General features: G+C 43.2%; 1 protein-coding gene and 1 non-coding gene across 2 annotated transcripts; both read left to right on the top strand.

Annotated features, from left to right (window-relative positions):
• The first annotated feature begins 52,646 nt into the window (after positions 1 to 52,646).
• TRNAS-AGA (transfer RNA serine (anticodon AGA)) lies at positions 52,647 to 52,728 on the top strand. Its single transcript has one exon. It is a non-coding gene; the product is annotated as a tRNA-Ser (tRNA).
• A 217-nt stretch (positions 52,729 to 52,945) lies between these two features.
• CFAP418 (cilia and flagella associated protein 418) lies at positions 52,946 to 65,637 on the top strand. The gene is made up of 6 exons (XM_063327230.1): positions 52,946 to 53,081; positions 54,627 to 54,726; positions 57,124 to 57,194; positions 57,706 to 57,771; positions 58,583 to 58,678; positions 60,576 to 65,637. Exons 1-6 carry the CDS (start codon positions 52,951 to 52,953, stop codon positions 60,733 to 60,735), a joined length of 624 nt encoding a protein of 207 aa, XP_063183300.1. The 5' UTR covers positions 52,946 to 52,950; the 3' UTR covers positions 60,736 to 65,637.
• The last annotated feature ends 6,452 nt before the right edge of the window (positions 65,638 to 72,089 follow it).

Here is a 72,089-nt window from a genome sequence, read left to right as displayed (position 1 = left end):
CAAAAAGGTGCAGTGTTTCACAACTGCATCTGAGCATCCTCCTTAGTGTCTGTTTGGAGTGAACAGACATGGTTCGTCTATGTCAACTGGCTTTCCCCCCAGGTGCAAAAGAGTAACATTTATTGACTATCGTAACTAGACTACCACATGAGCGTGCACTGTGTTTACTATCAAGGCAGTCTGAAGGACGAGTCGCACATTTGTCTGTGGGCGAAGCTCGCTAGCGCAGGGCAAGTCACAGAAGGAACACATGATGATGCACATGAAAAACAGTGGTAAATCGTGATCTGAAACACTCTTCAGAAAGTCTACTTCCAATTCTTCACCAGGTCTGACGTTTTTACCGATAACCAGTTATATGATTGGAGTTGGAAGAGACCTTAAAGATCATGTAGTTCCACCCCTCTGCCATGGGCAGGGACACCTCCCACTAGACCAGGCTGCTCAAAGCCCCATCCAGCCTGGCCTTGAACACTTCCAGGGATGGGGCATCCACAGCTTCTCTGGGCAACCTGTTCCAGTGTCTCCACCCTCACAGTGAAAAATTTCTCCCTAATATCTAATCTAAATCTCCCCTCTTTCAGTTTAAAACCATTACGCCTCGTCTATCACCAAACTCCCTGATAGAGTCCCTCCCCATCTTTCCTGTAGGCCCCAAAGTAAAATAGCTCTTCATTCTGTTCAGGGGATCACCTTGGAAAAACACTTCCATAGCTTAAAGCAATCATGATTACCGAAAGGCCACCAATTCCCTGCTGAAAACTTGGGAGACACGGGGAGAGAAACGCCCGGCTCTGGCCACAGGCCTCGCTGCGGGATGGAGGGGTCGGTCACCCCCTGTCCCTCCGCCCACACAAACCCCGTGGCTCCCCCGCGCCCCTCCACCGTCGCTGCCAGGGCCCTCAACGAGCCGATGTGGGCACCCAGAAGTGCGGGCTTCTTTTTGCTTTTTGCTTTGCCTTTGCTAAGCCTGGCTCTGTGGGTTCGGGTTTGCGGTCCCCAGCCGGCGGTGGTTTGCAGCTGGGTCCCGAGGATCGGCGAGGGGGAAGGGGAGGAAGGATGGAGGTACATCGCTATGGCGCTGGGGCAGCCGTGCCCGCCCAGCACCCGGCCCCACAGGCCCCGCCGCCCGCAGCCATCTTGCGCACACGGCGAGGGACACCTAGCGGGGCGCCGGGGCTGCTGCCGCTCCGGCCCTCGGCCAGCGCCGGCCGCCCGCCTGACACCCGGCGGGCTTTACCCCTGCCCGGCGGCGGCTCCCTGCCCCGCCGCCAGCCCTTCACCGCCTCAGCGCCAGGGCGGGCGGCGGGGGCCGCGCCTCGGGCTGGGCTCGGCCCGGCGGGGCCTGTAGCCGGGCAGGGCTGTGGGGGGCTGGACAGAGGCCCTGCCGCCCTATGGCTGGGGCAGGGACTGAGGAACCAGGGGCAGGGACTGAGGAACCAGGGCCTGACATGTGGTCCTGGGCAGGGCGGGGGGAGGCCCGGGAGTGGTCAGGGGCTAGCAGGGCTGTGGGGAGCTGGAGAGCGGCCATGCTGAGGCGTGGCTGGGGTAGGGACTGAGGAAGCCGGGGTTGACATGAGGTCCTGGGCAGGGCGGGGGGAGCCCTCAGGGCCCCGATGTAACCTGTCTGTTCATTATCTGAGCATCAGCTGTTGTTCTAATGCTGTGTAATGCATAATGCTATTCACGGTGTAAGCCCTTCTCTCAAAACCAATGACTTCCACAGGTGGCTACCTGCTTTCCCTACAAGCTGAGACCGCCATCATAAACACAGGGCTGCCCGCTGGTAAATCAAACAGAGCCTGTGCCCTCCCCAACAGCCCCGGCAAGCAGGGAAGGCTGTGGAGAGCACGGCTGGAAAAGCAGGATGGCGTCCTTCACTGGGATTGCAGTGAGCGGGGGAGGAAAGCACACTTCAAAGTCAAAGCATCTCCCACCTCTCCTCACTCATCCCCACTAAGACGTGGCCTCCAACGCTATGCAAGGTGGTGCTTTCTCTCTTCCCTGATACTCCCTACTGTGGGGAATATTCCCTGTTGCCTGTGAGATGTTGTGTCTCACAGCATCAGGTGCAACCTAATTCTCTCCAGCAAGGCTGCATCTTTTTTATGGTATGTCCGTCAGCAATAATAGCTCATACTTTAATGGAGTATTTGTTATTTGTTTTGCTATTATGACACAGTAGCAGTTGCTCCATTGTTATAGCAAACATTTCATTTCTTTCTCTCCGCAAGCACTTACCTGGTTCCCTATTCCCATTGTTTCTGAGCACCTCATACTCTTTTTACCTTCTCTTTTTATTCTTGCAAGGTAATGAATCTCTTTCTCCCTGACCTGTATCCAGAAAAAAACATACTTGACTCAGAGTTGGCATCTGAAGTTGTGGGCTACCAATATAGTTTTTACATTTCCAGATGAGTGATAGACCCTGCAAACAGAGGTGATTGATAACCAGAATTCTAAAACTCTTAAATAGTTTATAGCAAAAATACAGGAAGACTAAGAGAAATGAAACATATTGTAGTTTAATGAGCAAAGCTGACAACTAAACTGAGCAGGACCATAGTTTCTAAATAAACATATTGACTGTGTAGTCCTTAAATTCACACAGTGTGTTACTGCAAGCAGATTTTCTTTCATGTTAGAGAAAAAGAAAAGAAAGAAAAAGTCAAGAAATATTCTTTCTTAAGAGGTTAGTCAGAAAAAGTTATCTGCTGTAGGATCCACCTTATCTGACTGTCTAAAAACTCAACATCCAGCTTACAACGAATACAGAATGATGGTCACCTTCCAAGGGCAACTTATTATAGGATAAATGCTTAAAACAGCTTAAATGAATCAACCGGGAGATACCCATTTCTCTCCACTGAGGCCAAGAAACTAGATTAGATGCCTGACTTCAAGATGTCAACAATTAGGTGGTATGAGTGCATCCCAATGCCCAAGAAGCCATTACCCTGAGTGAATATCGTTAGCAGGGAATTCACACAAAGCTTCATGCTTCTCCCTGATGAAGGACATGGACAACCCAACCTTTCTCCTAAGAGCTGGAAAATCAATAGAGGGAGCTCCCTACACACTCTCCATCCTAGGCAAGACACTGCTACTGCTCACCTACCCTAGCTAGCAGGCCTCCTCAAACCTCCTTCTGTAAACAACTGTTGCATATGCACAGAGGACTGGTAGAATAAAGAGCTTTAAGAGAAAGCAAACCACCCTTTCACTTTCCCTGTGAGTCAAGGAAAGGATATGGAAAGAATACGCCATGAACTCTAGAACTGGACTTGGTCATCTCCACTACAAACCTCAGGTCACCAAAGCTCTTCTAGGCTCTACAGCAGGGTAAAGCGTGCTGACTAGCCCTCAGCTGCCTTCAGGACCTCACAGAATTGGGAAGCTCATTGGAGTCCACCTGCGGTGAGATATTTGGGACGTTTAGGCAATCAGCTCACTTTTGGCAGGCTATGGCAAGTTTTCACACTGCTAGTGGTACTTAGTGTTTCTTGTCTGATACACCTTAAAAAATTGTGATGGAAATGTGTAAGACCTGTGCATGATCTAGAGAGGGGGCTTGAGAGGTATCTTCATTCATAGCTTGTGAACAGAAGGAAATGATTTTCATGAAGATCTGCTAAGTCTTGCTTGGCTGCCAGAATAGGGAATTATACAAAAGACAGTCCTGAAACACTTCTTGACAGGCTGAAGCTTGTCCTCTGAAAGATGGGGAAGGGATTTCTCACATTGAAGACAACACCTGCAAGGGCTGCTTGGAATAGGTTACCATATCCCTTGATTCCTAACACTGAGATCAGGAGGACTAAGATAGATAGGTGTGTAGAAAAAAGAAAAAAACCAAAGTGATTCTGAGTGTTTAGAAGGCAGCGGGATGGGATATGAACACCTGCAGTCTTCCAGGGCTCTCAGAGAAAGGAGCTCAGAGTGTGAGGGCTGAGATTTGTTAGGTCAAAAGGTAGTGTTGGAGACACCAGTCATCCTTTTGGAGACATAAATCCTCAGGACTCATCTACAAAATAACACTGGGGGATTAAGATGAGCAGAAGACTTAATGAACTCCTCATTCAGCAAAACTCTGGCAGAGGGTCTCTCTCTCCACAAGCCACTTCAGCACTAACAGAACCCTCTGTCATTCTTAATAAAAGCCTATTTGAGATGAAATTATCATTAAGGCAAAATTCAGTAAATTGGACTCACTTTATCGCCTAAGACCTCTAGAGGACCTCTAAGACCGCCTAAGAAAATCTAGACCCCTAAACTGTAAAATGCAATTTGCCCTGCTGCACCAGGATGTCCTGCACTGCGTGACACAGGAGACCCAACAGAGTCAGCATGAAGCCATCTTGTTCCCATCTTGTGAGGGTGGGGACATACTGGTTTCACACAGGCCCCGCTGAAGATATAGATACGAGAAGCCTGAGAACAATCAGGCTATCCTGTTAACCTCCCTGTCCTACAGAGTTTCGTTTTTCAAGTAATTGCAGAGCAGAAGCATTCTCCAGAATCACGGTTGGTCTGTGTTAGAGCTTCCTTCACCACCACAATATACAAATTTTGTGGAGAGAGATTACAGCTTCCTCTCTGGGAGAACGACGAGGTCTGAGAACCTTAACAGCATGTCCTACAGATTTAACTCATGACCTCTATTGCTTGTTTGTTTTTTATTCCAAATTGAAAGTACTTGACAGCTATTCTGATCTCAGGCCACTGATAATGTGCCTGCAGCTGAAATGTCACCCATTTTAAGGGGGGTTGGGTGTAGATATCAAAAGCAAAACAATCACTTCTCTCTTTGACTTGATCTCTGGGGCATCTGACCCAGATTTAGCATTATCTGAAGTATTCGTCGAGTGCTTCCACAGATGTGCAGCTCCTTTTGAAGAACTGTCTCAAGCATCGTTTTAAGCCTTGGGTATAAAATAAACTTCAAATCTGTTACAGCTTGAACAAAAAGCAAAGCTGGCAGCCATTCTTTCCTTTAAAGACCTCTGTTTACTGTAGAGAGTTTTAGCCATGTTTTAATTTCAGAATTTTTTTAAATATGTATTTTCTGAGAAATAAACATAGATGACTTAACTGTAAATTAAACCTGAGTCCCCTGGCTGCTAGCCCAGGCATCTACCAAGAAGGCCGACTGTCTTGCGAGTTCAGCTGCATCTCCCTGGCTGCCCTATAGCCAGGGCAAGCTCTGTTTATGTTCCTCTTAAAATCCATGTATTCGCTGGCATAGGGATCAGAAAACCAGAGTTTACTCAGTTCGACTTTCTACTCCCAAGGAGTCTCATACAGCTGCTGGCCTGTGTGGTTAGGTGCAGTATAGAAGAACTTCCATTGGTTTAGAAAAACCCCATGGACCAGGACCGAGCATCAGTACTGAGGCTGGTAGTTAGATACCGCAGAGTTGCTTATGTCCTGGAAAGGCAATAGAAGAACGTGAAATTAAATCAGCTAGTAAAGTGCAACAGTGGCTGGAGAGGGAGTAGCGTGGGTGAGCTGGGTGACAGCAGAGGAAGCAGTACAAACACTGCGGGTAAGGTAGGAGGTAAAAGAGGAAACAGGAGCCAGCCCTCCATAAATTTGGCGATGACACCCACTGGCTCGCTGCAGGTAGGGCCATGCATTGCACAGGCTGGTCCTTCCGGGGGATACACTCCTGAACTCCGTACTCCTAGTTTCTAGTCACGGCACAGACAAATCAGTGATGCAGGTATCCCTGATGACTCTGAATCCACCTAACATATCCCTGGAGAGCCTCTGGGAGTCTGTGGTGCCTTTTACTGCCAGGACTACAGTCTGAAAACTCTGCAATCGCTATTAGCAGCAATAAGCTTTTAAAGAAACACTGTGTACAAGCACCCCAGTGGATCTGGAAGCAGTCTGCATCCTAGGCACTGCTCCTTGCCAGTGACAAACACAAGAGCACACTCTTAGTCTTATAGAATTTTTTGTGCCTAAAATAAATGTGGTAGGTGAACACTATGAATTTCAGCAGCATGGAAAACAGCCAGGTTAGTCAACAAAAGCTGTGCTGCTTCTTTAAAACAGCAGATCATTACATATCAGTCAGAGCATGGCAAACGGAAAGGATTTGAGTATATTCCCGCTTGATCCAGATCTGGCACAAGCTTTTAAACATCACTGATGAGGCTCAGTCAGCCATAATAAGCATGCAAGTGATAACCCAGAGTACACTAAGCCAGCAATGATGATGTTTATAATACTGATTAATGGAGAATTACAGGAACACAAACACACATCCACAAGCTCTGTGAATTTCTAACTGGCAAGGGAAAAGATGCAGCCCTCACGAATCCATGTGGCACAGTGCAAGTGACCTGCCTGCTCCAGTGAAGAAAGCTCAGTGCGAACCGCTATGGAAAAATGGGGCATTTGGCTCAATTTCAGCAGAATTCTCTGCCTCCACAACAGGTATTGAAAATTACTGGGCCAAGAGGAACTGCTGTGCGTAAGCGTAGACACAGTAGCAAACACTTCATGTGGTGCAGTACACAGTATCACGGATGCTTCTTTTACATCAGGAGGACGGTCATGGGCTACAGAAAAAAAGCTGGAGAGTTGTCTACAGTGTCTATACTATCCCAGTGATTTTATTTGCAATGTCTGGAGCCACCTGCAGAAACAAGTTCCTGAGCTGCCTGCAGAACCAAAGTCCTGTGCTTGTCTACCTATACATAAATTTGATTTTTTGTTTAGCTTTCATACCTGACCAATTTATACTCCATATACGGATACTCTATCCAATGTGAAGACCAGCTTCAGGTATTAACACAAGCAAATAATTGACAGGCACACAAATTCAATGTCACTGAAGGGTATTACAACACTCTTAGAAGAAACCATGCCAATAAAACTTTGCTATACAAAAGACCTCGTGCAGAGACTATTTGACCAATATGACAGAATGACAACAGAAATTATGTTTGCCACTGGGCTGACAAACACCTGTAGTGCAAGAGCTTAAGAAAACGAACCTGGAACAATGGTACTGAAGTAACTGGATCCAGTTTAGAAATGGGTTTCACCAATAATCGTAGCAAAGAGCAAGGCTTTTCATACTATTTTCATACTCATCTCCGCATGACCTTAAGGAGGCCAGATGAAGCCATGGTGACAGACATACCCAGTAACTATGTCACCATCGAGCAAGTATTTATTCTGACGGACAAAGGTGTTTTACACGTTTGCTGTACAGGGTGTGTCTCACCAAGTAATGCTGCTGGCAGGCAGCAGAGACCTCACAGCACATATTATACATAATAATAACCATTTTAAATGTTTGCCCTAAAGCATTCATATCAGCTGCCACATATTTTTTCTGAAAATGATGTCCATGGCTTTCAATAACCAGCCTAGTTGCCCATTATGGTCTGGATGGTGTTTCTATACTCTAAAAGACTTCCAAAGTACATGAAAAAGACTTCTCTGCTGCATCAACACAACCGGATTGAATCTGAACTTTGACAAATACCACTTTCTGTGCACAGAATTGGCTTTTATTGGGCAAGAAACTCCTCCCATTTGAATGAAGTTTGACTCCGTCTTTGCAAAAGCCGTGTCCCTGAAAATATTGCATACATTATCTTTGGTCTTTAGAAATAAATGATGGTATGCGAAGCGTATCCCTATCTTCACTTCAGCTGTAAAACTATTAAAATATTACTTTGAGGAACTCTAAAGTTGTCCTAGATGGATGGTGCAAAAATGTTTGAAATTATGAGGATCATGAATAGCCCAGTACTTAGGCTGTTTGATGGTGGATTATCTGCAATTTACTGATGTCTTAGATGACGGACCAGAACTGGATGTGCTCAACTTCATCAGGACAGCATGGAAAAAGACACTGTATTTGCTCAAGAATTTTCAAAGGAGAAAAGAGTGAGCAGTCTTTTGTAGAAAAAGCTTATCCTAAGTCTGGTGTCAGCAAGACATGGAGGTGTGGACTCCTGCTGCACACAGGTCACACCTCTTAGACCACCCTGTGAACAACGAACAGGTTGCATTGAGTGCAGATCTGAATTGTCCAGTGGTCAATGACACTCTATGTATTAATATATGAGACAGACCCAGAAGAGACGTGAAAACTGGCTGCTTGTCTGGCCTGCTGCTGTTCTTTGCCACCTTCACTGATGGATGATGACAGTGCTCTTATTGCACAAGCGTACGGACTGACTGCAGCTGCAGGAAAGCAATGTAATGAGCTTTGCTTAGCGTGCCTGATTCAATAAAAACAATGTGGTTTTCTGACACCAACATGGCTTAACAGTTCCAAGCCTTGAGCCAGCTCCACTGTTACACTTCTGTAGATTCCAGAGTACATGGTCTCTGCAGGTCAGACGTGTTATACAAGCTATTTATCAACTTATTCAGGGGACTCTGTTGGAAAGCATGCCCAAATGGCTCATGATGTCTTCAAGGAGTTATCAGTACAAGAAATTGTTTATCCAATCTGTGCTGATGTCCAGGACTGGATTCGCAACTAAAAGCTCCTTAGAAAGCTTGTGTTACTTGCCAGTCCCGTGTTTATGTATCTTTTCAATCTGTTCCTCTACACGAACAGTGGGAAAAAAAAACACTATTAACTTCCACAACCCTGTAAGATCATGTACTGTTTAATTGCCACTGTGCTACCTCTATCATTTCATGCAATAGATAGAAGCATTTCTATATACGTTTACATGTATTTGTATAGGTGTGTGTATATATATATGTATGTATACATATATGCATGATGTTTATATTTTCATCAGAAAAAAACACATCACAAAGCAATCATATCAGCCAACAGGTTAAATTCCCTCTTGTTAGAATTTGACGTTTTTTGAGGAAGAAGAGCGCCATGTACAGAGATCATCTAAATATTACCTGTAGTCCAATGGAAAAGGCAAACATTACAAAGGGACTTTGAAAAAATGTTTGCAGACCGTTCCCTTGGAAGAGACCGTTTGAAGAGCCCTTGTTACAGGTACTCTACAAACATACCAAGCTGCACACTGTGTAACAACTTAATTCATGAATTTCTGCATGGTAGGGCAGGTGCATCATAAGCTACATGTTGCTGATGCAGAGGCTTAAACCCAAAGCAACATCACATTCAGGTAACGGTCAAATAGGAGCAACAAAAAACAAAACATACCCATTAATGTGTTAAGGAGTTACAATTTGAATACAGTTCACTTGCAGTAATCCAATGAGAAGTACAAAAATATTCCTGTTTCCTCTCATTTTGCTCCTCATGTTTCTCATTTTGTACCTTGCCAGAGGCAGCATCGAAATGTTTGGTCCTCCTACCTAGTGTAGATTCCTTTTTATTTTACTTCAACCTCTCCAATACTAAATGCATGCAAGAATTCAAACCAGCTCAGCATCCTACGAAATCCCAGCAATCACTTGCATGGATCAGAAACTAAGAAAGTTCTGGAAAGAGATGAGGTTTCAATTATTTTTGCCCCCAGCACAGTTTGTCTTTTGGTTCCTAGGTTATTGGCAGCCTCATCAGGGATGATCAAGCTGCTGAACGCTGCAATAACAGAAATCCCTTGCACTAGGAACCAGGTTTCCTTCCAAAAGGAAGGAAGGGAGGGAGCACTGTTGCCTAACTGGTGGTGCCAAGCAGCAGACCGTGCCCATCAGCTGCTCCCAAGGAGAAGTGCTGGGACCCTTTGCTGTGTTGATTGTCCTCTCTTTATGTGTCCTTTGCAAGCCTCAGGCTGACATGGGCACTGCTAGACTCTCTCCGTCTTTGGATCCTGTCATGATGGTCAGTTAACTGCTCACTAGAAAGCCCTCTCAGAAGCATTTGCACTACGGGATGCACAAAAGTCCTGAAGGTGACCTCAGCTCAAATAGAAACAACACTGCTTCTGATGAAGAAGCACTTTTTTTTTACCTAAGTGGCTGAATCCTAAATACCTCATTCCATAAAATAAAATGTCACATGGAAACCTGACACCCTGCAGGTCATCTATTCCTGAAAGGCCACATGAAAAAAAAAAAGAGTCCTAAAGGAAAAAAAAGAGGGAAAGCTATCAACATATCCTACACAGAGTACTGAATATTTACATAACTGATTGGTAAGACAGGCAATACACAATGAACTCCAAGAGGTCTCTGAAGACCTGAACTCTCAGTGCTGATGAGAAGGAGCCAGAAAGTTGTTGAGATGGCTCCAATCACTAATCAGGTGAAAAACAACTTCCAACGAGAAGAAAAAAAATAATGTTGATTTTCTTTTTAGCAACAGCAATTTTTCAAGCCAGATGACTAGACAGAGGCATTTACCTTCAGTGCAGTCATGTAGACGAGGGTCTGGTGTTCAGTGGGGCTGTACACCGGGCATCTCATTCCCGGCAGGAGGAAACAGCAGGTGTCTTGGACCTGTGGGTAGTTGCAACCTGCAGTGATGGGACTGGTGATACCTTTAGGTGTGCAAGATGTAGACAAGAGAAACTGAGGCTGTGGTTAATGCTGTGGGATGAGAGAGACACGTTCAGCTCTCAGCATCACCACTGAACATGGTTTGATCTCTGCCTTGCGTGTTGCAGCCTTTTTCCTATTCATCCGCCTCGCCTCTGTAGTCTATGGCAGGAATTGCTGTTGCTAGTCCCGTGCCCAATGCTATTCCACTGTTGCCTAGGGCCTCTAATTACAGAAAATAATAACAATCATAATCTTAGAAACCAGAGTTAAAAAAAAAAAAATGGATTTCCAGAGATGCTTTGGTCAGCTTTTTACTTGCTCTATACATGCAGCTCCCTCAGTGCTGGCACCAATTCCACATTTGCCCCCGTTGGTAGGAGACAGAACTTTGTGTATAAAAAAATGAGGTTTTCGCATAACTCTCTGCTTTTGTACAAGTGAAGTTTAAAAGACTTTAAAAACCATCAGAGGGGAAAAAAGAAAGGAGAAGAAGAACTTAGTCACCAGGATATGAAAAACTGCTTTTTCGAGACATCCTGGTTGACTTCCAAGCTGCATCTGACAGCTAAAGAAGCACAGTCCATCATGGCTCTTTTTCCATTTCCAGTCCTTTCCCTGAAGCCCTTCATTTCTGCAAAACATTCCCTCTCAGTGTCCCCCACACTTCATCCCACTCATGACTGGTTTAAGTGATGCATCTGAAAGATCTGAGCTGTGTGAAACACAGCTTTGTACAAGTCCAACGCCAGGGATGGATGGAGGGACTCAACCCTTTTATTTCTGCAGGTGTGGTAATTTGGGAAACTCACAGATGCTGAATCTGTCACACCAGATCCATTAGTCTCTGCAAAGAGTACTGAGTATGCTCGTGTGTGCACATGGTCATATAGAAACGTGCACATACAGGAGAAAAGTCAGGAAAAATTGTAGACTGTCCATTAACCTGATCTTTCAGCTATACCTTACCAGCCTGAGAGGAGTGGATACCCTAAGCCTTATAGAAAGACCAGCTTTGAGTGAGGGATTTATTTTGCTCTTAAAAACAACATATGTATTTTTTATTAATTCATCTTGCATGTTCTAGCTTTAGCAATAGCCTGTACTGTGTCAGGCTTCACTGAAGACCTCCCATTGGTGTAAGAATTGCTGTCCTCCTTCAAGCCACAATCTGCTTAGTCTAATATCTTGTCTTCAAGACTTGCCAAGATGTTTCAGAGGAAATTCCTGAAAATCCCAGTGGTACTTAAATTACGGAATAATCCATTTCTAAGATGCCACCTTCTTCTTAGCAGTTGGCTTATGTTCTTATTCTTTCTGCTCTCCATTTTCAATATTTATGTCAGTAAACAAGGTCAGATCCTCGTTATCTAAAGAGAGCATTGCTCCAACAATTCCAGTTGACATGCATCAGTTCATACCAGATGAAGATGTGTTTCCCTCTCCTTATTGTGCCCATCATTGCTGTGGTATCGAAGCATTCTCTTTTGAAACAGTAGGATTTTTTGTTTGGTTGGGTTTTGGCAACTGCTAATTTGGTAAAGGACTTCATAGATCTGTCTTTTGGGCTCTAATTTATGAATTATCAAAGTTCATTTTAAGTGCACCATAGGTCCTTTAAGTGGTTCGGGTGCCCCTTCCCAAGAGCTGCCACGCATGGCACCTGGTAGAGACCTCCCCTCACTGTTCACATATTTCTGCAGCATCCTTGGTGATGATATTATACAGCATGGGTTGCACCTGTTCTCTTTCAGCCTGTCTAAAATCAGTCATTTTTCCTTTTTTTTCTCTTTCTGTCTCTTGGCCCAGTTCTAATCCATGACAGCACTTTTCTTCTTGTCCCATGACTGCTTAGTTTCTTTAATATCCTCTTGTGAGGGATTTTGTAAGAGACTACTTGAAAGCTTTGGTGATCTTCTCCTGAACAGAGGAGAATGACATCATTTCAGAGTCCAACCATAACCTTCCCCTGCCTCTCTGCAAAATCTGCCAAGGAGAGAAGGGCGGAGGGGACTGAAGAGCCATTGTGTGCGTGCTGGCTGGCACAGCCTCCTCCATCTGATGGTGCTTTCCATGGAAATTGTGCCTGCATTCACTTTGGCTGAGTTTTGAGGGCTATTTTTGGAAGGCATAACAACCTGCGGAGAGTGACTTGTATTCATATAAAGGGTCTTGACTTTCATTTATTAAAAAAATAAAAACATGCCTCCTCTGCTTAACTTTAATTGGCTTTCACAGATTATAAAGAAGGGGGATGGCTGGAGCAGAAGCCAGGTGGGTATGGATCCCTAGTTTGCTGGGATGGCTTTTCTGAACCAGGGCAGGATCACACAGCCTGAGAGGAGATGAGCGAGGGAAAGAGGAGCTGATGCTACCTGTGACCAAAGGGTCGTCAGCAAATGATGACTGGTCCTTTGGATCTTCCACAAGACTTGCCTCCAGGTGAGGGAACATGTCAGAAGAGAAGAAGGGTTGGAAAAGAGGTGTACAGAGGACCAAAGAGGAGAGTTTTTTTAATCTCCTCTACTCGAGTATACTAGGCTATGTGGACACATGAACAGAGAGAGAATCTAAGGTATAATTTTGGAGGAAATCAAGCCTTGTTGCCTTTTTAAAAGTGAGCAACCTGTACATTCAAAAAGCAGGCACTTGAGAGCATGCCAAATTTTGGTTTGATACACAGAGGGATAAATTTGCCACTGTTTGGGTTGGAAGAAATTGATTCTAGGGATTGCATAAGTTGTAAGCCTTTTAAATTTGGGCTGGGCTTCCCAAAAATTAACCAATGGCCTTAGAATCTGCAAAATTGTTGTATTTAAATAACCATTAGTAAGTAGCATCCAAAATCATCTCCAAACCATCCTTTCTCTCTCTTCATAACTTGGAATTCTTGGAATTACTTGATGGTATCTTCTATGGAGATCCATGGACTTTCATCTGTTGCCCTAGCTTCTTGCAGCTGAAGCTTTCGGTCACAGATGATGCCGTATCTTTTTCAATAAGCTCAAGTGTTGGCATGTAGGAACTGATGCTGCCATAGGGGTCTTGGGAAACTTTTGAAGACTTGGAACTAAACTTCCTTTGGCCACAGGTGAGAAGGCAGTGTGCAGTAATCGTCTAGCCAGACAAAGTGGGATTGCTTGGGTATTAGCCAGAAGGTGCGTGCCTCAGTACACTGTGCTAATGACACAGTCAAGAAATGCTACTGCCACTGTTTTCCAAGTTAACAGATGCGAGTGGAGAGGAAAACCTCAGAAAAAAACGGAATTGGTGGGAGTGAGGGATTCAACTGCCATTTTAATGCTGTAGATGGCCTTTCTGTAGTAAATCTAAGCCTCATTGGCGGTCAGATTGTTTTTCACCTGCTCTTCAAACAGGAGATTTCTATCTCCAGCACTGTAAATCTGGTACTTCTCATGAATCATAAAATCTTTTAAAACTATACAAGAAAAAGAAATGGTCACTCGAGGAACAACTAATCTGATATCATCCCATGAAACAGATAGGCATCTCCCATAATAAACCTTGATTGAGAACATGTTAACAAAATAGATGTGGTAAATCATACTCGGTACAAAAAGATGCGTTCTCCTTTCTAGCTAAATAGCCTTGTTCTGTGTTGTGGTATTTCCTGACTGCACGATTTGACTCATTGCACAAGCAGAACGATTCAGCATAGCTCCAAGAACTTGGAGGCAGGCTCTCTCCTCTGTCAACAGGCAACTTGAAGGGTTTGCCAGATCGACAAGCTACAGACCGTACTTTTGCCTCAGGGTACCAGCACACATGCCAGACCAGGTAACAGCAAACTCCAGGATTAAGCAAGCAAATAAACTACAATGTAAATAGATTGAGGTTTTGAACAAAATTAATAACACATTTGTTGAAGCAACCTTTCTTTTTCTTCTTGACCATTGATAATTTATCCCACCCTGAACTAAATTGCTTCCCTTTCAGATTCTCCATTTTCCTCCTTCTCTTTCCTCTTCCATCTAGCAAGCATTGTTATCCGCAGAACTTCCAACACTGCCATTATGGCAGTAACTCCCACCATAGAGGTGCAGACCTCACCTCTGCCAGGTAACGCAGACCTGAGACGTATCGGTGCTGGTAAGGCAGGCCGGTATTATGAGAGTACAGGTGTACCAGTAATTTAGGCATGCCTAGGTCTAACTGCCTAGGTCGATGAATCAACTGGAACAGCACTCCACGGCTCATGACACTGCCTGACCAAGTCCAGCAGCTGTCTAGGAGAATGGTCAAAACCACATAACAGTATAGGTGATCACAGTCGTTGTCCAGAAGTGTTCCCACCATTTTGATTTTCAGTACAGACTTAGCCTGGATGTCCTCTGTACTCCACAGCAAATACCCAAAGCAAGTGAATTGGTGGTGTGCCAGTCAGGGCGCTCAGTACTGAGGATGTTGTCATTGTCTACTCGAATACTGCCAGCATGATCCCAGGCATACTTTTACTCTTGATGCTTTGAGGACACCCATACAAAGTCTGGTGGCCAGAGCTCAGGTGGGCTGCAGAGGAAGTTAGCAGCTCTTCTCCAAGGCAGGACTGCAGATGAGTTCTCTGAACTAGCACCCCAGAAAAGAGGTCAGATCCTTTCCTCCAGCTATGGGAATGGTCCCTCTCTTCCCATCGTGAAATCTGTCACCAGATAATCAGGAAGATTATCTGACACCACCTGCAGTGGAACAGTAGTTGTGGATAACTGTGCCATGTGTTCGTGGGACTGACGAAAGATGTGTGGATTTTTCCAGCAAAAAATGCATTCAGGTGTGCTGACCTAGTGGTTTATGGTGGTTTTGGGAATGACACCAGCTTTGCAGGGCAGTGCCATTTCCTTGGATACAGGCAGCACCAGGCACAGTCAAGGCCAGCACACACCAAAGCAAGGCAGGGCTGCGAGGGATAAATAGGGAGGAAATGAGGGAAAAAATGGCAGATAAAAGATGTATAAATATTACTTTAGAGATAGTAAAGGCTGTGGAGCAGACAAGACGATTAAAAGATAACACTAATGCAAGAATGAATTGGTATATGAATACAAAATGAGGGTAATTAAAAGGCTGTAATTGTCAGATGGCAGTGAGGTTCTGGCAGGCACTTCTAAAGAGCACAAACTGCATTAAAATGGGGCCAATTCAGTTGGAGAAAGTGATTACCTGACGTGACTGTGAGAGCAGGAGAGCTGCTGCGGTACTTCGAGGCAGCAGGCCCAGGAATGGCCCTGTTTAAATGCCAGGATATAAGCAGTGATATACCCAAGCAAGAGTCAAGTCTCTCAGCCAAAGAAGCTGACAGTCACCTGCTCTGCAGAGACATCCTTTTCGGACAGGCCAGTTTGGTCTGGCTTAGGAGATAAGCAAACGTCCTTCATCCAACTCACCTTCTAACGGACTTAAGTTATCATACGTTATTCCCTACATCTATGTATAAGATCGATAAATCTTTGCTTAAGTCCAATTAAAAAAAAAAAAGTATCTGGTCAATTAATGTATGAAAACACTGTTGTAATTTTATTTGATCGGTTCTTAAGCTAAAGTGCAACTGACTGCCATGCTCTGTTGGCACATGGATGCTATTCCCACGTGTGCAACCATGACCAGCCCAGAGCCAGCCAGCTTCATTAAGCCGCTCCTTAGTAACTCTAATCCTGGTGTTATATATTCCCCCTGGGACCAGCAGGCAGAACCTCTCCTTTTCCCAGAAGGTCAGTATTTTCTCTCGACTGTTTTCATTTCCATTTTTTAAAGCCCACATGGGGAAAGGTGAGATTAATGTGGCCTAATTCTGTGGTGCTTAACCATAAGCAGCCTTTGCTAAAGGTAATGGGGATTGCTTGGGGCTGCAAATGCAGCACTGCATGAGCAAACCTGAATTTGGGCTGAAAAACAAGTATCCTGCACACGCTTGAGCACAGAAGGTCCCTCTGGCCTTAAGGCGTTACCTAAGATCAGAATGGCTGACAAGAACTTTGTAGAAGCAAATTTTAAAAATATCTGAAAACCTGCATTAGTGCAATCCTGCCATTAATGTAATTGATATTCTTTCCACCTGTTAGGCATCTGTTTTACCCACTCTGTGCTGTACTGCAGGTCTATGTGTGTAATGGGGATGTAGGACTGGGAAAAATGCATTCTGGAGCTTCTGGAGGCCCTTGGTCTCCTGAGACAACAGAGGACCAAGAGTCCTTTGGTATAACTCATCATTTGCGTTCAGCATGCACCAATATTCCAGCCCATGTGCTCAGGACACATCCCCCCCCTTTCAGGAATTGTAGCTGGATCACCCGTTGTCTGGATCCTAGGAAGACACTCTGCCTTAGTGAAATCACTGTTACTTTTCCAGAAACTAACACACAAACTGTAACAGTTGTAATGAATCTTACAAAAAGACCTGGTGAGTTGGTGTAACACTCTCTGGAGCGAAGGAAAGTTGTGCTTTGCGATCTGCAATAGGCTGCAAACCAATTTGGAAAATTCAACTTCAGGGATGCAATTTGTTAATCTCTTTTCAGATGACTGTCTTGAAAATGTTCAAATGAGACCTCACTTGACCTAGATTTAGGTCAACGGAGACATAAGTGCTTCAAAAACTACAGTGTCGCTAATCTTGTGTGCACGACGGTATTTTTGAGCAGGTTGTCAACAACTAGAAAGCCAAGCCTGAGCGTGTGCCATGAACAACAGTGCTGAAGTAAAAACCTGGAGCATCTTCTTGTGGGTGTAGTGAATAGTGTAAACTCACGGCATATCAAACCCCCAAATTAGACTTTGCAGTGTCTGCAAAAACTGACTGTGTGTATAGGTGTTGCAGAGGAAACCTGGATGGGAGGAAGTGCTGCACGAACAGGCTCACCAACACCTTTCCAGGCTGGTCCAAAACTCATCCCTCGGCTGTAGTGCCCTATTCCAACATCCCCCACATGGCTGTGAGAAGGACGTGAGCAGGTCCCAGAAAAATACAGCACAGGGGCTGTCTCCGTGGCAATGCTGTAGTGTACCCTCGTCTCTGAGCCAGTTTCAACTGGCTTATGTTTCTTTGGCACAATATGCCGTTACTAAGGCAAGAGTGAGCGCATTTTTAATCTTTTCTGACTGGAAGTTATACTATGGTTTGTGACAACACAGTGGAGTTTATCTTCTTAAATAAATTCACCTTTCAGGAGAGATTCCTGGGAAGGAGGCTTCCTACAGGTGCCTTATTTGCTGCAAATGCCACGCAACGTTTCATTTCCTCTGAATTTTCTGCAGTCCTTTTTGTCTCTGTAATAAAATTCTCCATAGCAGATGGGTGAGGGTCTCTCTCTTTCTTGCTGCTTTTAACCAGCAATTTCATTCTGGTTCAAACTAGTTTGAGCAGCGGGGCAGAAATCTGGATTTCCGCAGATTGGTATTTGCCTGCAAAACCCAAGCGTGTTGTCTGACCTGCTCTGCGTCACCCACTGAGGACCTGGCCCATCGTTTGTGCAGGAAATGTTGAACTTGCATTAGGAGAGACTAAACCATTTCACACAAGGGCCAGGATCACGCACCTCATTTTACAGACAAGGAAACGGAGCACAAAGAAGAAAAAAAAATACATTATTTTTTTCCTTCTGAGCCTGAAGACAGGTGCAGAAGGAAATTTTAAAAACATTATTGTGTTTTGTCTTTCACAAGGGATTGTTTTATCAGCTTGACCTTCAGATAGTAATGGCAGCAAGGAAGCCATGGTTTCAGCAGAATGGAAGATGGAGGATGAAAGTGAAAACTTTGAGCACTTATCTCCTCCAAAAACACAAAGATGAACATCCCCTAATTGTTAAAGGCTACCTATGACTCCCTTTACTTGCATCTGGCTGTGGTTGCTTATATATCCCCGATACAATTTCAGAATTTTTGCAGAGAAATACACAATATTTTCATGAGATTTCAATGAACCTCCTCATGTCAGGTTGAGTTAATTGTGACATGTAATTTTATTTTTTTTTCTCAGAAATTGCTGGTTTGCCAGAGGTAAAACATTATACAGGAAGTGTTGCATTCAGATTTTTCAACATTTTCAAGAGCGTTTTACTAAGTTTTTAAATTATCAAAATAAAAGGTCTCAGGAGTTTTGGTGTCCAAAATTCTGGTTCTCACAGCACTACTTTGTTTCAAAATATAACCAAATTAATTTCAAACCCTTTACTCAGGGTGGAAAAAATGCTTCCACATCTGATAACCTGTTCCACACAGTTTTCATGAGCATCAATTACACCATAAAGCAAAGAAAAGTCAGAGCCTGTAAGCAAAATTCATCACTTCTCTGTGTCTTGGGTAGTCAGTTAAAACGGTGCAAAGTGGGTCTAGGTCGTGCGCATTATTATTTGTTTATTAGTACCATTGCTCAGCAGAGCACCATTATTTAAGTAGAAATATGTTCTAAGGAACAGCCGTAGAGAGCTGTTTTTCTACCATCTGGAAAAAATAAAGGAGCCTGATTCTAAGACATGTTTGTGACATTTGTAATGTAGATGTGATGCTGTACGCCTGCAGAAAACGTGCAGGTAATGATTTTTCCTTGTGAGCGTATGAGGCATTTTTTTGTGATTTATTGAATTGCTTCTCTGCAAAGGTAAGGAAAAAAAAATTTATGAGGGTCTAAGAAGGGGAGTAAATCTCCCAAAGGTGCTCTCTGCCTCTCGGTGCAGCTCAGCCTCAGTGTCCCACTGAGGTGGCTTTTAGCCTCGGAGCACAGTCGGAGGCTGCTAATCCCCTACTCGTGGTGGTCCAAACCGGCGCCAGGGAAGAGCTGTGCTGGCTGCCCTGCTCCACGCTGAGCGGGATGGAGCCGAGGCCACAGGAAGGGGATGCAAGGAAACCAGACCCCCGGTTTTCTGGCCATGCTGCTGTCAGTCTGAGTGGACAATGGTTAAAAAACAAAAATAAGCACACCAAGGCATATGTAGGGTCACAGTGAGTGACAAGATGGGGTAAGACCTGGGCAAGTCTGGGAAGAACCCAATTTTTCCCTGAATAACCCCAAAATCATCTCGTCCTCCCTGCTGGTATCTTTGCCTCCTGGGCAGGTTTAGCAGGCATCTACTGTTTCTGCCCTGGAGGCTCCTGACTAAAGTGGTGGTCCTGCTCGCCCTTCTTTCCCCATCCTCATCTCACCCTGGTTTCTGCAACGAAACACCTGGCTGCAAGAAGAGGCACCCGGGGTGTGCGTGTGTGGATGTGTGAACATGAGTGCTTGCTCTCCAACAGACGCAGCTCACCACGGTGGTTTCCTGGCACCTCCACCCAGTGCAGTCAAAGCCACAGGACCAGGCAGCCTGGTGTGTCCAAAACTGACTAAATCTTGATTTCCTCTGGCTCGACTCAGGGAATATTGCGTAGCCTCAAGGGTAACACCACTGGTGGGGTCAAAGCCCAGAGGAAGCTCTCTCCTCTCCCCTCCTGCAGACCAAGCCTAAACCAGAAGAGAGGAGAGGGAAACCCACATGCTTTGCTCACCAGAGCCAGTGTGCACCTAAAGACAAGGCAGGAGTGGTTGTAACAGGGCTTGCTGTGACTTTTGCCGTCACTTCTGCCCACCCATCTCCCCGCCTGCAGCACCTGCCTGACCTCTGCCAGGCTGCAGGAGCTCACAGCCTCCCTTACAACACCACAGCAGGCATCTTGGTACCCAGCCGCCAGGATAGGTGCCTGTGGTTGTAAGCACCCTTGGCCAAATGCACTACCTGACACGTTCAGCACGCTTAGTGTTAAAAACCCATTTCTGTCCCTAATCAGCAGCAAATTTTGCCAACAGCATGCTCAAGTCAAGGGTCTGTCCCCAGCTCTAGGCACTGAGCGTGGGCTTCATCATGCCTATACATCTGTGAGTGTGTTTTCAAGCGCTTACACACTTACGTGCAATACAGCATCATAAAATGAAAGGAAAACACTCATGTGTTCTGTGAAAGTAGACAGACATGGGCATTATCAAATAATCTGGCTGTAGTTATAAATATATAATATTTAAATTTACAAATCTGACCGCTTATATCTAAAAGCCATTATTTACTTTGTACATAAAAGCGCTTTACGTCATACACACATAATAAAGAAATGGAAAGTCTGAATTGCTCTACAAACGTGGGACCTCATCACCTTCTAAGATTTAAGAAAGAAAAAGTTCACTTGGAAAATTTAAACTCGGGCTACCAGGGTGGATTCGAGAGATCTAGTGGTACATATCAGAAAACTGAACTCTTTTTTTTTAACAGTACTCTTTGTATAATGTGGTTTATTTCATCTGAATTAAATTATACTTATCGCTGTATTCTTTCAAGTGCAATTCAGAAGTACCTTGTGATAGTTATTTTCAGTGTGAAAAAAATTCCTCTGGTTTACTGCAAGCTTCATGCTTCAGAGATATAAATGATAAAGACAAAATATGATGCACCTAATCCATTTCTATACATACTGATTAATACATTTGGGCTTCAAGAATCATCGGTTATTTTTTAAATCAGTTATTTATAATTTTTAGTATTTGCCTTAATGCTAGACTCATCTCCAAAGTTACTTTCTTAAAGTAAATTCTGTAAATGAGCAGCTATTAACAGGAAAGAATCAGGATACACTTATGTCACAGTAAACCAGCTTACTGACACCATAAAGGAAAGAAAAGCCAGAGAAAGTATTTCTGTAGAAACTGAATCCATTGGCACTTTGGTCTCGTGGATTTCTTCCTCCTGGCCACCTCTGCTTGTGAAACGTATGGGGACATCACGTGCTTGAAACCTTCATCTCTGTCAGATTTGGTTGCTCTACATTCAGGAGGGCTTATAGATAAAGGACTATATTCCCCTCAGTGCCTAAAGATACTGGATTAAAACTGGGATGAATGAGGAAAAGAAAACAAGCAAATCCTGCTTTATAGCTCTAGTTCGTCACTATTTAAGCACATTACCTCTCCTTTGGTACGTTTGTTCCTTGGCTTTGGCAAAATTTCATCATTCCCGCCTATGATGATTTTCACAAATGTCAAACAGGTTAATAACCTTGGGAGGGAATGTGAGTATCCACCCCCTCCTCCCCAGGTGAGCAGCCCAGCTCCTCTTCAGCCGATCAATCCGTGGGGAGCAGGAGTCCATCTTCAGAGCAACTAATTGCCCTCCCCTCTCTCTGCCCCGTGACCACAGAGAAACTGCAGACCCTTACATAGACAGCTGGCTTTAGATGCCCAAGGAGGACAGCGTGCCCATCCTCCTGTGTCCACAGGCAGAGCAACGTGTTTTCGCATGTAACTGGGGAGACATTTATGCCTTGAGATTAATCATAGACATTCGTTTTGACATTTTACAGATAAATATGCAAAGTACTCTTAATATTCTAGCACTCAATTGTCAATCAACTGTAAACACTCTCATAATAATCATTTTTCTCTTGTCAGTAAATCAATTTTACATATTTATGGGCCTTAGTGCAAAGATGTGAAGAATTAAAGTGCACATTGAAGCAGTTATGTAAGAAAAGGTTTTGATTTCTATACTACACATTTTTGCATACACCGATGTCTGTTAGTTTGCAATTTGAATGCAATTTTTTACTTGGGTGTATACATTAGAGTGCCCGATCCCTTTACAGAACCTTCACTCAGCACTTAGAAAATCCACTGAAGCCTTGTTTTTTTTACTTCTAAAAGCTGACCTTAAACTATCCCTTGCTTAGAAAGTCCTGTATGTCTCAGCAGCACCCAGTCTTTTTGTATCTCAAAAATTAAGTGAATTGTATCTCAAATGTGAAGTGAGAGATCCACTGTGTGGCACATTGTTAACCAAGGGAAGAGGAATGAGGTATCAGCCCTTTGGACACAACAAGGAATACTGGCCTAGTTATTTTCCTTTTGCAAGCTTGCATGCTCCTTGGTTGCTGGTGGATTGAGCTGGTCTTCAACAAAGTGTCCATATCATTTTGAAATAGGTGAAAAGAGTAAGACATGAGAAGTTGCGGGGACAAGGGAGATAGTATGGATTTCAACTTGTAATTGCTTTGTTTAACCTTTCACAGTCCTGCAACTTGTCCCCCATATTCAAAAACATGATGTATTTCCTCCTATTTATTATTTGCACTGGGCTACTGAAGAAACAAAAACAGTGAAATATGCCTCTGAGTCAAAACGGTCTCTGCCAGGAATAACAGCAAAGCTCTTGCACCAGTGCCTCATTAGTTTATGGAAAACAGGTCCCTAAGGAAATCGTGCGGTGTAAATAAATTTAAAACAGTTTAGCCTTGCAAGTAAAGGGAATGCCAGATTTTTAAAACAGTGGTGGCTCAATGATGCCTTAACACTGTGTTGCACGTATCATAAATTTCAGCTAGGTTCTCCGGGATGTTTATAAGCACCATAGAGTGATAATATTACAGATCCATATTTTTAACCTGTAAAGAGTGTATGTGCTCTATGTCATCTCTAAGTGGTATTTTTACAAGTAGCAACAATACCTTTAGATATATTTGATAGAGACGCAAAAGGATCTCTCTGCCCCTTGACACACCACCCCCACTCTGTTCTGCCAAGCAAACTGACTTGCTTTGTGTTCATGCGACATCCGCAAACACCACAGGGTCAGTGCAGAGTGTGCTGAATAAACATCTCTCTGCATAAGCAACAAAGTTCATACTTCTGGACAAAATCCTACTTCTGGGAGAGACTCGCATGTAGATAGTTCATCCAGGTTTCTGAAGCTCCCATACCTGGAGTCAGCCTAAGAACAGCATCTAGTTCCTCCATGCTAGCTCCATGGATCTTGACTGCTGGTCTAGCTCATGATGGGTTTTCCCATATGGAAAACTCCCAGACTTGGACATCCTTCTTGGAAAGGCTATCAAGATGTCCTGCAGTCTCTCAGAAAGACAGGTACCAACTCCAGCCTAGGCAGTGAGACTTACTCTCATGTATCCAGGGGTCCTTACACAATTTGAGCATGTAATCATCTTTCAGCCAACAGACATCTGAAGATAGATAGAAAGGATTCGTTAGGCAGTCTTTAACATGGAGCTACATAAAATATTGTCTGAAATCCAGTCAAGATCATATGAAATGTTTATATTTGTTTAGGAAAGTAATTTACTAAAAGATAAGTGAAATTAGTGCCTAGAAGTTTAGTTGAGAAAATGTCCAACAGCATAAAAAAATTAAATATATCACCAACACCAGATCCTTCGATGATTTTAAGTCTAGTGGCAAATAAATGTCCTCTATGCAAACCCCAGCCAGGTCAGAGTCAATAAGGGAGAATACACCTTCATTATGTTTCAGATCACTGGAAAAAGGCATCATGCAGCATCACTTAAATGAGCTACCTAAGGCCAAAACAAGTCCGTGATACGCAAACCTGACAGGCTACCACTGCAGTAACTACTCTCGTGTACTCTGGTGAAGCAATAACCCTGTCCTGTGTTATATAGGCAGGAGGCTGTACCTTATTCAAAGGTGACATTCAGGCACACTTTAAATTCTAAGTCTCAGAATACCTGGCAAGTGTATTTCTGTGTCCATTAATAAGATATCTCTTATTGCTCAAGGCTTCAGTGTAGCGGTCTGACAGCAATAGGCCCTGTTTCTACTTAACACGTAGGAGCAAGATTACATCCATCCTGAGCTGCGAAAAATGTATGAAGCAAAAATTCTCCAGGGAAAGCCATAGCTTTAAATAACATGACTGGATATTTACATTTACAGTGGGACGTGGGACTTCCCCATTAGCAGATATGTGAGAGAAAATATGTGAATGCAGCCATCCTCCTCATGCCTGTACATCTGGGAAAGCTACTGCGTATCTGTTATTTCATCTGAAGGCTGCAATAGCTGTTTTTACTGGCTCTGGTCTTCACCTAAGTCAATATCAGCACTGAAAGTTTGATTTTACAAAATATTTCCCTGTTTTGAAGATGGGAATGGGGTTAATCCCCACCAGCTCCACCAGGAATAAACTCAATAATAGAGATGTGAATATCTGCAGTAAACAACCATTCAGAGAATCACTCAGACCTCCCACGTTTCATTTTTGACACCCAAAGATGCCCAACACCAAGAATTCCCTAAGAGAGTACGTGGAGCTGTAAAAATTTGGCACCTTTAGAAAAGCCACATTTTTTAGGTGCCAATTTGAGCAGGACAGTTTGATACTAAAGTTTTTCATTGTGACCATGGGCAAGTTTCTCCCTGCCTTTGCTTGATGGGATGCAGGGCAAAGAGACGTCATGCTCCAGGACAGAGCATCACACCATCCCACAGGAGGAACTACGCAGGTTGTCCAACATCACCTGTGGCCCAGGCAGGGCAAGGAGGAGGGCTGGGAAAGTTCTGCTGTACCTGGCAAGGTGGAACCTCGTCAGCTCATAGTTTTTGAGATATTGCAGGGAAGATCTTTCTGCAGGAATAGGCACAGGTGACTCGAGTGTTGCTGAATTAAAAAAAAAAAAAAAGCATTTGGGAATCTTGACATGCGTCCACAGAGACAGCTCTGCAGGATAAGTGCTTTTCTTTTCTCATTAGGATACACTAGTTCAGGCAGACTGTATTAACGAACATGCGTGGCAGCCTCTGTGCATGACTCCAGCCATCCCCAGAGAGGGGCGGGAGAGCCTGGCTATGCCTGTGCTGTTCTCTAGAGGAGAGGTAAAGGGCTAGGAAGGGCATTACTGATAAAGAGGAGGTTCCATAACGAGGGAAATGATACACTGCACGTATCTCAAATGGGGTTTGTTTCCCCTACAGTAAAATGAGATTCATTTCAGCTTCTGCTGAAAGACAACAGTCAAGTCTGATTCCAAACCCCAGACCCAAGAGCCTGAGATCGCAAGTGATCCTTAAAATTGTAAGGAAGACTTAATTCAACTCCACTTCATGTCTAAACAATAGTTTGAACCTTCATTTAATAGGACTAGAATAGCCTAATGTATTCCAAGCCTCAGTGGGTTTCCAGTGACTAAACTGTACAATAAAATTGAATGAAAAGTGTTAAAGAGGTAGAACTCATGCAGTATTTGTTCCTCTATGTTTGCTTTTGTGTGTAACCTGGATTTAGCTGTAACAACACTACATAAAACACTGGTGCATGTTCAGCAATGCCTCTGGAACAAAAAAGGATGATGATAGGAGATCTCGCTACAGCTTCTGCTATTAAGTCTTTGGGAGAGCTGAGAAGAGATTGCTCATTAAATAAGTGTTATAAAGCATTCAGCACTGAGAGACTCGTTCAGAAGTAGAAAGTGAAAGGTCAACTGTTCCCACTAGAGAAGTATCCATCACAGCCAAGCAGTTATTACCGCCTATTGTCACAGCGCCCTTCCCAGAAACGTGGGAGAGATCTTGGAGTAGTGACAGAAACTAAAATAACAGTGATTAACCGGGACAGCAGTACATCATGGAGTCAAGCTGACAAGGCAATCCAGAGAGCAGTCCCGTGCCACAAAGAGGGAAATATCTGGAAGCTGCTTCCAGTGTATCCTTGTGCTGCTCACTGGTGAGCAAACATATGCAGACCAAGGAAGAAAACGGGCCCTGGGTCTGTGTGTGTCAGCTGATGAAACAGACCATAGAAAAATGAGAGTTAGTTTTAATTGCTTCTTGAAGGTAACAAAAAAAAAAAGCACATTTCCTACAGTTTCATCTGTACTTAAAATATCTAATGTGCTCTACATCACAGCACACTGTAAATATTACTGAAAAGCAGAATCTAACTCATAAATTATTGGCATTCTGTGCCAGACAGGCTTGTACTAATGTTTAGAGAAGCAGATCACCTGGGAGAAATGTGCTCTACAAGCTGCAGGAGAAACTAAAGAGACAATTAATGGGCATTGGCTGTGCTGCACATATTGTTCCCATGTTGTTCGGGCCAAAGTTGACTGCCGGCCAATAGATATAGAAGTAATTGTCAACAAGATTTACAGTTACTTTTTCATTTGCACAGTTGAAGTAGAAAGGTTGAAAGAGTTATGTGATTTGTTGAAGGTCTGTGCTAACAACTGATAGACCATAGCATCCTGCACCAGTGATCGGTAAAGAACACAGACTTCACATATTTCTTGATTCTGGAAGCTATTCTTCATGGCAGAAAGCTAAGTGCCTTGCTATCGTCAGCAACTGTTTTTCATTTTACACATCCGCCCGAAAAGCCATCCTTCCTGCTGCCAAACTAGGCACCAGGCAAGTTATAATCCTACTAGTGGAGGAAAAAAAAAAGTATTTCTTAGCAAGTTGCACTTTAATGTAATGAAATGAAGGATGTGGTGTTTCAGCTTGTGGCAGAACTGCTAGCCTGAATTGGACGCTCTTGTATGTGAACATGGACGGCATTCTTTAATTATCCGTGTTAGACTGCAGCATGAAGATATGCATCTCCACTCTTAAAAATATAAAATGGAAGAATAAACCCTATGAAAGTCCAGGAAATTGGTAAAAATAATCAGGTAATGGCAGAAGGTTAGAAGGATCTCCGCAATTTTTAGGAAGCCCTGTTGCCAATAATGTTACACGGGTATGTCTGTGTTTATCATTCAAACACAGAAAATAGAAAATACAAATTACTTTGAATGAACAACCTGGTCCAGAAGCCTGTGACTTTCTTCCAGGCTGCACAAGGGATCAACAACAATTCAGGATCAATCTGGAGATCCATGCAGTCAGTCTGTGGATGTATCCAGGAGGTGCTGGATTGAAGAAGGATTCATAAGGTCTTCTCTTTGGTGGCTTTCTGGAATATCTCTAGAGCCTTGAGTATATGGAAGGCAATGAAACGCAACCATCCCATCAAGATCAAAGGACATCCACTACTAGACCACCTTTTACAAAAATGGCCGTGCCTCTCTCCTGGCTCCTTCACAGCTCACTCCTGGTCAGCTCCACAGGCTTCTCCTCTCGGCAAATCCTCCCACTGGAGCTCACAGGCATGGCAGAGGCAGTGCCTGTGCTTTCCTTATTCCCAGCTAACACAGCATCCAACAGGTTTTGGCTGGTTTGTAGCTGCACCCCGCTGGCTAGTGTTTGCCTTGTGCTCTGACAGTGTAAACTATGACACAAGTAGCTCTTTCAGCCTTTTCTGACCTGGGTCTTTAGTCCAGGAGAACGCAGTTTGTAAATGTGGCTCTGACACAGTTTGGTGCTATCCGCACAGGTTTGTGAAAACATTTCATAAGCCATCTCAGCTGGAAGTAGGCTTAACTCTGTCCTCTAGCAGAGGTAAGTCCTTTGTCACGGCCAGTGTAAACAGGGCTTAAGCTCAGCAGAAATTAATTGGGCTAATTAAGAGGTAACCCTAGATTTGTAGGATGAATCTATAAAGATTTGTATTCCCATCAGCATTTAAGACTGTGGCAAATGTTACTCGTTAGACTAATTGCTGTGTGACTGTCACAGAAATACTGCGAGCCAGAATCAATAGGCTGCAGCCACTGAGCAGTGCCAAACTCAGAAAGGATGGAAAATGTGATGTATCAAATTAGGGGAAATAAATGATGATGATGCTGAAAGAACATGATAATGGATTTGGAGATATCTGAAGACACTTTTCAGTCTTCAACCCCCATGGAAAGGAAATGTGAAAATGCTAATATAACCTCCCACGTTATTTTGAATAGCCATGGGGCTAAGGGATCCCAGGGCTGGGCTCCCTTGGTTTATATTAAAATAAAACCTGGACTTCAAGAGGCTTTTCATCATTCTTGTACTTTCTGATGCACTTCATTAAAATGAGTAACAGAGGAAAGAGGGGTTCAAGCTTCAGATACAAAAGCCAGCAGAACACAGAACAACTCCTGCATGTTCAGGCTGAGGTGAGTCAAGCTAACTCGGGACTTTTGGGTCAAGCCTGACCAGTTCATCTTCCAGAAATACCACTGGCACGAGGTCAGAGGGAGAAGAAGTCAGAGGGAGAAAATACAATTCATTTTTACTCCACTGCAGAGAAAGCTTTCACCCCAGAAATGCAAACATCGATTCTTAGTCCAGATCATCAGCACTGAAGCTCCATGACTCCATTGCATCCATCCTCCAAGGCCTCCCAGGAAGGGTACGACCTAACTTCCCTCTTTAAGGAGGGATTCCTAGAGATGGGCTTCTTGGCAACCATGAAATGTGTGAACTTCTCAATCGATGTCATCTGTATACTAAATCTGTATAACTTGGCACGCATCACACCTATTCACTAATACTTCCTCACCCTTCTACTTTCATTTTCCACACCACACAGTGGTTGCCTAGACTAACAATAGGTAACATGAGACCTTCAGGCAAGCGTTAACTCAAAGATGGGTAACACTCTCTCTTAGGAAGGAAGAAACCTTCCTAGGTTTCAAGCAGGGACACACTGTGGCCAAATGCTGGGGAAATAATTTTCCCAGCACAACTGTCTTCCCTTTTACACGGGGGGGGAACCAACTAAGAATGTTAAGAGGTTTAGAAAACATGACCTATGAGGGAAAAGCTGAAGAAACTAAGTTTGTTTAGTCTAGAAAAGAGAAGACTGAAGGGGCATATGATAACAGTCTTCCAATATGAAAAAGGCTGTTGGAGACAGAGATGATGAACTGTTCTCTGTGGCCACAGAGGAACGGATGAAAAATTAATTTGTAGTAAAGACGATTTCAGAGTGATGCAGGGAAAGAGTTATCAGTCTGTGAGATGATCAGAGTGAGCAGTGGACCAGAGCTTCAACCTATTGGGGAAGACAGTGCAGATCTTTAAAAACAGACTAGACATATATCTGCTGTGGAATCTTGCAGTGGTGTGTGGGGGGTGGGACACTTTGTGACTCCTACCAGGCCTATGGCCTTGTGACTGAGCTCTGATACAGATAAGCCTCACGTTGAAGCCAATGGGTTTTTCTGTCAAATGACTGAGCAAAAAATTCAGGCATTAGCCTGGTAACTTCAAAATGAAAATAGAAGGTTGCAAAACATTATCAGATGCCAGTTAGAAACCAATTTTTGTTCCTAACCCTGACTAAATAAGGAATATTCCTTAAAGGAAGCAAGAATTGGACATGCTTTATCTTCATGCTTTATCTTCAGAAGATAGACCGCTTGCTGGGTGACAATGCAGAAAGAAGTCTCCTGACTATGCCTTGGTGAGAAAAACAATTCATTGGCACCAGCAGACCCAAAAAGACTGTGAGGCTGGTTACAATGCTGTAAATCCAAGGTAATGCAGAAGTAATCAGTAGATTTATAGCAGCATAATTGTGATCAGCGTAAAAGCCATTGTATTTTTGCTTGGGAAACAGTAGCTAAGCATTTAGAAAAGGCTCTGTTTTCTCCCATCAGGCCTCTCGTGTGATTCTGTGACACATTGCTGCCTTTTTCCATGCTCAGACATCACTTTTTTTCACTCAGAGAAAGCTTTAGGATGTCAGGGAAAAGACCGTGAGGGTAAACCATGCATCTGTTTGTTCAGGCGTTTTCAGATTTTTATTGTGGTGTGTTCTTTCTTAAGCCCACTTGCAAAAATGATGGCTTGCAAAAAAACCTGGCAGTGCCAGTACACCTAGGGCAAGCCTGGAGGACCTGGAAGGGAGGCAAAGACATTGACCATTTGCTCATCTGCGTTATTGTGCACATGTTCTTCAGTAATGGCTGCCTCCAGATCTGTTTTAATCTCTCCGCCGAATTAGTCCTATAGAGCATGTCTAATTGGCTGTTGTTTGAACACTCCATGGACCCCCTCTTTGAAAAGACCCATTTCAACTCACCTGTTAGTGTGTACCATAGAGTACTGCCATTCCTTTGAACATGCCTGTAATGTGAATAAAAAGAAGAGGCAGAAACAAAAGATATAACCTTAAACAAAAAGGATACTGTTTTCTTGAATCCTAACGTGTCATTAGGCTCCCTGCCTTCAGCTGTTCTCCAAAGGCAGAGTCAAGGGGCTTAGGACAAGGCCTTTGAAAAGGTTGTTGAAAAAGGACTCCATACCCCAAGGAAATCTGAAGTTAGAGGAACACTAGATCCTATTTCCTCAGTTAGACTTAGACAACAGCTACCTCAAGTGAGAGCAGCCCTGCCGAGAAGGACTTGGGAATACTGGGGGATGAAAAGCTGGGCATGAGCCGGCAATGCGTGCTCACAGGCCAGAAGGCCAAGTGAATCCTGGGCTGCATCACAAGAGGCATGGCCAGCAGGTCGAGGGAGATGATTCTTCCCCTCTACTCTGCTCTGGTGAGACCCCACCTGGAATACTGTGTCCAGCTCTGGAGCCCTCAGCACAAGTAAGACCAGGTTGGACCAGGTCCAGCAGAGGGCCACAAAAATGATCAGAGGGCTGGAGCACCTCTCCTGTGAGGACAGGCTGAGAGAGCTGGGGTTGTTCAGCCTGGAGACGAGAAGGCTCTATGGAGACCTTATTGCGGCCTTTCCATAATTGAGGGGGGGGGGGCTTACAAGAACGATGGGGACAGACTTTTTAATAGGGCATGTTGTGATAGTACAAAGGGTAATAGTTTTAAACTAAAAAAGGGAAGATTTAGACTAGATGTAAGGAAGAAATTTTTTACAATGAGGATGCTGAAACAGGTTTCCCAGAGAGGTGGTAGAGGCCCCATCCCTGGAAACAACCCAAGGTCCGCTTGGACGGGCCTCTGAGCAACCTGATCTAGTTGAAGATGTCCCTGCTCATTGCAGGGGGATTGGACTAGATGACCTTTAAAGGTTCTTTTCAACCCAAACTATTCTATGATTCTATAATTCTAAGTTACGTTGTTACCAGATTTAAGTAAATGTGGACTTGTTAGTTCCATCCTGCTTTTCCCTTTGTCCTATTCACAGAGCTCAACTGAATGAGCTATTTGTTTTATGGATAAGAAGCCATTTCTTTTGGTAGTCTGTGATCTTCCTGCTCTTGAACAAAATAAACAATCAAGACCTTCTTTCAGTGTAACTCTGGCAAGTTATGAAAAATCTGCAAGTCCTTCTTGCATCAACAGCATGCTGCATCTAGAAGCTGCCACGTGGATGAACCTAAGCAAGCAGAACCCACTTGCCACCAGCCCAGCTGGGACAAGTTGCCCACACACTGAAATTCTGCTTATCCTGAAGTCATAAAAACCTTAGGGAAGCATAAGCTGCAGTATCTCTTAGGCCTTCATTCAGATACAAATATTTCCAACCATCAGGACACAAAAATATGTAGGACCTAGAAACTCAGAAGAGTGTCTTGAAAATTCAAAACTATCTCAAAGATAAAAAATTGCACTCATTTTTTTATAATTTTTTTCTCCTTTTTGAAGCTAAAAAGAGTGTGCTCCAACTTTGTGCACATGGCCAGTGTAAACTGACCATGTAACCTTAAAAACATGCAGCTGTACTTAGGGCTCACTTGATTGTATTCCCACTGAAGTCATGGTAGTTATCCATTTCAACAGGCTAGAGGTAACAGTGGTTACAATGAGAGTTTTGGAAAATAACATAGAATGGTAGCTTGATTGCTTGGAAGCAGATTTCCCTTACCTGCTTAATAGGGATTCAATACCTGCCATTTTTTTCCCTGCCAGCCCTCTCACTGGTATTAGTCTGTCCCTCTTTTACCTTTCTACCCCCTCCCCAGTCATTTTCCTGTTGCACCTACCCACAGGAGAGTCACAAATTCCCCCCATAATCACTATAGGAATTGAGATATCCAAACAAACCAAGGAAAGCATAACTTGCACAGAGATGCCAACAGCATTTTTCAACATGGCAATAAGAATGCTAAAAATGTGTTTGGGAGGAGACTTGGTCCTCCTCCCAAAAGTTAATACCTCCAGGTATTAACTCTACTGGCAGGCCATGCATTAGGTTTTTAATCATACCTTAATCTTACATTTATTATTATTTTAATCACATGAAATCAGAAAGATTTAATCTTCTTTTAGTTTCAAAGGAGACCTTCAGCAATTAAAAAAAATTGCTAATTTTTCATCCACATAAATAGGTAAGCATGAGCTACCACCACTTAGTTTCTTAATCATCAAGAAATGTACTTCATGTGTTGCCACTGATCCATCACATGATAGTAGCTGTAGTGAAAAAATAACCAGAGGAAAGAGATTATAAAGTTTGGGTGTTCTGCATGTATACTGGTGGATGGTAGATGTTAAGAGTTCTCATTTCTTTTTGGATTCATTACATTCAGATCCAATTAGTTTGCAAGGTGCATGGCTTTTACAATGAGACAGAGTTCTGTAGGGCTGTTGTAAAAATAATTTATTTGTAAAGGGTTGAGGTAATGTGTGGACCAGCACATGAAGTTTCACACTCTTATAGGAAAGACATAGGGTAAAAACATGGGATTTCCAATGATAGATGCTATGATCATTCCCAGATGGTGTCAGACAATGTCTGTGCAGTGATACCAAACAAGGAACTGATCACTTTTCCATATATTGAAGAAAGAAATAATATGTGCTCAAAATTAACATCAAGTGAATCTTAAGTTTCTCCATGTGTTTGAGCAGTCAGATGCATACTCTTTATGTACCCATGGAAATACATGTTGAGAAAAGATAGGCAGGAGGGAATTTCTTCCAGTTATGAAGCTGCTCATTAAACATATCACACCCAACCTTGTGAGTATGTTAACGAACAAGTGGGCAAACTCCAAGGAAATGAAAATTTGAATGTACATTCAGTATGGTCTATTCTGGAAGGAGCCAGATGAGGAAAGTACTTTTAAATTACTTAAAATACTTCAAGTGTTTTTGTCAGGAAAACACTCTTGTGCCCCTCAGCCTTGCTGAGGTGAAGGCATCAGCAAACCTAGTGCAACTAAGACAATTGTGAGACAAACAATAAATATATCAAGCAACTGAACTTTGGAAAGAGTATAAACATGCAAATGAGTTTTAGTCACGTTTGGAAAAATAATTTTGGCAGTGATTAAAAAATGGTGGAGTTCTTTTTTAAGTTGAAACTTTTTATTGGTTTGGGAAATGTTAAAACATTGGGGTTTAATATTCCCAAACAGAAACTCATCAGCTCTTCGTTTTAAACTGCTGTTTCTCTTTTTAACTTGTAAGCCTGTGTGGGTGACAAAAGGGACTGGACGTAAAGACCACTTGACTCGCATTCACCAGGAAAAGAACTGTGGTGTGAAGATACAGCTAGGGAGCTGTAAGTTAAGATCTGCCCTGTAAAGGAGAAAATGTGCTCATTTAGGCCAGAGAGCTCTACAAAGCCGTTCTTTCAGTATGCCTACACATCCCGAGCTCCATCATGGATTCCAAAGGCTCCATAGTTTTTTAATACTCTCAAAAGTGTGTTAAAAGCTTAACAAAGACAACAAACGTTGCCTTTAAGGTTTTACAGGCCTTGATCACACAGTCTATTACACAGAAATGGGCCTTTCTGTGCTCATCACTAGTGCACATTTATATAATATTAAGTATAAAAGTGGCCTTAAGAATTTCATACCTGTTGGTGAATGTGGGTGAAATCCTTTATCTCTAGGAATGCAGGAGTTCATAGCAATTTATCGTAATTGGCTTTTTGACATCTGTGACTTTCTGGTATTTTCCCAGATGTTCCATTTCTGAGTTACAGGTTTTTCACTAAATTGTTCTTCATACACCTTTTTATTATGCATAGAAGCAGGTAAGAGTGCTCCCGGAGAATACCACGTAAGCGTTCAAAAGGATCACATTAGAATCATAGAATGAATCACAGAATGTGTTGGGTTGGAAGGGACCTTTAAAGGTCATCTAGTCCAAGCCCCCTGCAGTAAGCAGGGACATCTTCAACTAGATCAGGCAGGTTACCTACCTACTTACCTACTACTACATTAGTAGGTTAGGTCCCAGTCCTGAAGCCTCCTGTACCCCCAGGAGAGCTCCCTGGATTTCAGTGGCATTTCTCATGTCTGCCAACGTCCTCCTGAGTTACTCAAACTACAGGATCAGGGCCTTGGTCATAGGAGAGGGTCACAGGTTTTTAAGGGATCTGCATTGAAATTTTTGTCATAGTTTTTATGTCTCCAATGCAAGCGTGGTTAAATAACCCATGGACTACAGCCACTGAACATTTCACTTAGCTATCCAGGGGTGAATATTACCATTTATTTGGGGACTTGTCAAAGTATTATTTTCATTACGCTAATAAATACTGTAAAAGTCAAAATAAAAAATGTTATAAGTTCTGGAACATGTCTTATCTAAATCTATATGATCTGGAAATATTTAGCAAGGGAGTTCAGTAATACAAAACAGAAACAGAAAAGGTCCTGGGTAAAGCCTTAGGGAAATGCCAAACTATTAATTACACATTAAGTGGATGGTTTTTATTTTTCTGTTGAAACAGCAACTATTGAAAGTCTATGCTACAGTGCAACAAAAATTATTCTCTGGTATAACTTAGCATAGAAGTCCAAGCTATTTTGATCCCTAGAGTCAAAGTGCTTTAAAAGATGAAATAAAATTGTGTTGGGATTTTTTTAAATTAGGAAACAGAAGAGACAAATTCTGACCCATTAGCACAGAACTTGGCAAACACTAATGATAAATCAAAGCTATGCTCTGCGAATGTTCTTGCAAGTTTAACTGTATACTTGCAAATTCTTTTTCTCACCTAAATGATTTTCCCAACTGGAATTTAATAATGGTAAATATCACCAATACTGCTAACAGTTCTGATGAAGTCAAAAGGACTTTCCTCCTGTGTAAAACTGACCATACACAAGAACGTTTTCCCAATCAAGCCCAACAGCTGTTACATGTTGTTGCCTGCAATGCTGGCCATCCCTTTATATTAATTATAAGTAATGAAGATTATCTAAAAAAGGATCCCAAAATACTTCACAAGGCATGGCCATAAGCCTGTTCATGCTCTGTACAAACATGGGAATCTTTCTTTTGTGTGCAGAGCCCCTGCAATACCCAAGTCTTTCTGTATAGACTTGTGTGTGTGTTTACACAAAAGGCACAAACTGCATCATCAAAACGCAGACACTTCCAGGATGGAGAAGAGCCGCTAATCAGAATATGGTATGCACCTTTGCTCTGGGGAGAAGGTTACATTTTGGAAAGGACGTGGGGGTAAATCCTCCCTAGTATGTAAAGCATCAAGGGATCCTTAATGTCTAGGCTGAGCAGACATGACCTCAGTTTTCTAAGGTTTCCTTAATTCCTCAGCTCCCACCTGTGAAAGGTCACAGAGCAGTTCCAGTGTTATTGAATTTGTGCTTTGCTTTGCATTTTTGGGAGGACTGTTTTGGGGTTTAGGGTTGTTTTTTTCATTTGACGAACCTGTTTCCTCCCCAAATTTGTGTGGTCCTCAGAACCATGAAGTCAGTTTCTGTCAGTGCCTCAGAGAAGAGGTAATCTGAAATCTGAAAACAGACAGGACACATCATTCCATGAATCTGTGCTCACCTATCTCTGCTCATCTATGTCCTTTTCAGCCTTTAATGGAAGCACCCTGGAAGCTGCAAAAGGAATAATATAAGCACAGATCAATTTGGACAGTATGGAGGGAAACTGGAGAAGTAAATGCTCGTTACCCACAAAATCAAGTGAAAATGAAGATATAAATCTCTCTTAGAGCAAAAAGACCTCCTCCACTAACTATCATCCTTCAGGTATCCTGTTGTGAATGAAAACCTGCATGTTGAACTCACTATCCAGCACTGAAAGGAACTTGGGAGCCCCTGAATGACCAAGAAAGTGGAAGACAACTGGGGAGAAATTTATAAAAGAAATCATCAAAGATTCTTGTTTAGTGGAGACCATTCTTCTTCTGAGGGTTCCCACCCAAGAAAGTGGTACATACCTTTTTGTTCATAGTGATTTCTACCAGCTGTTGCAAGTGAGCAACTGCCTTCCTCTAGGTATGATTAGTAACCTACCTAAGCATCTGGGTCTCTTAGCACCATCCAAAGACTGCTCCACAGAAGATGTACCTAAGATTTGCAAAGGTTTATGAAATGTATATGACTACAAATTGGTAAAGGTCCTGTTTCAAAGGAGCTGCAATTTTCAAGACAAACCTATGATCCCTTCCCAGTTATATCCTGAAATCCATAAAACTGCTGCGTGTGAAAGAACTGAAAAGCATGAAGTCCTGCTCAGCAGAGAATGCACTGTAATTCATTGACTTGGACTTGGATGCAAGCTACAGTGACTCTAACGCCCTGCAAGTCTTCTATCAGAAAATAACACACCGGTGATGAACACTCCTTCCAAATGCACATTCTTACTTTTTTGTGTGTGTGAGCATTCTTCTTTGTGGTGTCCCTGAGAACCTGAGAGAGGATTTTCATTATCCACCCTCACCAAGTCCTCCCTCCACACCAGGATATTATCCACTTGACTCACTAGTTAAGGTCAACATAACCTTGAGGAAGTTATCACAGTAAAGCCACATGCATTTGTCTACAGCAGGAGGAGTGGCCCAGCACTCTGCAGAAGCAGGGGTTTGCTTTGAGGAACTTCACAGACCTGAATTAAGCAAGGTCTCATAAAGTGCCAGGGACAATTTAAGTCCACAGCTGATCTGTGTCCACTGACCTTGAGGGCTACCAAGGGAAAACGGAGTGGAAGTCATTGCATAATGGTGGAAGGGAGGGACTGTCCATAGTAGTTCACCCTTCTAGTTCAAAAAGTCAAAACAAGCTTGCCAGAAGATGTTTTATCTTTTCACATTCTGTCTTATGTTGACTCTCCTCTGTCTGCCTCCTCCCCCGAGTTCCACTAGTTACATCCTTTTCTTATTACACTAAAGTCATAAAATTGTAAAAATACCTTCGTTTCACCTATTGACCACTCTTAGATCTCATAGTCCATAGCTCCTTTAATGATGTCCTTAGGCAACATTTCCTTGTATTCTTATCTGAGTTTGGTAATAAAGCATATCTTAAGCCAACCTCCTTTTACAATATATGAACTTGAGCTGGGCAAGCTTTTCATAGCACATGTTTTATTTAGTGGATTAAGCCTTTTGTTCTCTTTGTGAATTATTATGGACAAACTTTGACTTTAATTCATCTGGTTGTTATTCACAATTGTTCAAATAACTGTGTCAGTGAACATATTTCAGCTGTTTAGATTGTTCTCAAGTGATTCACTTCAGTTCTTTCTTTTGCTATTTGTTATATGCTATTTACTATTCAAGGGCTGTATTTGGTTTTACCTACCCTACCTGGTGACAATATTAGCCGACCCTTACATCACTGGAAGGTCTAGGTAGAGGAGCAATATCAAAGCGATTTCATAATTCCCTCTTTTCCTACAGTTCTTTGTTCACAACACACATTTCTTACAAAATTTTGTACAAATATATAATAAGTATCTGTGATGATTTTCCATGAATAGCCTTTCAGTAAAAGTGATTAGGTATCCTCATGTTAACAGAAGCCATTAAAAGGTCTAAGAATACTATCTAATTGGACTGACAGCTTCAGTCAAATATCTAAGATTCCACCTGGAAGTAACAAGGCAATGGGATACCAGACTTCATTAGTTCTGTACCTCACTGCACCTTCTTTTGTTGAAATGAGCATTACTAAATATTTCTGTACAATATTCACCTGGCTTTAATGTGAACTAAGTAGCATACATATCTTCAGATTATCCAGTATAACTGCAGAAATACACAGTATGCTCCTGCAAGTATAAATCCAGAGACAGAATGCATCTCACTAAATCTATTTTAAATTATTTTGATTTTTATACTTCATATAATAATATACTGTGCATATAGTAATAGATCATGCATCTCTTTTTTTGCATTTAAAGAGATTCCCAGAAACTGTAAAACTTTTATCTAAACCTAGATTTGACGTGCAGCAAAATTAGAGTCTACCGGTTCTGGTCCGTATAATCTGTATTATATGCCTCATGGCTCTGAAAATACAGTTTCTGTAATGGTTTTCTCCACACTTGCACAAACAAACAAAGCAATACATATTTGTCAACAAGAAAATGGGCTAAATGGGCCAAATTCTATCCTGAAGTCAAAACTAGAGCTGGAGGCACTTTTTTGTGGGGAGATTTTAGCATCTCAGTTCTCACATTTAAACAGAATATTTGGTAAACTTTTTCTAGGATTCAAAGCTTTTGTTTTGAACACTAATGAACTATGATTCAGTGAACCCAGTAAAAATACCTCGCCAAAATCTCTTCAGGTGCTGCAAATATTTGAACCTGTCTCCTCTATCAGAAGTTCTCACTTACTGTATTATGTGTTTGCGTGTTGTCCTTTCAATCTGTTAAAGTTATCAGCCATGAGAATAAGTTCTTCAGATTTCCGATGAAAAAAATTTAGCTTTAACAGTTACCGAATTTTTGCAGTTTATCACTTTCTACCCTTGTATAACATGAGCTCTTCATTTTGCTTAAGTAAATATTGGCAGCAAATCAAAGAAAGTACTGTAAGTCCATGGAACACAATTTTAAACTAACTATGGAAAGCGTGCCAGGGATAACCATGATGTTAAATGTGTTAGGCTCACTAATTTTCCTATGTGGTATATTCTTCCCTGACCATATGCACAAGGGGAAAACACAACCTATGAAATGTTATATTGTCTAGTTCCTACAACCTTTAGAAATACTCTATTCATTTTCTTTCAAGGGTCATTACAGCACTATTTAGACAGAGCTGGCAACCTGACTAATGACATTTGTTAATCTTAGTATCATATTTCTGTAATATTTTCATTAGTTACATTTTTTCTCTTAGGTCTATATTTTCTGGAGTTGTACTATAGCTTTGTATTATGCTTCTTTAGTTACCAGAATGTCGAGCAGACCACCAGAAAATAGTACTGTAGAAGACAATTGGGATCCTGCCTGTGAACTTCTCTGGACTTGCATACATCCACCAAAAGATATTTCCACCAAAGGGTGGTTTGCAACATGCCACGCATAAGCTGTGTTTAATTCTGCAGCAGCGTGGTCAGGAGCCTATTAAGCTCCCTGTGGAGTTACTCTGGATTTATACCAGTGTGACTGTGATTAAGATTTAACTCAGATTGTGAGATGCAGCTGTAAAAATTTCTCTCCTTTGTTTCCAGTGGCTGTAGCACTCGGTGTTCTCAAACTCTTGTCTTCTTTTCCATAAATTGCATGTAAACTACATGCAGGTACTCCAGAGCATATGAACACATTTAATACTCAAGACTCCAGTGTTGCCCTAAAAGAATTGTAATAAATAATGGAAAACCCATAACTTAACAAAAAAAAAAACCCAAACCCAACATGTAGTAATCCATGATCCACATTTTTCATGAGATCTATACAGAAAATACAGCCTCACTGCAGGTGCAGTTTTACAGATACTGTCATTTCTTGCCTGGAAAACAATCACAATTCATCATAATGATTATAAAACGCATGATTGTGTAAAACTCCATTTTACATTCATAGGACAACTTTGTTTTGGCAGCTCAGCTTTCATTGGCTAGTGTTGGTTTTCCCATGCTGGATATAGCATGGACATTTTTAAAAACAAACAGTAGAAGTAAAATTGAAACTCTTCTAAAACTAATAACCTGCCTTCGGAACTGTACAGGAGCTTGGTGCTTGGGTGGTAGGCATAGACAACTGCTCACACTTCGGTCTGTGTCACAAACAGCAAATCCTCCCAGTTTTTGTCCTGGAGGAAACTTTTTTTCCCCTCCTTGGTTTTTGGATAAATGTAGCCTGTGATAAAGTCAACAAGCACCAGCCAAGTCCCTTCCCCACCCATCCCCCCAGCTTCTTTGTGAAAGTGTTCCCCTCATTGAGATGTCTGCCCACCTCAGCCACCCTCGCTCCTCTCCCATTCCTGCCTGCAAGCACAGCATCTTCTCCTCCCTCACCTCTGCCCCTAGCTCCACTAGCTATGTCTTATCTCTAGGAACAAATCTTTGCCTTTCTTTCTCCCATAAGAATCCCAAAATATTGCCAGGTCTCAAGGCTGGGAGGTGAAATGCCAAGGATATGAGGTGGACATCAGTGGGTGCCCTGAGCGGGTGCCAGGGTAGGTGATGATGATGGCCGGATGAATAGCCAGTGTGTGCAGGAAGGGAACGGGAGCTCAGCAGTGCCAGGGACTTGTGGCTATGGATGTACAGAACCTTCAGCAGTAGGGTCCTGTGCCCAAAAGGTGCAAAGTGGTGACAGGGCAGGCTGGGGGCAAGGCCTTCAATTCAGGACAGTGTTTGGCTGGAGGGGCTGCAGGGGACACAAAATGAAGGAGTAATTCGGTACCTATGGGCAGAAAGCTACTTAGGAAAAGGAAGAAAAGGAGAGAATGAAGAAATTGGTGGGGAAGAAAAAAGTCAAGGAAGTCAAAATCAATACTACAGATACACAGATATTATAGGAGTATTTTAGGGGAAGGACACAGCTCTTGAATCTGGTCAATGCCCAACCCAGAATGTTTTATCTTTCTGAAACTAGTATCTCTTGAGGCAAGTTATTTTCTTCCCTGGACAATAACTGTTCAACCCACTACCTTTTGCTCCAGTGGCTCTGCCCAGCAATTGCAAAAACTCTGAGTGAAAGACCATTGCTCCTCCTCCTCCATAAGATCCTTGATCCTCACGGAGGAGCTGTAGCTAAAAATACTTTATTAAGCTAATGATCCAATGCCATTCTTTTCCTCAGTCTTGAACTATGCTGCATTTATTTATCCCTTTGCCAACTCCAGTTTAGATTCCTACCACACGTTATGCCAGGGCCAACTGGAGAGGCCTCACAGAAGCCTGGGTGAAGAAGACGGAGCCTGTTTCAGGGTGGACTTCAGCAGTACCCACAGAACAAGTAGATGGTTATGCCTTGCAGGTAAACAATAGTTACAACTTGAATTGTCTACAAACAAAAATACTATGGAGCTGGACCTTCTCTCAGATGTATTCCCCAGATAAATGGTATAGAGAGAAAAGGTTCATTAATCCCAACCCGTTGAGATAGACACCATCAGATGCAAATCTGAATTCTAGTCTTGGGCACCTACCACGAGTGTTTTATACAGTAGCCTACTGGATAGAGCACTTCAGCAGTTCTTTCCTCTGCCTGAAAGGTTCAAGCTCCCTGCCCTAATCACAAGATATCCCTCCAGGCTCTCAGGTGAAAACCACGTAAGCATAGCTGCATATCCAGCTGGGACACTCACCTGGAAAAAGTGGGACTCAGGTTCCAGTCTGTGCTCCAAAGCCTACAGAGATGTTTTCCTATCCGTGAATTATTCAATATGAAAGGAAAAAAACACTCAAAACACTCTTGGAGAAGTGTATCCCTAAAAAAAACTCAAAGCTAACTCCATTAATATAAAAACTAACAAGCATTAAATCACAGAATCACAGAATCATAGATTCATTTAGGTTGGAAAAGACCTTTCATATCATTGAGTCTGACCATCAACCTAACGCTGACAAAAACCGTCACTAAACCATGTTGCTAAGCACACATCTACATGTCTTTTAAATACCTCCAGGGATGGTGACTCCACCATTTCCCTGGGCAGCCTGTTCCAATGCTTGACAACCCTTTCCGTGAAGAAATTTTTCCTAATATCCAATCTAAACGTCCCGTGGTGCAACTTGAGACCATTTCCTCTTGTCCTATCTCTTGTTACTTGGGAGAAGAGACCAACGCCCACCTCGCTACAGCCTCCTTTCAGGTAGTTGTAGAGAGCGATAAGGTCTCCCCTCAGCCTCCTTTTCTCCAGGCTGAACAACCCCAGCTCCCTCAGCTGCTCCTCATAAGACTTGTGCTCCAGACCCCCCACCAGCTTCGTTGCCCTTCTCTGGACATGCTCCAGCACCTCAACGTCTTCCTTGTAGTGAGGGGCCCAAAACTGGACACACTACTTGAGCTCCTGCCTCACTAGTGCTGAGTACAGTGAGACAATCACTTCTCTAGTCCTGCTGGCCACGCTATTTCTGATACAAGCCAGGCTGCTATTGGCCTTCTTGGCCACCTGGGCACACTGCTGGTTCATATTCAGCCAGCAGTTGACCAACACCCCCAGGTCCTTTTCTGCCAGGTGGTTTTCCAGCCACTCTTCCCCAAGCCTGTAGCGCTGTGTGAGGCTGTTGTGACCCAAGGGCAGGACCCAGTACTTGGCCTTGTTGAACCTCATACCATTGGCCTCAGCCCATCGATCCAGCCTGTCCAGATCCCCCTGCAATGCCTTCCTACCCTCAAGTAGATCAACACTCCCGCTCAACTTGGTGTCATCTGCAAACTTACTGAGTCATCTGCACTCAATCCCCTCGTCCAGATTGTTGATAAAGACATTAAAGAGAACAGGCCCCAATACTGAGACCTGCGGAACACCACTTGTGATCGGCCGCCAACTGGATTTAACTCCGTTCATCACAACTCTTTGGGCTTGGCCATCTAGCCAGTTTTTTACCCAGCAAAATGTACACCCATCCAAGCCACGAGCAGCCAGTATCTCCAGGAGAATGCTGTGGGAAACAGTGTCAAAGGCTTTACTAAACATCCACAGCCTGTCCCTCACCCACTAAGTGGGTCACCTTGTTATAGAGAGATCATGTTAGTCAAGCAGGACCTGAATTTCATAAACCCATGCTGACTGGGCTTCATTGCCTGGTTGTCCTTTACGTGCTGGGTGATGGCACTCAAGATGATCTGCTCCATAACCTTCCTCAGCACTGAGGTCAGACTGACAGGCCTGTAGTTCCCTGGATCCTCCTTCCAGCCCTTCGTGTGGATGGGTGTCACATTTGCTAACCTCCACTCAACTGGGATCACCCCAGTTAGTCAGGACTGCTGATAAACAATGGAAAGTGCCTTGGTGAGCACTTCTACCAGCTCCCTCGGTACCCTTGGGTGGAGCCCATCCTGCCCCATAGACTGTGTGTGTCTTAAGTGCTCTAGCAGGTCGCTCACCATTTACCCTTGGATTATGGGGGCTTCATTCTGCTCCCTGTCCCTGTCTTCCACTGAGTCTTAGTTTCTTTTTAGCACCACAAGAGGAACTGAGAACACCTCTCCAAACAAGAGGGACTAAAGTCTTTTCCTGAAATGGGTGGGAAAAATATTTCTGGATTTTTTTGAGCAGGGGATGGAACTAAACCTGGATTTTCCACATCCTGGGTAAGGGTATTAATCTCTAGGTTTTGAGGGTGGGGCTGGTAAAAGAAGATAAAGGCACAACCTTTGAAAGAAAGGAGGCTCTGTTGCACCCTTTTCAGGATTTATTGATGTTGTCCTGAGCTGGGCTCTGAGAACATTTAGAAGACCTGTCCTGTTTGGAGACCTAGTTCTAGATCCCCACCTGGTTTAGGTGCTAAGACTCAGATGGCTGTGAGCCTGCCTACCAGCAGAACTGCAGGCAACTGAGGAAATATGAGATTAAAAAAGAATAAGGCACCATTTGCAAAATCCCCAAAACTCCTGCTCTGATGCTGCTGCCTCCCTGAGGTGCTTAAAACCCATCTAAGTTTTGGGAACCTAAATCTAACTGGAATGTAACCTTCAGCTGCAGACATGCCGATTTGTTTATGTTATTGAGAAATGCTGACATTTAGTTGAGTGAAAGTGATGTGCTCTGTCATGCTCACAGTAAGATAATTCATGTCAGTGCTCACAGGTGGCCATTATGTAAAGACTGGTTGGGTGACTTTACCCAACAACAGGAAAACATATACTACCTCATCCTAGCTACCAGCAAGTGTTTGGGAGACCTGTCCAGTTTCCATGTTTCCTAGAATTATCATTGGGATTGCTACTACAGAGACATGTATTATGTTTGCAATTCCACTTACTCAGAAGACAGAAAATGAGATTAGGTTTATTTCTCGTTAGGTTTATTTCTCTTCATGCTGCTTTTCTGGGTCATGATTCAAATGAAATTGCAGTAAATTTGTGTTCTTTTTGTCCTGTAGACCTTTTCAGACTGCTGATAAACCCACAGAAGTCAAGAAGAAAAAAGAAAGCCCATAAAGAGATATATTCTAGAGAAAACAGATCTATCATCAATAAACAAACAAACAAGAGAAAAATGTGAATTCATTTTGAATCAGAATATTAATTTAAAGAGTTTCAAAATAACAGCCTGCACTGTCCCAGACACAAGCAATTTTCAAAATGTAAAACAGGTTTGGAAGGTGTCATTCACTTTCGGTGGCATAGCCATGGAAAGCAAGGAGCAATGAAGTAAAATCAAAATTGACATAGATCAGGAGCACTTAGAACTTTCTATCTATAGAAATGTGTGCTTTATTTCCATCACAGATTAATGAAACACCTCACAAATGTTGTGCTTTTGTGGAGATCACGCAGGTCTGTAGGCAGCATACATATTACATAGCGTGCACTACTCCTGTGCATTGCTTTCGAGCATCATCACCAGAGGCTTTTTAAGACTCTGCAGCCATGGAATTAGCTGTGGTATTGCCAGCCAGCTGTGTATCCTCCATGGACTTTGGAACAAGCTATAAAAGTAAAAAGAAAAACATACTTTGCCAGCTCCTCACAAAACAGAGCCAGCACTTTAAAACCAAGTGGGTCCTTTTCCGCCCAGCAAATCTCGAGGTCGGCCTTACAGGTCACCATTCGGGATTACGTCAGGGACCAACCGATTGGGTTCAGGCAGGCTCGGGTTGGTCTGGCAGGCCGTGTGAAGCAAACAAAAGCCAGACCAAGACAAAACGTTGAGGGAGTGGGATAGGAGGAAATGAAGAAGACTGTTCCAAAGGCTTTTAAATTACGATGGCCATGTTGTTGCAATACTATTGGAAAACTAAATGAATTGCTCCCTTCCTTAGCCCCCTCCTGCTGTGGCTATATTTCTTTTAGCTAAGGGCCTGAGTCAGTAAAGATGCATCCAATTTCCATGCTGTCCAAATGCTTGTAATCACTGCAGAAGCCAGATAGAGATTTCAGTAAACTGGGCTTTCATGATAAACAAGGCTGTTCATTTGGTGGTTCTTGGCCTTCAAAGTTTACAAGACAACAGAACTACTAGGAGAAAGTCATAAATTTACCCTAGAAAAGGCTAATTTCCTCAAAATTCTACTCACCTATTTTCTTAAAAGCAGAGGACTTTAAAGAGTTTCTGTTCAGGAACCCAAAAGCTGAGGCACCTTGACTCTACAGTCTACTACTGAAAAAAAGCAGACTATCTTTATTATGTTTTAGTTCACAGTTAAATTACTGGAAAGCCAAAGGTTTTCTAGGCACTGTAAAACCACATAATAAAAGCAGTGCGCATTTTCTGTAGAAGCCAGGGGCTCTGTAACTTCACAATCCATAACACAATTTGCAAGGATGCAGCTACACAGAAACCATTTTTTTTTAATACGCTACAGTAAAAATCATCGCAATTTTGCACGTTCGAGCTTCACCTGGCACAGCTTGCCAGAATCTCATTGGTAGTGTTCCAAGAAAACACTGCTCATTACATACGAGATCTGTCACCCTTTCTTGAGTTGTTCTGTAGCCATTAAACACCCCATGAGTGCAATGACAGCCATGTAAGAGAGCAAGTTCTCTGTACAGCACAAAGAACCATGTTAAAAGAAACTGAAATTGTAGAGCATGAGAAGCTGTGAATTTCATGGTGGGTTCCCCATTCCTTTGTTTGCCCTTCTTCTCCCCTTAAACACTCAACGTGTCTGTTTAAAGAGTGAGAGTTGTTTTCTGTTTTGCATTTTGTTTCCTCTTACTTTACTCAGATAATTTGTTGCAGACTTCAGGACAGTAACCCCTGTAGAATTTGCTAGTGGCCCACAGAGCTAGCATAAAATAAAAAGTTACAAGTCCACATAACCTTAATTTTATGGTTATAAGCTATATTTACTGCTATATCATAAGTTTGAAAAGACTGCTAAATGTTCAGTGTGGGAATGCAGGGAATTTCTCTTAAGTTAGTTTTATGGAGAAATGTGTTGTTAAACTGTAGGAAAGGTTATGGTCCTTTCAAGTCCTCCAGAGCAGAATGCCTATTACGTGTTTTTAGGGTATTTATAAAATACCCCAACCACTCCCTCAGTATCGTTCATTGAAATTCAAATTCAAGACCTTTGCTCTCTTCAAGTCCCTTTGGTTTTAACACTGTAAACTAACCTGAGTGAGAAGGCTATCAAAAATCAAGCTGGGAGAATTTGCTTTTTAACTCTTGCCCACCTGACTTTTTTTAACTTTGCAAGTGTTTCTCACCGCAGCACATAAATACGTTGCAGCCCAGTGAGTGTACAACGTACTAAGCTGAGACTTCAGCAACAGGAGAGATGGGAGTGCTCTTAGTACTTCTATCCTCATTTTATCTGATGAGCCCAGGCAGGATACAACTTCCTGAGTGCCTCGGTTTCCCCACCTGTAAAACTACAATGACAGTACTGACTTCCGAACATGCTGAATCCTCTTGTGACCTGCCAAAAAACAAATGCTAAGCAAGAGGAAGCACTGCTGCTCCACACACTTCTCAGCCTCCCCTTCTCCCCTCAGTCCTTCACTGTCCTCTTGCAAGGCATATGCCCACTCAGTTTGCTGGGTGGACACACAATAAGCTGGACTAAACACTGCCTGCAGACAGAGACCTAACAGGATGCCTGTGTGGTGGAGTCAACCTGATCATGTACAGTAAATCCACTGCCTCCAGAAAGTGGATTGGCGCTACTGTTAAGGGACAGGACTGGCCAGGGTGTGGAGACAGGGTCAGAGGACACTTCATCTGCCCTGTGGGGTAGCTACATCCCTGTCTGACCCCTGGATGTTCTCCTGGCCTGTAATGTTGGGGGCTGCAGGGCTTGGGGCAGAGATGGCAGGAAAGACAGAAACCTGGCATTGAAGGCTATGCACTGCCCACAGATACCGGGGTACCCTGTAGCTTCTTGGTTTGATACACAGCACACCCCTGTCTTTTTAAAAATCTTCTCCTTTCTTACATCCACTTTTTGAAATTACATTTGTCATTCACATCTACTGCAAATGATGAAGTTTCGCTCTTCTCCTTGTTACTCACATCATTTTTACTTTAATTCTGCATTTCATTTTTATAGGGAACAGGTCATTATTTTTTACAGTATGTCAAGAGGATCTCAGCCTGAAACAAGCCTTTGCAATTCAACCTACAGTGTCATTTAAAACAGGAAAATAAATTGTCTGGTAGAGACACTGAAGAGCAAATGCTTTCTGGCATTAGTTTCCTCTTTCAGGCATAAGGGTTTTTCAGAGTGCAAGGAAAAATTCCTTTTATCTTCCAACTACAGAGTTCGCTAGCAGCATCTTTTGGTTTTAAATGACTGATAATCTACTCTCCCAGTGGAGGTCATTAAAATAAATTTTAGACCCGCCAAGCAACCCCGTGAAGTTCAGCTTACATTCCGCCAGCTTGTCCTAAAACACAGTTATGTCACCCTGCAATGCCCTCTGCTGGGAGACGCCACTTGGAGCTGGAAGGAGAGCTACCAGTTCGTGTTCTCAAGCAAGGAACAGATGCTTGCGATGAGATGGACTAGATTTTCACCTTCTATGTGAAATCCTGACCCTGCTGAAATCAGTGGGGTTATAGCTTTTAATTTTCACTTTGGCCTTAATCATTCCCCCTTTTGAAAACAACACTATTATTAACTACACTGGAAAAAAACCTCTTTATTTCAAGTCCAAATGAAAATTTCATTACTGACTTACAGACATGAAGATCTCCTTTAAGCATTTATTGAACTCCTAGTGAGAGGTTTTATAAGGAAGCTTTTAGCTGCAAAAGACATTGTTCCTCTTGATATTCTTGTAAGTCATTTTAACTGTAGCCTACACAAAAACACACATGCAAATGGCATTCACATTACACAGGTGCGATTCTGTCTAACATACATTTTCACTGAACAGGATGCTTTTACTGAGAAAAGGAAAATGTTATGCAGTAAAACAAAGGAGTGTATGCGGAACCTCATGTGTGAGGACACCAACCCTGTCAACCGCCACCTCCCACTCCCTCTGAAATGCAGCATCCTGGAGCGTAAGGAAGAAAAGCCTGAATCAGCCCTGCTGAGGAGTGGGATACTAGCATGGAGTTCACACAAACAGCAATCTTCCCCCTCACATGCATACTCACGCCACGACCCCATGGCTTATAGGCTAGTTATTCCCAGCTCACAACTCATCTGGAGAACCATCCCTGAAAAATATTTTCCAGCCTTGGCAAGAGTGATGTAACACTATCGCTGCTTTGGTTTCAGCTCCCGTGTCCCTCAGCTAGGATGGTCTTGCGTGTTGTCTGACTCCCGCTGCAGCTGTGCAATGGGCAGCAAGTAGGAAGGATTTTTCCACAATAGCCCCCAGTCCTCTCTGCTGGACGCCTGCTCCTTGACTGCTCATGTACCACAGCTTAGGTCCTTCCTAGCAGGCCAATTATTTTATATTTACTACTAATTATTCTTTCAATCTTTTAAATGGAAACATTTTTTCCTTGTGATGAGATCTTTCCTCTGCGTTAACCTGCTTTATCGCCATGTGCCTCCCTCTGCCCCACTTTACAGGGACAGACACCCTTGGTGCCAGAGAATGCAGGTGCAGTAAAGCCACACAGTGCCTGGCAACACCATTTTTATTTGAAGTTACACATAATTATCATTGATTTGGAAGTGTGACCTCCTTGATACACAGCCTTACAAGCTAACAGGTTTTTTCCAGAATCAACTTTACAGTGTTTGTTATGCCCTCACAGACATCAAGATGTCATGGTTATAAGCAGTTTTCAGGACTACACCACATTCATTAAAAGGCCCCCAGACAAGTATTTTTTTGCTTTGCATACTGTTTTTGCTTTGCATACCTTCCCTTGGTAAGCACCGCAATGTCGCACTCATTTGAAAATGAGCCCGTGTGGCTACGAACATCCAAAAGTATGTTTACCCCTGACAGCAAGGGCTCAGGTTGTCACTCTGGACACTTACCTGCTCTTCTCAGGAATATCTTCCTTTGCAAGAGAACTGGGTAGCCCAGGGACCAGGTGGTGGGTGCTCACATACCCTAACCCTGAAATGATTATTTCGAGGGAAGGTTGTAAGTAACTGAAAGTTGTTCCAGTCCTGATGCCAGTCTGGTCCCCCGTGGGTGAAGCAGCTGTGCCAGAAAACCAAACTGAAAATCCACTCTCTGAGCTGGCACCTTTGACGGAAGGATTGGCAGTGAAGTCCAAGACTGAACTGGCCTCCAGCTTAAACTGTCCTCTGATCCAAGGCTGTCTCTCAACATCACGAATAACGTTATATGAGGAATCTTGCACACACTGCTATTTTTGTTGCCAAGCGGTCTTTCAAGAAATTGTCTCTCAATCTGATATCTTTACACAGAATAATTTAATCCACAGAAATGCTTGCTAGTGGTTAAATTTTGGCCAAGAATCTTCATTCGGCCTGAATTTGCTTATATCGATGCATTGTACCACTACTGGAAAATAAGCGTGGTGTCACTCAAAATGGTATCATACTGGAGTGTGACCAGAAAAGGGATTAGAGAAATATCCTGTGGCTGGGAGCAAGAAGTTGAACTGGTTCTGTATTTGCTGGAAGCAGTAGAACACCTTGCTGAGTGGCAGTCACTGTGCTCCCTTCCATACCAGCTTCTGGGGCAAGAGATGGGAAGACAGAAAGGGCTGCAACGTGCTGTCACCACGTCAAAAGGAAGAGTGCCTCCCTGCGTTCCTTTCCCTCCTGGCTGGCAGTGGGTAGCATTAGGAAATGACAGCTTTGGTATCCCCTGGCTCTGCCAGCCTCTATCATTGCCCGAACCCTGGAGAGTTCATCATTCAGAGAAGAGGCCTGAGGAAAGCTCTGCTCAACCTCAATCAAGGCTCTCTTTGGTTCCCAGAGAAAACAAAGGAGGCAAATTAACATCCTGCCCTAGGAAGTGGGTTTTTTGTCTTCATCACTGTGGTGGCAAAATCCAGTTTTATCAATGCCGCTAAGGCTCGCAGTGGTTTGAGGATTAGAGAACATGACGGCTTCCACCCAGGACAGCCTTCCAGCTTCCTGTCCTCTCTTCCTAAGGATACACTGAGAGTACCAAAAAAAAAACAAAAACAAACCATCATCATCAGACAAAGTGGTCATTCTGTACTTTTCCAGCCCTCAGCAGTCAGTAACCTTTCTGTTTGCACCAATATAAGTCCTAAGCAGTCAGAAAGAGACATGATTTGCACAAGCAAATGCACTCATTTCCTAAGAGAGGGCAAAATTCAAGGCATGACCTCAACTCCTTTCTCCGGGCCACAGCTGAGCTGAAGGCCCAGTATGTCAGATTCACCTCAGTGTGATTCCAGGGAGTGGTCTGGAATCAATTTGACCCAGTAAGTCTCTTTGATTGCATCAGGCCTTTCAGAAGTTTTGAACAACAAGGATCTAAACAGCAGGCAGCAATCTGCACAAAAACAATCTTTGCAGTTTAAGGAATTTTTAAAGGTCTGTGCCTTTTTTCTTTCCTTTTTTATTTTTTTTTTTTTTTGTTTCAAATGCTTTCCAACTGAGCAAATGCTGCAACGGGTTCATGGGAGAAGGCCTTGAGGCACCCTGACTTTGGCACCATTATCCCATAGACACTCCATACATTTTTGGCACCTTGCAGCAGACGCATTGACAGCCACAGGATTGATGGAAAGGGAAAGAAGCTGTTTTGCAGTCAAAAGAGAATGTACTCAGATTTCTAAGGCCATTTGAAAGAATGCCAGAATGATACTGGATTTTGGCATTCTTAAGCTCCTTTAAGATGATGCAGCAAGTGGTCTTTTCCACATGTGATGATGTATTTCAGGACAAGAGTTTCTTCAAGATTTTCCAAGCCTGTGGGCTCCTGATCCTTTTTCAAATTACAGAGATGATAGCATACCGGGGAGAATTGTGATTAGCTTAAACTCTCCACAGCTGCGAGAGATGAATGTAAAAATTCCACCAAAAAATCCACTTCTTCTGGATTGAATTTACCTACACGACACCGAGTCCTGACCAAGGGACCACTTAAAAGAGCTGGAGCAGCATCAACACTATTTAGTTTCTTCCATCACATCAACCCAGGGAAGGCTCACAACTGTTCTACACTACACATCTCCCCCATGTGCCATGATACAGGGCTGGGGCACTAACAAAGCCCTGAGATGCACGGTGAGGGAAAACGGTACGATGAAATAACAGCTTAAGTACGAGGGAATTCAAACAGGGCTTGCAACCCATTACTTGGAATACCAGGAGGATTGTAAAACACCTTGTAACCAAGAGGCTTTGCTTGGAGACGTTGAGGACTGCGGCCCCCACTTCATCATGGGCTGACAAATTTTGAACAGTCTTGGCAATGGGGGGGGGGGGAGCGCGAGCACAGAGCTTTCTGTCTCAGCTGAGCTGAGGAGACGGCAGTGCTTTGTTTTGCTTAACAGGACCTCTCTCTAAATTGCTTCCTTAGGTTTCTAATCAAATATAGTAATGCACAGCCTTCAGCTCCACCGTTTGTCGCAAAGTGTCAGCAGTGACGGCCCTGGCAGCGTGCCCACCCTGAGGCATTTCACCTTCCACTTGTCACTGAGGGCAGAGGAGGCCGCAGCACACCTTGGCTGACCAGTGACCCACACCTCCTACGCCTGCCTGGATACTAACAGCGAGACCCTGTTTTATCGGGCTTTTCTCAAAAATACTAAATGAAGCACACAAAAAATAGCCCGTTTGCTTAAGCTATCTCTTTGTCCAGGAAAAGCAGTATTACTACACGAAGACCGACAAACCCCACGAGCAGGCGGGGCTGCAGCCGCTTCCCTCAGCGCCCCAGCTGAAACCAGCCAGAACCGACCAGAACCGGTCATCCCCAGCCCAGTACTGCCGCTCTCTCCCCGACTGCCCGAGTCTGCCCTGGGCTCCCCGAACGCTGTCAAGGATGTCTGCTTGTGAGTGTACCGGGTTTTAAGGGGCCATTCTCTGAACAAGCGTTTCTAATCTACGCAAAAAGACAGGCTTCTCCTGCGGGACTTAGTGAAGTGCAACCATTTCGTTTTGCTCTAAACGGACCGATATACCTCATACTGAGTTATATTACAAATACGTTAGGCATAAACTCTTATTTTATGTCGTTTCTATGCTATAATCCTCACAGTTGTATCGGGGAACGTTTCGCTGACGGCGGCCTGGCCGTCCCCCGGCGTCCCGCTGCGAGGCAGACGGCCGGCCGCGGCAGAGCGCAGCGGCTCAGCCCGATTCGGTGCGGCGGGGGCCCGGCCGATTAGACCTAGTATGGCGGAGAAACACTATTCCAACATGCGTAGTCGTGGCCGAGTGGTTAAGGCGATGGACTAGAAATCCATTGGGGTCTCCCCGCGCAGGTTCGAATCCTGCCGACTACGGCCGGAGTCTAGCGGCTCAGGGCGGTTTTTTTTCCCTTTTTTTTTTTTTTTTCTCTCCTCCTTTCAACCCTCGTCTGCCGGGACGGCAGGCGGGGTGGGCCGGGGGCCCGGCGGCGGGCGAGCTCCACAGGCGCCCGCACACACCCCGCCGGGCGCGGAGACTCCGCCCCTGCCGGCGCCTAGCGGCGCGGGGCCGCCTTGGCAACGGCCGGCGGCGGCAAGATGGCGGAGGACCTGGACCAGTTACTGGATGAAGTGGAGAGGCGGCTCTGCCGCCTGCCGGGGCAGGGCGCGGCGGGTGGCCACCGGGACGGCGATGGCCAGGAGGAGGAGCAGACGGCGAAGGAGGGCAGGTTAGCGACCCTACGTCGGTCCCGGCGCCCTCAGGCACCTCCCCGCCGAGCGGGCTGTCCCTCCTGTGGGGCGGGAGGGGGTCGGCGTGCGGCGAGACCCCTCCGGAGCCCAAAATACCCGGGTTCGGGAGCCGAAACGCTGGCCGGCGGTCAGCGAGTATCCCCTGTCTTACTTATTTTTAAACACCCAAGTCCTGGGCCAGCGAGCCGAGTTACTTCAGATAGTCTTTGTCTCTTGGAATTATCCCAACCTCGGATTAAATATGGCGTTAAAAGCTGCACTAATTTGCTCCCGAGTTAGGATCAGGGGTTACTGAGTTCTGTTACTGACCTCGTGGTGCATCATAAAATATCTATAAATCTTACAGTTTATAGCAGGAAGAACTTTAGCAGTACTATTATCAAACATTTTATTCTGTTGATACTTCAGTCATTTATGTATTCCGTTCATACTTTCTCTATTAACCATATCTTCTGCAGTAAGCGCCTAATTTACACTCTACACGGGCATGTATCCACCTCAAATTTCATAATTTTCAAAATGACGGTCTGAATACCGACGGTTTTTGGTCGGGACAGGGTCACTGCTGACGGTACCGACAAGCCGTCTGCCGCACCGCTGCCGGCCTGCAGGGTTCTATCCCGGACCACAGGGTTCCATCCTGGCCCTCGCTGGTGTCTTTGCCTTCCCTCAGGTTTCCATCCCGGCCCTCCCAGGTGTCTCAGGCTCCTGTTGGAAGGTCTGTGGACCAGAGGGGCTTGGCCAGATGTCTCCACAGGTGGGCTGCTGAGTGCTTACCCAACAGGCGTTTCAGAGTCCCAGGCAAGGATCTTGGCGAGCCAAATGACTAACACAAGACCCACAACTCCACTACTTTTGGCCACATTACTGGACTTCCCTGTTGTTGATATAAAGGTTAGATGAGCACCCAAATAGAGACAATCCAATTACAAGATTTTAAAAAATCACACAGTTTTCTTCTTTCTCAGGAGTAGATTTGTTCTTCATTGGTTGATGCAGCAGTACTACAGGCCTCCTTTTCTTTGACAAAGAGCTAGCAAACAGCAGACTTGAGACAAGACTCCTCACGTGAATGAAAGCAAAGTGCAGGTGATCTCTCTAAATGCATACAGTTTGGCAGGAATTCCTTCAGAACCCCTGCAGTTGTATATAGCATGAGGAGAGAATTCCCTCTGACCTTTTTATATTCCTGCTGCTGAAGATTAATGTGAAAAATCAGGGGTGTCCAATCTGGTGCTCAGTAAGTGCAAAATGGGTTATATTATAATTTTAATTCAGGGTTGGAAGTGATTGGAAATGAAAGAAGCAAGCAAAAATAAGACCTGTGATGGGACAGTTCAACAGGGGCTGAAAGGCGTCATCCTTCAGTTTACATGTGTCCAGTCATTATTTGGATGGCCTACCTTAGGTACTACAGAAATATTAGAGGAAAAAGGCTGTAACTAATTTTATGTTTTAATTTACAATTCTTAGAACTGCTTTGGTTATGCTACAAAATGGAGCCTGTTTTGTTTGTTTTTCAGATCAGCTAAACTGTTAATGAGTGCTGGCAGCAGTGAAGAAGATATAGATGACATTATTGACGAAATCTGTAATGACAGCAGCTTTGCCAAAACACCTCTGGTGAGTAGGAGTCTGGAAAAATGCAGAACAGATGAGGTTCAGCGATGGAAAGGAAAGCACCATAAACTGTTTTAAAGCAAAAAAAAAAAAAAAAAAGACCTAAAACAAGCTGTAGGATAAACTTGGAAAATAAAGCAGAAAGGAAAATACAACAATCCTATAGTGAGGAACAGGAGAGATATAAAGAAATGGTCTTACCCAGGCAATAACAGGCAATTAAAGGAAGTGCTAGTTCAAGATAGAGCATAGTGTCAAATATTGCAGAATCATGGAGTGGTTGAGGTTGCAAGGGACCTCTGGAGATCACCTGGTCCAACCACCTGCTCAAGCAGGGCTACCTAGGGCTGGTTGCCCAGGAGCATGTCCAGATGGCTTTTGAGTATCTCCAAGGGTGGAGACTCTGCACCCTCTCTAAATAACTTGTTCCAGTGTTTGACCACCCTCGCAAGAAGTAAAGCAGCTTTTTATATGTTTAACTGAAATTTCTTGTATTTCAGTTTGTGCCCATTGCCTCTCCTGGCAATGGTTCCCACTGAGAAGAGTCTGCCCACGTCTTCTTTATTCTTCCTCATTATTATACGTTGATAAGATTCTTCTGACCCTTGTCTTCTCCAGGCGAAACAATTCCAGCTCTCTTAGCCTCTACTTCCATGTCAGATGGTCTAAGTCCTTAATCACCATTATGTCCATGTCTCTTTTGTACTGGGCACAGCACTCCAGACATGTCTATGAGGCCATATCTGAGTACTGTGTCCAGTTCTGGGCTCCCAGTGCAAGAGGGAGCTGGAGCTACTGGAGAGAATCCAGCAAAGGGCTATGGAGATGATTAAGAGGCTGGAGTATCTTTCATAGGAGAGGCTGAGAGATCCGGGACTGTTCAGCCTGGAGAAGAGAAGACTCCAGGGGGATCTTATCAATGTGTGTAAATATGTGATGGGAGGAGTAAAGACGGGGCGAGACTCCTCTGTAGTGCCCAGTGAAAGGACAAGAGGCAATGAGTGTAAACTGAAACACATGAAATTCCATCTGTACATAGGAAATCACTTTTTTACTGCAAGGGTGGTCAAACATTGGGACAGGCTGCCCAGAGAGGTTGTGGAGTGTCTGTCTGTGGAGATTTTCAAAACCCAACTGGACACAGTCCTGGGCAAGCTGCTGAAGCTGACCCTGCTTTGAGCAGGGTGGTTGTCCTAGATGATCTCCAGAGGTCCCTTCCAACCGAAATGATTCTGTGATTCTGTCTCACCAGCGCTGAGTAGAGAGGAAGGATCACCTCCCTCAGCCTGCTGGCAATGTCCCTCCTAATGTAGCGCAGGATGCTGTTGACCTTCTGCACTGCATGGGCATGCTGCTGGCTCATGGTTGACTTACCATCAACCGAATTTCCCACGGCCTTTTCTGCAAAGCTGCTTTCCAGCTGGTCAGCCCTCAGTGTGTTCTGGTGCATGAGGGTTATTCTTCCCCAGCAGTGGGCGTTTGCATATCCCCTTAGTTGTACTTCTCTCAGGTCATTTCTGCAGTCTGCTGAGGCCCCTCTGAATGGCAGTGCAGTCGTCTGGCATACCAAGCACTGCTCCCCGTTATGTATCATCTGCAGATGGCTTCTGTCGTTCAACAGCAGGAGATGGAGATGAAAATAGATATTCATTTAGGTATCATCATTAGAAAATTGTGGTATTTATGCTTCATAGAAAATTGTGGTATTTATGCTTCATAACCCCCTGTGCAGATTCTCTTATTCTCATCAGTGACATCGGTTTTGCTTTACTTGTCTTTGATTTCTTACAGAGTTGCTAAATCTGAACCAACAAATAACACTTGTATGCTACAATACATGTGTCAGAGTGAGCGAAAATTATGTCAGTAAATTTGTATAATTTTATCATTTTACATCCCTAGGATTTCCCATTTAGGATCTAGAATTCTAGTATTCTAGAATTCAAATGACCTGTTTTATGTGCAGCAAATAACAAACTTTTCAAAGACACTGTATCTTTTTTAATAATATAAGTCCTTAATGTGTTTTCGGTAAAACAAAAGCTCCAAAACACTGAGGCAGAAGTTTCCTAATTTAAAATTGCTTTTAAAAGCATAATTAGGGTAGGGCATGAAATACTAAGTCTTGATTGTAAAGTCAAAGTGATCATGTGGTGTTGAATTCCTTCAGGCGGAGCTGGGAATTCAGTATGGGAAGAGAAGGCTCATTCCTCACTTATCTGTTACTTCAGCAGCCTCTGCCTCAAAGAGCCTCACAGAAACCCGAGCAAGAAAATTCCCAAATTCTTAGTCCCCTTCTTCCGTGACTGATATTTTCTGGCTCCTGCTTATTAAAAAAACCAGAATGTTGTTACCTTGCTGTAATGCTACTTTTTATTCTTTAATTGCTTTTTTTAATAGAAATTGAAGTCTAAGTCTGCAAGTCTCACACCTGAAAGCAACAGTGTTGTTGTACAGACTCATAGGAAAAGGTAAGTGAAAAGTGTTTTGGCTATTTGAACATAGCTTGATTATAGCTTGGTGTCAGTCGAATAATATTGCTACTGATTAATTTGTGTTGGCATTAACTAAGACAGAAACTGATTATTTAGAGAAGTATTCTTTTTACAGAAAAACAAAAGATAAACATTATTTTGAAGAATTACTGATGTGCTTTAATGTGGTCAAAATTATTTATTATAAATTTATTAATTATTTAAGTTATTGAACTTCCTTTGCCTTATGGATATAAGCATTTATCAAAAGCTGTAATGTGTAGTCCATATGTATTTGGTGTAGAGAGTGGTTGTCATACAGTTTTTCTTTTAACACCTTGGTAATGGAAATTTTAAAATTCTATAGTTTGTAAACATTTGGATGCTTTGCCTGTATTTAATAAATATTATTTTAGAAATATCATGCTGTTAAACTAAGAGAAGCATTGTACTACTTTCTCCAAAATGTTTTGTTATAATTTAATATTTTTTAATGAAATCCACATAGATGCTGTCCAGTGTATCTGGGTGGAAGCTCTTCACCATGTGGCATAGGAACAAATGTTTCAAAAAGGTAGGAAATGTGAAAAAAAAAAAGTTCTATTTCCTTTATCATTATTTTTAATCACATCTGTGTTTCTCTGGTGGTACAGAGTTCTGCATTCGAACTGGACAGGGACACCTTATATTCACCTAAACATATGGCTGCCTGTAACTACAGTGAAGTCAGCTGGTCCCTTCCAGTCCTCTGTTGTTGACCACTAAATCTTTTGTTCGCTTGAGCAGTTGAAAGATGTGTGCAAATGAGACACAAGACTCCAAAAATCAAAACCATGTAGTTAAGGAAATTGCTGTTGTAGAATTTTTTTTTTTCCCTGCCTCTCTTCAGCTTTCTGTGTGATGGCACATATGTCACTTAAAGCAATGGGCTGGTTTAAATCATCCCAGAGCCTGAACTGAAAATATCCAGAGTGCTTTGGAACTGCAGCTGAACTTAGTAGTACTTTAAACATTTATCCCCAACATCCTGTAGAACACTATTACATTTCGATGTGGGATTTTTTGTAGTAAGTAACTATGCACTTGATGCATATTTGGATGCTGATCAGGTGTCATAGCAGTGAGGAGGACCAAAGAGAATATCAAGAGAATATTAGTTTATTCTGTGTGTTCAGTGAGGTTAGGAACCTGTAAAAATAATACATGATCATATAGTTAAAACACATACCATAATGAATATGCGCTAAATGTAAAAAAAATAAGATTACAGGGTAACCTTGGTTCTGCTATTTCTGAGTGAGCGCTGTACTTTAAAAAAAGTTACAATCTGTGTAGCTTCTCTGATTGTAATAAGCTCTTGAAGGTTTTTGTTCTTTTTTGACCAGAACTTGTGATCAGCTTCGTTGTACTGCTTGTGACTTCCGTGTGTCACTTTTCAATGGCTACATCTGGGATCAGTCCTGTGATTACCTTTTTTTCAGGTATGTCTGAGGTGGGTTTGATATTAGTATTGTGTTACTGTGCTTTGGGGTTTGATAGGAACAGAAAAGATGAAAAGTCCTGAGCGCTCCTGTCTTACCCAGAAAGGAGCGTGTTGCAGCTTGTTTGGTGGTCAGGTAGGAAAGTCTGCAGGGAAAGGGATGCAGCATCTCCCATAATCTGTGTTCATGCCTGTCCATTTCTTTCCCTATCACTCTTCCTCTCTGTTTTTAAAAAGAATTCAAGTTTCATGGATCAAAAGGCAACTTTACTGCTGAAATAAGCAGATAATCTGTGCAGTGGGTTGGCCTCTGGTGTGCCGTTGCAGAATGCCTACAAAATGAATGCAGACGGTTCAGCGTGTACTTCTCACGATACCTTCAGTCACAGACTGTGATTGTTTCAAGTCAGGTTTTCTTTTTTCCAGTATCAAGTATTATGCTGTCATTTTCAGTGAAAATCAAATAGTTTTGTTTCTTACCAGACTTCTGGTTGAAGCAAGGTTTGATTAAATGGAATAGTGGGATTTTTGTTTTCGTGTTATATTGTGGTGTCTTTAGTTATTTCAACTTTTTTTGAAGACTTAAAATTAAGGAGTTCTTATTTCCAGTTTCTCTAAAACTGTATCACTAAAACTTAGTGAAGGGTAGTGTAGTAGGCATGCTTATAATACAGACTTCAAATTTGTATTCCTTTTATTTTAGTAAAGTCTCAGTTCATGCCCATTAGCTGATGGAGGTAGTGGATGTGTTCAGAGTATGTGGTTGGCCACCAGGGGGTGTGACAGCTGGAGCAGAACAGTGATGGATACATCATCTCCTTTCGCAATATTTTTCTTGTATTAATTACATGTAAGGTTTTTCCTGTATTTCCCTTCCAGTTTCAAAATTTGTGTTTGTCTTTGAGTGCAGATCTTATTTTCCCATTATTTAAAGCAGTAAGAGATGAGTTTGGTAGCTGGAAAGGTTAAATAAAAATAATATTATTTTATTTAATCAAAGTCTAAATTATTCTGCTTCTGAGATCTTGAAATTAATAATTTTTTTAAAAGGACATGAAAGGTGTTATTATCAGATATTTGTAACTGATTAAAATCTGTAATCTTTAGCAAGATATTTAGCTATTTATTTTGACTAACCTGTTTTTTAAAAAGCAAACTTGGAGATTAAACATTTGCCTTCCATTAATAGATGTCTGATCTCTTTTTCTAAAAATTCTTTTGTTGATGTTTGGCTTGTATTTTCTTTATTTAACTGGGCTTGTTAATGTTTTTGAGCAATTCAGTGGCCCGTAATTGGCCAGGAGGAGGTCATGAGAGCAGGGATAGTTAAAATGCTAAATTTTCGCTTGTTTTTTGAAACAACTTGTTTTTGTAATAGCCATGCTGCTTTTTCATTTGTTGTGGTTGATGCTTGCACAGGGATTATTTGTGGTTTGATGTACATTCTTTCCTTTTATGGCCATTTAATTTCAGTCACTTTAACAACAATCCAGTAACAGTTCCTGATGAAAAGTTTAACTCTGTAGTTTTACTCATTCTGCATAGGGATTCTTACAACAACTTTGATAAGATAAACACATTTTTGGATAATTTCTTAACACTTAATTAACTTTACCTGGTTTTCTTCCCAACTCTTTCTCTGGAGGCTGATACAGGGTCTCTAAACAGAACATTGCTTACAAAAACGTCAGATCTCAGCTGATCTGAGAATACAGCAATTATGTACTGAGACTGCTCTCAGGAAAGAATTGCGTTCAAAACAGAATTTAAACATATCCCTAAATTCATTCATGATAGTGGTACTCAAAAAACGTTCTTAAGAATTGAAATGGCCTTGTGAGTCTTTTTTCTTTTTAAAAAAAATGCATGCTCCTAAACTGAATTCACTTGATTGGCAGGAATAACATGCCTGAGCTCAGTAAACTAAGAGCAAAGATGATAAAGAAGAAAGGAGCACGAGCATATGCTTGTCAGTGCAGCTGGAGATCCATTGATGAACTAACTGACCTCCAAACAGACCAGCAGCTTCGGTGGGTTTGTGGTAAACATGCAGAATGAAGTCCTCCTGTGTGTGGTACCTACTTGTGTGGAAGCAGGTCATAAACTCAATTTGATTCCCATGCAGTTTTCTGAGAACAGATGGAAACCTGAATACTTCTATCTAGAAATAGATGATAACACCCAGACTTCAACCTGAAAACTTTTTTTTCAATTTAACTGTATCGCAAGCAATATGGGGAGTTGAATTATTAGAAGAAACAACCTATTTGAAGGCTTTCTGGAAGCTAAATGAGGTTAAAGCTGATATTCAGAAGCGTTAAAAAGAGGAAGACGAAATCGACAGATTGAGGCATGGGGCAAAGCACCTTGAGACTGTTCCTAATATCTAGCAGAGATCCTTATTTCCCATGTCTGCAAAATCTTGGACTGAAAATGGTGACTTGGGATGCAGCCATGACACACAAGCGTATGAATTTCTGCATGGAAATTAATACTGCTTTTCTGCTTTGCTCATAGCTGTTAATGAGCAAGTGGTTGTAGATCTCTCAAAAAATTACTGCAAGATCAGCTCTCACCTCAAAGGTTTCAGCACACCCCAAAACTTTACTTTCTTTTACCCACCAGTAGCCAAAAACTGCAGGTGCTGGAAATTTCCTTCCAGTTTCTACTGTTTTCTTCAAAGCATTTTCTGCTGACTAAAGACTTTTACCAGAGTGAATTTCTTGGATCTCCCTTCAGCCTTCACTGCAAGAGGTGAACAAGTTATTGTGCAATTATTAAATATTGTGCAATTTAAAAGAGATTCTGAAGAATATATGACTCTTCTATCAATATTTTCGAGGGAAAAAAGGCTCAGGCTTTTAAGAGTGAGAAAATATATATCCCCACTGACGTTCAAATTTGGATTTTTTTCAGTTTCACTTAGCTTTCACTTCAGCTTCACTTCAAAATATTACATATTCAGAAAGTGTAACTGTCCTGTTTCAACACATTCCTTTCCCCCAGTAACATCGTAAAAGTACTTCCAGTATCACATTACTTGGTGAATTGTCTTGATTACAGTTAATGTCACTATAGTTTATGAGCTCTTTCTTTTCATTATGTATAAATAACACAGGAGATGGATTTAGGTTTTGGGTGGGCAGAGAGGAAGGAAAGGATTACCAGTCCTGGCAATTACTACTTTGAAAAGTGTCTCAAAATGGGAAGTCTGTCAGTATTTTTGCTATGCAGTGTGTGATACTTTACAGATAAATTCAGAATTACTTACTTTGTGCAATTCTATACAGAGCTATTTCTTTTTTTGTGAAGTTTTGTTCATGGCCCTACACTGTACATTGTCATTCTCTTTCTTTTTTCCAAAACAATTGCGTGCTCTTTCTTATAGAGGTCATCTCTCAAATCTGTCGCCTTGTCTCTACCCCTCTGAAAGAGTAGATCCCAGTAGTAACCAGAGGCATAGTGTACTCTGCATCCTGCTCACCTTCCCCAATCCGTGAGTGTTTTTTTGGAAGGTGCAGAGGACCAGCAGTGTGCCTGGGAGTCCTGGCAGCTCTTACATATGCAGTGCTTCGGTGCTCTGGAGTGCGTGTTCCAGTGCCACATGAGGCCTTGCTAATAGGTTCAGAGGTGAGTTGGCTTTGGAGTGGTACTCCTTGGCATAATGCTGTAGACATATTTAGGGTCATGTATTGTCTTCAGTGCAATTGGTGTTTCAGGCTGAAGTTTCAACTGCTAGAGTCTAAAACTGCAGGTTCAGGAGACAGAGAGACCCAGAAACCAGTTGATTGATGCTCAGTCAGCTCCTGGAAGAGGTCTACTTGCCTTTCTGTCCTTTGTGAAGAGATAGCCCCCGTGTGGACTAAGCAGTAAGTGTTCCTGAGTGTTCTTCAGGCAGGCCTGAGCGATTTCCATTCCCAAAGAACATTAGTGCTAATGGTAAGAGAAGAACCCAGCAGTAGTATGTATTTTATTAACAAGCCCTAGAGAAGAGTAAACCTACTTTCCACTCTTCTTCTTGAAGAGGAATACATTTCAAAAAGTGCTGAGTTGCCTTGGCTTGCCTATTCCAAGACCATTTGAAACTGATGACCAAGTAGCCCCACAGGATGCTCTTTTGGCCTGGATTTGCAGTGGAACTTGTGCCACAACGTAGGGAACAAGTTAGGCTTGCAGCTTGTGAGCCGGAAACAGGAAAAATCCTAACACCCATCTCAGTTCATGAGACCAAGTCTTATGTGACTTGGAAACGGAGCATGTCTCATGTACCCTTCTTTAAACAAACCAACAGAAATAGTCACCCCTTCTGGAACAGTTTGCACTACCAAGCGTGGGAAGCAAATCATGTGGAAACAAAAGTTCAAGACATCCGTTCTAGTGATTTTTATGACAAGAAGACAGCCTGTAGCACACAAAAGGTGGAGGCTAGGAAGGAATTGAGACAAAAGGACTAAGAGTGTAGGGGAAGTAAAAAGGATTAACACCAGTATCTATTGACACCATTAGTCAGCATTTCTTCTAGGTCACCTGATCCCTCAGTCTTCATAGAATCGTAGAATCATAGAATAGTTTGGGTTGGAAGGGACCTTTAAAGATCATCTAGTCCAACCCCCCTGCAATGATCAGGCACATCTTCAACTAGATCAGGTTGCTCAGAGCCCCATCCAACCTGGTCTTGAGTGTTCCCATGTTTCACCACCTTCATCATAAAAAACCCTTGTATCTAGTCTAAATCTACCCTCTTTTAGTTTAAAATCATTACCCTGTGTCCTATCATAACAGGCCCTGCTAAAAATTTTGTCCCCAGCTTTCCTGTAGGTCCCTTTTAAGTACTGAAAGGCCGCAATAAGGTCTCCTGGAGCCTTCTCTTCTCCAGGCTGAACAACCCCAGCTCTCTCAGCCTGTCCTCATAGCAGAGGTGCTCCAGCCCTCTGATCATTTTTGTGCCTCTCCTCTGGCCCCACTCCAACAGGTCCATGTCTTTCCTGAACTGGGGACACCAGAGCTGGACACAGTACTCCAGGTGGAGTCTCAGCAGAGCAGAGTAGAGGGGCAGCATCCCCTCCCTCGACCTGCTGGCCACGCTTCTGTTGATGCAGACCAGGATATGATTGGCTTTCTGGGCTGCAAGTGCACATTGTTGGCTCATGTCTAGCTTTTCATCCCCCAGTATTCCCAAATCCTTCTCGGCAGGGCTGTTCTCAATCCCGTCATCCCCCAGCCTGTATTTGTACCACGGGTGGCCCTGACCCAGGTGCAGGACCCTGCACTTGGCCTTGTTGAACCTCATGAGGTTCACATGGGCCCACTTCTCTTATTAGCCTAGAGAGTTGTAGAAAGAGTTCTCTTTCTGGATAGAGATTGTTGTCAGGCGATTGTATCACTAACACCATTAAGACTGCACTCCAAGTGCTGAAAATGTTAGAAGATAATCTTAATTGGTAAATGTAAGTGGAAACCTGTGCATTCCCATGAAATCATTATGTTCATTCAAGTGTAGTTACTTGTTCTGGCCTTGGTCAGAATGGTGGGATATGGCAGCTCTTTGACCAAGTGAAGTTTTAAACTGATGCAGAAATAGTGCTCATTGTATTGGTTTTTGTTACAGAATTTAGCATATTTCCAGACCTGAGAATAGTTATTATGTCATTAAATACAATTATTTTGTTGGAAATAGGAGTGGTATGAAGTATTTTATTTCCCTCCCTTTGCTTTCTTCAGTTACATGTTACAAACCGCCCCAAAGTCCTCAAATGAAAAGAATGTAAAGAAAGGTAAAATTAGAGCTTGAGTGTTCATTTGATGAAGGTATTGTAAGATTGCACAAGATTTTCAAGATGTAGCCCAGACCCTAAGTGATATTTCCGTGTCGGTTATCTGAGATAGCAGGGATTATGTGAAGAATTTTGTTTTAAGAATGCCATTCAGCTGCTGTCAATCGGAAGTACTGGAGAACAGTTTTGCTAAGTATAAATGTGACCATTGTTTTCCTCCATATTTTTTTTTTGCTCTGGAAGAAATAATACCATTTCTGTTTGTGAAATGGGCAAGGTGAAAACTTGAGACTTTTCATTTTGCTTGGGTGATGTGCTTGCAAATTTTCTAGCCTGCAGCATTAGTCTGTGGCAGATCCCTCAACAAAACAAAAGCAATGACGGGTGACAAGGTGCCAATGCACACAAAAGCATTCACTTGGAAATGTTGTCAGTGGTTTAATGTCCTACCAACTTTTCTAAATGTGTGTTCTTGCAGAACTTCTGGATAGGAATCCAATGCAGTTGTACATAGTACATTTTGAGAGCTTCTCTTTATCAAATTTTAATGTGCTGCTCTAACTGTATCATCTCACTTGTTTTACCTGTTTTATGGAGGGTGTCCAACCCAGATGCTGAGTATAGCTCGGAAGAGTAATTATTAAGGATCTTGCCCTGCCATAAAATTTAACTTACAGAAGCATAATAGCATTACATATTGCAAGCTCTGCACTGCATAAAACTGAATAAAGATTTTGTTTTTCTGAGCACCCATTTTAGTTCTGTACGGAAGGCATCCTGCCAATGCTGGGCACTGGAAGCTGCCGCTTGTTGAAAGACTGCTCGCTTCTCTTGTGTCCTGACATGTGAGTCTTTGGGTCATGTAACCAGCACATGTGGTACTCACACAATAGGAGAGGAACTCTGTTGGGAGCTGTGTAGGCAAATTTTTCTTACTGCCAGGCTCTTTTCGCACAAGCCCTGACCAGTTTTGTCTGTTGTGTGACACCCGATAACCGCAGATAGGCCAACCTGGAAGGGGATGGAGTAAAGCAGTGTCGGGTGCTGCTCGTCTGTGAGGCCATGCATGCTGCCTGGGACTTGGCATGTGTGCTTCGAGGAGAGTGTTTTTCACATGTCGACACTTCAATAAAATAAAAAAGTTGGAACAAATCTGAACTGTGCGTTGTGTAAATTGTATTGTGCCGTTTCTATCCAAGAGAAGCCTTCTGAAAATGATGTAGGACCGTGTTTTCTCTGTCGGAAGGGTTCTGAAATGCCCTTAATACAAAAACGTTGTGGAGCTCATAAGAAACTGTAAGTACCATTGTGTGTGTTTTCTCACATCAGCGGGGATGTAGCAAGTACCTGAGAAATAGATCGGCTTTTAACATTCTTTACCATGATAACATGAGGAGAGAACATTACATTATAGAGCGCTCATAAAGGTGGATGAATTTACCATGTTTCTTGGATATTTACCTTGGATAAAAGATGGAGCCAGTGCTGTGGGAGGTGGCATATAGGTAAATTTCTTGCAGAGTGGAATGCTGGTACCTTTGTGTGTCAGTCAAGGCAGGTTATCACTACCATCATACTGGTCACTTAAAAGTGGGAGATCAATCGAGGAATCACAGCATTTGCTGTCCCCTAGATCTTGTAGAAAACCGTTCTTAGTTCCAGGAAGAAGTTGCTCTACATACGGGAGTTGGACCAAACCTTGTTTCTCCATCATGAAGAAATGCTGTGTGCCGTACACTGGAGTCGCAGGCATAAATATTTCCTAGACTCCGTTCTGAATTGGGACTCCGGGTGCTGGTGCTGTTCAGGCAGTCGTTGCTTCCCAGACGTAGTGGGCAGCCTGGACTCGGTGAGAACGCACAGAAAACACCCAGTGACCCAGCAGTACTCCTGACTTGCCTTTCTTAGGACTTGCAGCATGCCAGTGCACCGTTAGAAGGTAGTGTCCATGTATGTTTAATTCACATTGACCACTTTTATTCTGTTGCGTTTTAAATGTAATACTGGGTAAAATGTGATCATACGATCCAGTCTGCAGAGGGCAGAGCAGCACCGCTGAGTGTTACAGTTCAGGCTTCAGCTTCACTAATACAAGCTCCTACTTCTTTTTTTCTGGAATAATGAAGGGTTACATTCACCCAACTGAGACTACTTGCATTTGTTTTCTAATGGTGTATTTCTAAGTGGCGTAGCCAGATCTGTGGCAACTCCACTTGATTTTTGTGTAATTTCATCCAAATGGTCCTCAAGTGGTCCTTGACCACTACTGAGGCGGGTTAACTTTTTTTAGCTGTCAGCTAAAGAAGCATAAAAAAGTGTGTGTGTGTGTATACATAAGTGTATGCATGTTTATCCTCTAACATCAGTGGAAGGACTAAATTGCCTTCGGGATTTACCTTTCACCCTGCCCAAATTAATTTTCCCTGAAAATGTTGTTAAGCGGTTTTGGCAAGTAGAGGTTGTGTACTTTAGGATCTCAAAACGTCCAGTGCAAAATTTATGTAGCACATCGACCAAGATGTGAAAAGATGGCAGATCTTAAAAAGAAAATCACACACACACACACTCCTCTGGTTCTTTGCGACTCCAGAAAGTGTGAATGCACAAAGCAGATTTATAGTGGATGGAAGTAAATAAGCGGTGAAGTTGTGTCTATTTCTGTAGAAGAGATGAGGTGCTTTTAACTAGACAAACATATCATAGAATAGTTTGGGTTGGAAGGGACCTCTAAAGGTCACCTAGTCTAACCTCCCCTGCAATGAGCAGGGACATCTTCAACTAGATCAGGTTGCTCAGAGCCCCGTCCAACCTGACCTTGAATGTTTCCAGGGATGGGGCATCTACCACCTCTCTGGGCAACCTGTTCCAGGGTTTCACCACCCTCATGGTAAAAATTTTCTTCCTTATATCTAATCCAAATCTTCCCTTTTTTAGTTTAAAGCCATTACCATTGTCCTATCGAAACAGGCCCCGCGAAAAAGTTTGTCCCCATCTCTACTGTAGGTCCCTTTTAAGTACTGAAAGGCCGCAATAAGGTCTCCCCGGAGCCTTCTCTTCTCCAGGCTGAACAACCCCAACTCTCGCAGCCTGTCTCCATAGGAGTGGTGCTCCAGTCCTGTGGTCTTCATGGCCCTCCTCTGGACCCACTCCAACAGGTCCATGTCTTCCCTGTGCTGAGGGCTCCAGAGCTGGACGCAGTACTCCAGGTGGGGATATCTAAACCATGAAACTTGAGTTTCTTGTTTTACTAGTATCATCTAAATTTAGCCTAGTTACACCATAGGTGAGTAACACTTCATTTTTTTACTTACTTCCTTCCCTGTAATAGGAGAAATAGTTGAACAAAACGTTTTAGTATAGCAAATAGGAACAAGCACGGCTGAGGAGCACACTCTGAGAGGCTGCATATAGAAAAGTTTCGTGAGAACATTTTTTCAGGCAAGATGTAAGCTGTTGCTTTTTGTCTGCTTCTAAACTAAAGAAGACACGCCTGAGTGGAAGAAACAAAAATAGCGTGCTGTAGGGAGAAGTTCAAATGCCCGCAAACAATCTGCCAAAAGCAAGGACAAAACTTCACATGGGAGGTGTCCTTTCTAGGAGTCTTTTAGGATTGCAATTCCAGGGTCTGGTTCGGAAGATGGAGGTGAATCCACCCCCCCGCCCACTGCCCTTCAGTCACTGCCATCCCAGGAACCCGAGCTGCGCCGGGACGCAAAGTACAGGAGGGACTTCATCCTCCGAGGGTACCTGCTTGCTTCCGCCTGAGGATGCTGTGGAACACGTGAGCTGAGTACGCCTTGTTTGGGTTTGGGGCTTTTTCCTCTAAAATTTGTGAGAAGGGTTTCCTGCAGTATTTTGAACGTTGTTTCCTGTGATAGGTTTCAGGTGCAAGAGCTAAGATAGTCAGACGTGATATTTAGATATTATGTCAGATATTATATTTAGTTATCAGAGCTAATATATTCAGGGCTGTTAAAATCCTCTTAGCCAGTGGCTTATAACTGCTATGCAAATACAAGCAAAAGATCTTGAAGTTTTTCATGAGAGTTTAGTGAAACTGAAACCCTTACAGCCTCAGAGCTCATACTAAAGCACTGGGGGGCAGAGAGGAGGAAGGCATTTTTCATACTGGTCAAACAAATGCATAATATTCTAGCTCCAAGTACCTTAAATACATCTGTTTAAAAATGTGGTTGTTTACAGAGGGGAAAAAACATTAACTAGCTCTTGAACGGTGGTAGGATAGTTATTAAGTAGCCATAAAATTGTTCAATCTCTATTTAAAGGCAAGCAATATGGCCTTACTCTAAGACAATGCAATGTATGGTATAGTAATTAAATACAGTGAATGTACATCTTTCAGCCACGGCAATGAAGCTCCGGAATACTCAGCAATCTGACCATGCTCGGAAGCCCGTGTCCTGGCCGCCCCGACATAAACAGCATTCACAGGAAGGAGGGAAGCAGCCACCAGCGACAGGAAGGTTGAATTTAGCATCAAACTCCTTATCTAGGCAGAGCGGGGGCTGCTCAGGATGCCGGCAAGAAAAAGTGTACAAATTGCTGGAGCAGACCGTGATAGCTGCCTGGCCCTTCCTGGGAAGACCAGTCACGTGGATGCAATCAGGGTACAATCTTGTGCACGCAGATGGGTTTAGGAAGAGATTATATCCTGGGGCCGGTTATCCAAAATAATGCTTACCATGGCGTATTACCGTCTCGTTCAGTCTTGGATACCATCACTTGCAGGAAGAGATGGATCTGCATGCTGAAGCAGGAGGGTGCGTGCCTTTTAAATATAAAAAGCTTTATCGTAGTAAGAGTTATTATTAGTCTTATTAGCCCTAAAGAAATATAAGCCTTTCCTGATTCCTAACACGCACTGCAATATCTGGTTTAATTTTTAGATTATAGGTTTTATATCAGGGCTGGCACAGCTCTGGTTCCAACACTTCAGAGATAAAAGCTGTTGCAGCCTTGTTTTACATGCTTGCGATCGGTGAGGCTACTTGTTCGCAAGTGGAAGATAAGCAGCTTCAAAACATTCTTTGCAGTGTAATCAGTTGCTCATTAATTTATGATGCCCAGTTTCCTTTTGATTTCTGTGTATATCTTGGGAAATCCATCTGCCCTGAGCCTGTAGCACAGCAAGGCACCATTCAATCAATACGTGCTCCTCAGTGGCTGAAATGAAGAGTTAACAAAAAATTGTCGCAACCTCTGCACTGATTTTCCTATGAATGATGACTGTCGTTTCACCCATCTTCCCCACAGTATGCTGCAAAATTATTTCAGATTTTCTCAAAACTTTACTCAAGCTAAGATTGAGACCTGGAAACATTTTAAAGCAGGCTTTTAAGTTGCATCTTCTCACATATGTCTGAAACACCTCTTTTCACTTTTTTTCCATGCTAAATATATACTTAGTTCAATTCCAGTAAGGAAGGCTGGAAACAATTAAACTATGAAAAAGGAGAGTGGTATAAAAGAGTCTATCCGTGTCCTGAACAGCAATAAAATATATCTGTCCTGGGTAATTGTGAAGAGAACATTCTGGATTTGAATTTTTACAAGAAGTGAAGCCAAGAAGATATCGGGGTCCCTCTGTTCTTCCAGCTGGACGTGGGTACCACACGTCACCAGCCTCCTGAGCGCAGGAAGGGATGGGGACGCAGCCATCAGCACCCGCAGCACCCGCAGCACCCAGCCAGGTGCTTCGCGCCAGAGTTGCCAGCGTAAGCTAAAATCCTTCATTGCTCTGCTCTTGCAAAAGATTTCCCCCCACCCCCAGCAGTATATTGGAAATCCCTCCTAAAAACCTGGAGAGCATTACTTCTTTATAAAGGATATATTTGTAAAGTGGATAATTTCCAGATGTCAAATAGTTTCTCAGACCTTGCACTAACAATTCACTACGCGGGATTCTCGGCCAGCGCTGGGCATGTGGTTACCTTGGGTATTTTCAGGACCCATCGTAAGGCAAATGAGACCTTTAAAGAGGGGAAAAGCAAACAGCCTAATGGGCACCTCACGGCCGAGAGCACCTCATCAGGTTTGTCCCAACACATTCTCACGTCATTGTTCGATAGGGTAACAGGCCATAAAAGAACGAAGCAGCTACTTTCTTTTTCTGTCAGATGTTGCAAGTTACTCATATTTCCTGTTCTGCTATTTAAAGGACTAAGGGCTGAAAATGGGACTTCATTAACTTGTCCGAAATGAAATATTTTCCCATCTTTCTACCGCCACGTTCAAATGAATGTCAGAAACACAGGCCTGGAGGACATGCCTTCTGCCCGGAGAGAGGACTACCCCCACTGGAAGCCGAGGCTGAACCCTGGTGCAGGTTGCCACCAGAAGTGTCCCCCGAGTCTGCAGGGGAGCTGGATGTAGTATACGCCAAAGAAAGAGAGACCAGGAGCTTCCGTGCCAACTGTCCAGTGGGTCCCAGGAGGGACAGGAGGAACACCCCTCCCTCTCTCCCTCCTGCCTGATGGGTCGGGCTGTATTTTAGCCAAGAACAGATGTACGTGGGAGAACGCGGGAGAATTTCAATACGCTAACACCAGCGGTACTTGGGCACTGAATCCCTCTCTGTATTTTTGACAGTCTCCCCTTAACTGAGCACATTCACACTTCAACCATTTAAAAATAAAACATCGCTTCCCACACTTTTTTTCTTTCCCGTCAGCTGTTGTTTTCTTTACAGACTTGAAACTATGCTTATTCGTCCTTCAGAAAAAATCTTATCTCGGTCCGGACAGCCTGGGAAAAGCTCGGGGCACGCTTGCAATGCAAACTTTGAGGAAGTAAATTTAGTTTCTCAATGAGTCTAACCAATTCAGCTGTCGCGTTTGACAGCCATCCTTCTGAACTTTTGATGGAGAAAGAACTTGCTGCTCCGGGACGTGCAGTCTAGTGCTGCGGGCCCTAACGTAGCGTCGGGCCCCAGGAGGTCACAGGGCACGTCTGAGAGGCCCAAGAAGGGCAACTAAGAAAAGCCAGTCTGTTGTCAGCAGCCTTAAATTTGCTGTGCTGGAGTCTGTAGCGCTGGCGGGGGGGAGGGGAATGTGAGGATTTACAGACTGGAAGAAAGGTCTGAGAGCAAGGCCACCAGTCGGGTAGGGCAACCCTTGTGTTTTTCAAAATACAAAGGCAAAGTCTTCCTGCAATGCAAAGATGTTTGCAGGAAAATCTTTTCATTCTAATGTATACTGACTCAGCAGCAGTGTGCAAACTATAGCCCACGAACATACTTGTGTACAAACATCCTCAACCGAGTCGCTGCCATCCGGGGAGGTGCGGGCGATCGCTGAGGAGCCTGCTCACTGGAAAAGCACACCTGAGGAGCTCCCCTCGCTCTGCTAATTATACTCTAGGAAGCTTTAACACATGGCACCAACCCGTCCTGACAACTACTGGGCTCCATTTTTTGCTTCATGCACCTTAAATGCAAAGAAAGGGGCTCCCAGCAGGAGCTCCTCGGTGGTTTGTGCCCAAAGAGTAGCAATGGGTTTGAAAGGGGAAGGCGATGGAGGATGCTGCCCGGGAGATGAAAGCCAGCAGAGATTCTTCCACACATCTTCCTGCCCTAAATCCCACACAGGTACCAGGGATTTGGGGCTCCACCTTGTAGGC

This window comes from Chroicocephalus ridibundus, chromosome 2 (genome assembly GCF_963924245.1).
Source record: "Chroicocephalus ridibundus chromosome 2, bChrRid1.1, whole genome shotgun sequence".
Taxonomy (NCBI): Eukaryota; Metazoa; Chordata; class Aves; order Charadriiformes; family Laridae; genus Chroicocephalus; species Chroicocephalus ridibundus.
This window is presented reverse-complemented; position numbering and strand designations above follow the sequence as displayed.

What these genes read in the sequence shown, in the direction of transcription:
- CFAP418 (XM_063327230.1), top strand. Translation starts at nt 52,951, where the DNA reads ATGGCGGAGGACCTGGACCAGTTACTGGATGAAGTGGAGAGGCGGCTC. An exon ending in GCTTTGCCAAAACACCTCTG is followed by an intron (nt 54,727 to 57,123) that starts GTGAGTAGGAGT and finishes TTTTTTTAATAG; the next exon opens with AAATTGAAGTCTAAGTCTGC. An exon ending in TGTGATTACCTTTTTTTCAG is followed by an intron (nt 58,679 to 60,575) that starts GTATGTCTGAGG and finishes CTTGATTGGCAG; the next exon opens with GAATAACATGCCTGAGCTCA.